At 48.6% G+C, this 70985-nt stretch overlaps 2 protein-coding genes and 1 long non-coding RNA gene across 9 annotated transcripts in view; all 3 read right to left on the bottom strand.

The window, feature by feature from the left end:
• The window catches only part of esrrb (estrogen-related receptor beta), a 54531-nt gene extending 54015 nt beyond the window's left edge, over positions 1–516 (bottom strand). The window contains exon 1 of one of the 2 annotated variants that reach the window (XM_076018247.1): positions 1–516. This exon is cut by the window's left edge and continues 367 nt beyond it. The gene's annotated coding sequence lies outside the window, so the exon portion shown is untranslated. The other variant, XM_076018243.1, reaches the window with a different exon arrangement.
• Positions 517–26394: 25878 nt separating this feature from the next.
• On the bottom strand, positions 26395–52773 carry LOC142883394 (G patch domain-containing protein 2-like). 6 transcript variants are annotated; one of them, XM_076018234.1, is made up of 11 exons: positions 52631–52772; positions 50646–51302; positions 44518–44579; positions 43433–43591; positions 43196–43281; positions 43014–43078; positions 42891–42930; positions 42701–42792; positions 37541–37626; positions 30679–30823; positions 26395–27678 (listed from the first exon to the last, which is right to left on the bottom strand). In XM_076018234.1, the coding sequence occupies exons 2-11, from the start codon at positions 51296–51298 to the stop codon at positions 27639–27641; spliced, it is 1428 nt and encodes a 475-aa protein (XP_075874349.1). In that variant the 5' UTR covers positions 51299–51302; positions 52631–52772; the 3' UTR covers positions 26395–27638. The 6 variants fall into 6 exon arrangements, with proteins under 6 accessions (XP_075874349.1, XP_075874350.1, XP_075874353.1 ...); XM_076018235.1 differs by lacking the exon at positions 37541–37626 and having other exon boundaries at positions 52631–52773; XM_076018238.1 differs by lacking the exon at positions 30679–30823 and having other exon boundaries at positions 27560–27678.
• A 629-nt stretch (positions 52774–53402) lies between these two features.
• LOC142883395 (uncharacterized) lies at positions 53403–66604 on the bottom strand. Its single transcript, XR_012926044.1, has 3 exons — positions 66551–66604; positions 63190–63300; positions 53403–53854 (listed from the first exon to the last, which is right to left on the bottom strand). It is a non-coding gene; the product is annotated as an uncharacterized LOC142883395 (long non-coding RNA).
• Positions 66605–70985: the final 4381 nt, after the last annotated feature.

Genomic DNA, 70985 nt, shown 5'->3' with positions numbered 1-70985 from the left:
TGTGAGGGCTGACCCACAGCGGTCAACGGCGGCAGAGTACAGCCAGCATGAAATGAATGGTAAACACACGCACGCACACACAATGCACTCACTGCAGATTGGGGGATGGGGAGGCCATACAGCAGCCCACCAATCCTTCACGTTCCACGTTGGGAACATAATAAATTACAAATTAGAAGTGTGCAAGGGTACGTATTTGGAAGGGAGTGGACTCAGTGGAAAGCGCTGGTCCAGTACTTAATTTGATTCTTAATGGAAGGCAACATTTGCAACGGAAATCTTTCATTGGGCACAGAAGGGCTTTTCCGCGGTTTTCACTCTCTGGCGCTGAGAGAAACTGAGATTGATATTAAAGCCGGCCCAGCTCATGCATATTGTCGCAGCTTTAAGTGACTTCTGTGACGTCTTGCCAAACGGCCATTAATAAGGGTTTACCCAAACAAATGAGAGACTATCAAGTTATTTTTCTTTCTTAACTTTTTTCCTTCTTAACCTGCTGCCTTTTTGGAAGCCGTGAGCTACGTCTCGTGTTTTAGCTGATTCCATGTCGTGAGTAGGTGCATTATAAGAACTGCACCATGTATGAACAGTCACACAACATGCACGACATGAATGTCTTATTGGTCATGAATTAACTCTAGCCTTGCTTTGTTCAGGTGAATAATTCACTGCATTTATAACTTTGATTCATAAGTTATTACATTGCACATAAGGCACTTTGTTCTTTGCTATTGGGGGATTGCGTACTTAATGGTTGTATTACTCTTATTTGCTGCATGAGAAGTTGTTGCAATTATACAATTGTTTCTACAGCCTTCTGGCCAAGCCCCTTGTTTTTGATATGCTTTAAGAATAAATTAATAAACCAATTAATAAGTTGGATCTGTCTCTAAGCTAATGTGCTGAAAACGGCAACTAGAGGAGATGTCTCTGTAAAGGCAGCATTAATATAGGTTGCGTAGCTGCCAATGCTTTGTTTTCTGTTCATCTGCATGGCAAACATATATGTAAATGTATGTAGGAGTTTAAACAAAAAGTGACTCTCTACCCTTGAAAAAGATCCCCACTGGCCACAGAAATCCTTGTCTTCAGCGCATAAATGTGATTGGAGATCAGATCCTCCTTTGGATGCTTCTTCAGAATATCTGCTCCCCTGATAATAAGGACAGCTCCCCCCTGTGGTGCCACAACAGCGGAGTGACCTTGTCACCAGGGTGCCATGTGTCACAGTGGGGGTACCCCGGAGGGAGAGGATAGGGTGAACAGATCATCTCCCTGCGTACCTGGCATCGGTGGTGGCTCTACCCTCCCTGCCACAGGAACCGGCACCAGAGAGGCCCCCGTGCAGGCGCAGTAGCAGCTCCAGGGTCCAGGAGAACATGACTCCAATTAGGCCGAGGAGGCCCGGCTCACGCTCCATCGCCTCTGCTCTGCCAGGCTGGCCCTTGCAGAGAGACGCGGGGTAGAAACCGGGGAGATGAACCCAAGTTCAGTCAGAGATACTGTAGTCACAGAAAGATCTGAAGCAACGCTGCAGAGTTCTGAAATCTGCTCTTCTCGTTCACTGGCGAGCGTTGATGGAGCGTTTTTCGTTAACCAAACGCCGCGAGAGGCGACTATAACAATAATTGCCTGTTTGCCGCGTCGAGATCCCCTGAGAAAAAAGTGCATCAAGTTAAGCACACAGTAATAGATGAGAGCGATTGAGAGGCCTCGTTTTCCCCCTGTGATTAAAAATGTATGTTGCCACACGCAGCCTTTGGTGTGGAACTCTCCTGGAAAAGGAGGCTGGTTAATATTCAGGCCCATGTCTGGCTAATGTCTTAAAGTGATAAATAGGAGGGGGGTTGCTACCGTTTGATTGTTCTTCACAGGCAGTCTGGGAGCAGCAGCACAGGGGGATTTAAGGTGGAGGAATCCTCTCAAAGCTCCTCACTCATTCGCTCTCAGACGCCCCATCATTAATTGGGCCTGTCGACATGACTCCTCTGTACCCAGGGCCACTGGCAGCTACCGTGGTGGATGAGCTTTTTAAGACAGTTCAAACGAGTCCTTGCCTCATGAAAGGCATTCAAATGACATGAAATTGCATTCATGTCAAGCCTCGCAGGCATATTCATACAGTACACGGGCATAATGTTCTCGTTCCGTGCCGCGCATACCCGCGCAACTATATAATCGTCCTCGTGGGAGTAAATCGCAGCATTTAGAGTGTGTGCTTTACTAATACTACTATGTAATGCCTCCTTTTTCATATGATTGCACACACATGGAATCATTTCTTGGTCAAAGAGTAATTGTCACTGCAGTGTAACCATAGATTTATTTTTTAAGTACAGGCAGCGCAGCTAAGACATCCAACCACTCTAGTTAAATGGTGTAGTCCAAAAAATGGAGACCTCTGCAACTGTTGTTGTCAAGCACAATTCTTTTGAGTTCATGTCAGAATGAACAGCGGCTAAACTGGATGGAATGACCTTTTGACTTTTAAACGTATCACGCACACCCATTTTGGTACAGAGCTCATGCAAAGGCTATCAAGCTAGTTAGCTGCAGGGGGAGGCTTCCCATTGGTGCGAGGGCCAAGTGTCACCACCCTGTGGAGTCTGGACTAACAGACACTGTGTTGCATATTGAGAAAAGTCCACAGTGACTTGCTGCCGCTGTCGTTCTAACATTTGGGGCTTGAAGGGCCAATAGCAGCTAATGCTGCTTGGCTTTATCGCAACTTTAAAACTGATGGAGTCGTTTTTGAGGGCAACTGAGTTTTTTTTTTTTTTTTTTTTTTTTTTACTGCAAGAGCAACATTTCAAATTTGAAATTGAAAAGATCCCGCTGTTACTCAAGACCAAAGGGACGAATGTGACTATAGCGTAGGCATACCTATTAAATTGAAAAATCTCACGTGGACTTTGGAGACCGAGAATTTACATTTAATGTGTGCGGGGAGTTATTCTTTTGGCACAGTTTCCGCTTTGACCGTTAACTCAGCCCATAGGTATGAGGGACAAGGTGAGCCCAGCCTTCAAAAACTTTGTGCTTTTTCTCCTGATGTGGAGCGGCAAGGTGATAGCAGAAGGTGGCCAGATTTGGTTCACGATGTCAACGGTGTGATACCGCAGTATTTATATCCATTACGGGGCCGTATATATGTCACGGAGTACAGTGGGCTGTTTTTCAGGGTGGCCTCTGTCCTACTTCGCTAACAGCCTTTCCAACCAACTCTCTCTTCCTGACTCGGGGCTGAACTCAAACAAATGGGGTATTTCAGTGTGTTGCAGACAATCTTAAAGTACTACATGCAACTATATGTGTTTAGCACATATATTGAGCTCTTATTCACCATCCACCATGTCATGGTCTCGAGTTTAAGACATTGACACTTGTCTTCAACAATAAAATGGCTCTTGCATTCAATGCACTTTTTTTTTTTTGCACTGCTAAAACTACTGCCCGCCTCACATTTTCCCCTCTCCTGTTCTTCACATTTCTTCATTTGTCCAGCATCCTCCCGTGACTTTTCCCCCTCTCCTCCTTCTCCTCCTCCTTCTCCTCCTCCTCCTTGTCCACTCGCTGTTGTGGAAGCGGTTTCTGTTATGGCAGTGGGAAGGCTACCCGCAGCGGGAGAGATCCTAATTAACAGCCTATTCATTTGTGTGGAGCGCGGGGCTCCTGCTTTCTGAGCACTTGTTTTATGGTGGCGCTAGGGAGCCCTGTCCAGGGATTTGGCGGGGGATAATTGCCTTTGCCGCGGGCTGCAGTAATCTGGTCGGCTAATTCATTATTTTAATAAGTTAGCTTCTCCTCGGGGGTGCGCTAGCTGCGCCGCGCCTGCAAACCTTGGCTGGTGCACCTCGTTATTGTGGCGCTCTTTTACACCGCCGCCCGCACGGGGTTAATAACTGTTATTAGCCTCTCTCCTCGGCCCCGCAATTTCTCGTTTAACTGGGGCGATTCAAACGAAACCTTTCGCGAGCGTCTTATAATCAACCTCCCTGGAACCGCGGGTAATCCCCACGAAGGGGTCCACGCGGTGGAGAGGGGTAATGGATGCAATCACCTGAGTGCCTCTGCCTCCACGTCTTTCATTACTGCTCCTGATGTTGTTTTTGTTGTCGAGTCCGCCGTTGTTTTTCTTTCTTTTCCTTGGAAACCCCCATCCAGAATGATTTGCGGGGAGAGCGAAACGGATCGGAGTTCCGCGCGCAAACGGGGACGGTTGCGAGGTTTGCGCAACTAATGGATTCATTTAGGGCGATAATCTGCCATCCCTCCAGTCGGCCCATCGCAGTCAGCAGGATGCGCGAGTGCGCGAGGGAAGACAGGTTTAATGAGTGAGTCGCAGTCGAACGTTTTTTGCGCGTGGGTTGATTAAAAAGGATGTTGTTTCAACAGGGACGGGGGGGGGGGGAGAGAGAGAGAGAGAGAGGGCTTTGTGAACAGAGGTATTTGAAAAATCCAATATTGAAGACGGTGACGGCTGGACGTTTTTGAGGGGAAACCTGCAGTTAAAATCCAATTATGAACACGTCACAAAGTGGTTAAGTGCTTTTCGAATGCACAGTTTGGATACGTTACGTTGCCACGTGACGAAAAAGAGATATCCTAATTCATTTTTTGGGGGAGGGTGGCGTTGAGGCGGGGTGTGCATCGCAGACAAGGCAATCCTATTATGTGTCCCAAGATATTCCTGCTTTACATCTGCCAATGACAAAGTGACGGAAGCAGACGGAGAAAGAGGAAAAAAACGACGTGGCGACCGTCCTCGGCAGCAAACTTTCACAAAAACCCTCCAGTGTTCTCGCACTCCTTCTTTTTCCTGCGTGCCCAGCGTGTGTGTGTGTGTGTGCGCGCGCGCGCTTTCAGCACTAACTTAATAACAATCCATCTTTAGCGTGTATTCTCAGTCGACGAGCTCCGCCTGGCTCGTGTTCCGTCCTGTGGGCCGGCTTGTTTAGCTGTCATCGAGCCGCGACCTGCCAACCGCCACGAAATGAGCTGCTGGATATTAAAGCGCCTATCTCTTCATCTCGCCCTAACCATGGCCGAGTGACACATCACACAGCCCTGGGCCCTGTAGGGGGAAACGGGTGGTGGAGGTGGAGGAGGCGGCTGGGGAGGGCAGGGGGTGCAATAACATGGAAAATATGTCGAAATGGCGCCGGGTCATGTGACCGAGGGAACGACGTTTTCCCCCGTTAACGCACTTTTCTCGCTGGCCTGGACAACAAGCTATTAAAAAAAAAGTCCCGTTGCACAATGTTTACCCAGGAATGTGACGGCGTGCAAATGGCCCCGCCGCGTGATCGCCTCGCACTTTTATCTGCATCTAAAAAAGTTAAACCCCTCCGCCCGCCACCACCAGCCGCGGTTTTGCTCCATAAAGTACGGCGCACGCGATAGCAAATGACCTGGTTCGCTATTAACTATTATCCACTTAACGTCCTTCCTGGCTTGCCACATGCGGAGCTTTTTGGCTGAGTCGCTCGCCTCCGGGGCTGCCTGGGGCTCGTTCTGGGCCGCGGCTTTTTCAAAGGCGGCGCTGCCATCTGCCAGCTGCGGCAGCTCCGCCGCCCTTCCGCCGATGTGGCTGATGTGGCCGCAGATGGGACGGCAGCACCAGGCTTCACACTGTTGTAGTACTTGAGATTGGTCTTGGTCTCAAGATTGGTCTCGAGAACACTTTTTAAGGTTCTCGGTCGGGCTGGGCGGATTCAGGTTTTTTGATCAAGACCCACATTTGTCATCGTAGAACAGTGTTTCTCAAAGTGGGTGGCGCGCCCCCCCTGGGGGGGCGCAGAGTCACGTATGGGGGGCAGGAGAGAGACGGGGCGCCCGGGGGAACTAATGTTTTCACGTCGGAACAATTAACAAAAAGTGTTCTGTAGGTTGTAGCTAAGAAAAACGCTGCTCAGGTACACAGGATGGACGAATATTTGAAAGGGATGAAAAGAAGAATTCAGGAGTCCGGCGGTGGCCAGTGTCCTTTGTTGTTGGGCACTTTTGGCTGTAGAATCGTCAATTTCATCAAAACAAGGCCGCTGAAAGTGCGGCTATTCTGAAAAATTTCCAAGGTGGGGGGTGACAGAGAAAGTTTGAGAACCACCGTCGTAGAACAATAAGATGACAAATAATAATGGTGGTGGTGATTTTTCTTTGATATATTAAGTCTTGGTCTTTTCTTGGTCTCGAACCCCAAATGTCTTGGTCTTGTTTCAACCTCGATACTCTCCAGTTTTGTTAATGTCTTGGTCTCGGTTGGTGCGGTCTTGACTACAACACTACACTGGGGGTGTGAATTACCCCCTCGCCATGCATATGGATTCGGCTCGCTATGGATCTCTGGGCAACGACGTACGTGAAAGGGTGACACGGCGCTAATAAACACCCTGCTAGATCGGCAAAAACTGCGAAATGCTATTTTTCTTTTTTCACTCATTGATTTGTCCCTCCTGCCGTGGATATATCTCGTTTGACGCACCCCCTCCCCCTACCCACGCACGTGGCCGTATTGATCAAAGGCGTCAGCCGACGCCTTTTGAAGAACTGCTGGAGTGGCATAGCTGGGCCCAGCGGCCCTGCCCACCTTAAAGCGGCTCAACTTAGCATGACCGGCCTCTAATGAGCGGCCCCCTCCTCTCGTCGCGCAGATCCCCGAGTCCTTCCCCCCCTCCCGCATTCATCAATTCTCATTAGGGAAAATCATCATGTGGAATGCCAACTTTTGGCCAATATTCATCACTGTCAGCCCTCATCCGCGGCGGCGCAATGACAGAGGCAGGATCTGGGAGTACCTAAGTAGCACTGACTTAGGTCCTTTATTCCCTAATCTCACCCTCTGCGCTGGCGGAGCCCCGGCCAACTCTCCGCAGTGCACGCTCCCTGACAGCAATTACTTTATGCAAAGAGAGTGGAGGAGTTCAGTGAGTGGCGTGAGTGAGAATAAGCCTCCCGCGCGCCGCACCGCGCCGCTGTTTGGGAGGGGGGTGTAGCTGCGGCATTCCAATTGGACCGACTCGCTTCCCATGGGCGCTGAAAGGGCAGCGGGGAGGGAGAGGCGACGGCAGAGGACGGCGGCGTGGCGAGGCTGAAGCTGCAACGTCGCCCATCTCATTAGAATTCACGGCTGTAAAATTATGACATAATTACATCAATTAATTATAATTGTGTCCGGACCGAAGAGTGCTCCCCTGAAAAGTAATTCAAACGTTGCATTATTAAGCATTGTTTGCATATTATTGACTATGTGTACTTCATTAATTTCTTCCTTTTCAAAGTCTGTTTTCTTTTTAAATTTCACATAATTAATTAATTAATTCTGCCATCGCAGAGAGTGTGCAGCACTGTGTACTTTGCACCTATCTGTACATTTCCAAATTACCTTATGTTAGGAGATGCAATACAGCGTGCATAGAAGTTGCTCAGGAACTTCTCACATCTGTGTTTTGGGGAAAGCAACAAGATTCTTTGCGGCTTTTGTAAACTTTTAGGACCTCCTCAAAATAGAATCTCAGTCAAATAACAATCAAATCAAATCCACCTTATTCTTTGACTGTGGTTGTCACAGGGTTCTCTATATGTCTCCCCCAGTTCCACAAGCTGAACCAAGGTGGCCCTTTCCCTCCCGACCACTCCCACTAAGGAGCTTATCTACGTCACACACAGAGTGCCTTCACCAGCAAAGTGTTTCCCCCCACCGCCTGCGAAAATTAGCTTGCGCGTGTCATTCTCATAACGGCCGCGGGATCAATACGTTTGTTCCCATTTTAGCCGCTCTGCCCCTTTGCCCACCCGCGCCCAAGAATAGGACAGCTTGCAAAACCCAGCCGCTATGTCAGCTAATCACGGCCCTATTGCTTCAGTCATTCGCAGCCCCCGTCGTTTGGCTGCGCGAGCGCCGCGCAGCCAGAGATTTTTACCCAGAGGTCAGCAGGCTGTCCACAACCTGTCCCGCTCCGCCGCTACGCCTCCCGCCAGGTGGATCAGAGGGAGGCCAGCAGTTCCCTTCGCCGCTGCAAAAATGAGATCACACCACCGCGGCAGGAGGGGGAGAGGTTAGGGGGGGTGCTGCCTTTGGAAGACCTTCATTCCAGGCTACAAGATAATAGCGGAGAGCCATTTGCATCAAGCAAGGCGGCTTTATAATAAAATCACACAGCGCAGGAGATTCTTGAAATGCTTTTGACTTAAAGGTCCAGTGTGTAAAATTTTAAGGAAGCCCGTCTCATAGTGTGCTTCGTATGTAGGGTACTGTCCTTAAACACCAGGCTTCCTTAAAAAAAAAAAAAAAAAAAAAGGTGCCGCAAGATGGCAGCTAACTAGGAACAAGATCTTTATTGCTCTATGTATATTCTTATATATATATATATATATATATATATATACATATATATATATATGAGAACCGTTATAAAGGGAGGAAAACCAAATTACTTTTATGGTACTGCGATTATACAAGTTTATTAATGTATTTATGGGCAGTGTGTTAAGCCAAGTTTTACACATTGGACCCTTAAAGACGGAAAGCGATCATCAAATTTTGCCGCCTAAAAATGCAGCGTGTTGCACCGTTACAGTGTTCCAATTTCAATACAGTGGAATAAAGTAAGATGGACTTGTTGACAGTGCTGCATAAATCGCGCGCACACACACACACACACACGCACGCTGGGCCCTCTCCAGTGCAACATATGATGGCCCGAGGCTGTTCTCAGTGGTTCAGGCACTAGTTTCTTCCCCCGAGGCTGCCAGTTGAAAACACAAACAAACGGCGTGACTCCTCCGCGGGGAGGCATTCAGGAAAACTCCTTCAGCGGGAGGCCGCCTCAGTGAGCGCGGATGCGCACGTATCTCGACGTTCATCTCCCTGGCTGAGAATACGAGCCGCAGTCGACGACGTTAAGAATCGCATGATAGGGCTGATAGCGGCAAAACAACAGGCAGGAAGGCCTCCACGGTACAAAGATATATTAACGAAAACAACATTTTCTTAGTGGAAAAATTCACGCCTTGAGACTTCCAGGGGTCGCCTCTCTTTTGCAAATGCTCTCTATGGGCTCTTTACCACATGGATACATGAGATAAACCCAAAGGACTTAGTAAACGTCCCATCTGGTGCACCTGCCGAGTGTTTTTCCAGCATCTCGCTTCCATCTGCAGAACTGTGAATGCGTGTGAAAGTGCATTTCTTTTGATGGCACCTCAGTCAACACAGGTGAGGTGAGTCCACTCGCGCACCCCGGCTCCCCCGCACATTCACACATCGCTTCACATCCGTATGAAAGCAGCGTTCAAACGCACCCCGAGGAGACGCGGCCGCACCCGACCTCGAGTCCTTCATCTCTCGGCGATGTGGAGCACCTTAACTTTTCCTCGCCGTGACAGACGGATGGCGGACGACCCCTCGGGGAGCGGCGATTAAACAGGAAGTAAAGAGAGTCGGCGAGCGGGGGCCGCGGCGGGCTGACCGCACTCTTTCTCTCTCTCTCTCGCGGTGACTCAGTGATCTGCAGCCACCAGAAGAGAGCAGAGGGAAGAATGAAAGGGAGCCATAGATTATCAATAAAGTCAATATGGAGTTGTGTTACACGCGCCCTCTGACCTAAGCAGGGTTACTAGCTCTGATATCCTCACTGAGGCGGGACTGTCGGAGGAAATAATCTGTACTTAAAAAAAAAAAAAAAAAAAAAAATGGATGCTGTGTGCTTATCACTGCTGGGATTTCATTATTATTCAGGAATGTTCAGATAAGACGGAGGTTGAATGTTTAACTAGCTCACCACTAAATTCACGTCATTATCTTGCAGAGCTGCGACTTGTTGTTTTTTTTTTTTTTTTGCTGAAGTAACGTCAGTACACAGATTGTTCTGGAAAATTGATCCGGCTGCAAGTCATCAAAGCGCTACAAAGATTCCGCTTGCAGGTGATAAGAAGCTCGCCTCACCACAGCTTCTGTGCAGTTGTGCCAGTCTCAGACGGGCCGGCCGGCCGCTTTAATTCATCTCCATCATGTTTAATATTTAGCCTCAGCTGCCCTCAGCGGGTGGCGGGAGGGGGGGCTTTAACCCGATCCCCGCCACCGCCTCTTTTTAACCATGATTGTTTTTAGGGGCGGTGGTCTTTTTTTTTTTTTTTGGTGTTAAATGTTTAACTTAAATTGGGGAGCCTCATAAATATTCCAAATCACTCGTCCCGTGTTTGATGAGGAAATGAGCCTCGTACCTGCCGCGATTCCCCAGGCGAACGTCAGAGAGGGAGGGTGGGGGGGGGACTCACAACTTAACTCTCTGAACTCGACCCTCTGCCTCTCTCTCTCTCTCTCTCTCTCTCTCTCTCTCTCTCTCTCTCCCTGTGACAGGCCGCGTTAGCGCCGCAGCGGCAAATTGTTCTAACAACGCGCGGGTCGCCGCTGCGCCGGGCTAATGATGATATCTCTCTCTTCCTGCCCAACCGCTCGCCGCTGCCGCAGAGGCAATCGCAAAGGTCTCCGCAGTCGCTCGCTTTAAAGCGGCCTGCGCTGAATTTAAATCCAGACCGCGCTCGCCGCTCGCCCAGCCCTACTCACTACCACTGTAATGCACATGCTCACACACTTTACGTAGTTTTACACACTCTATGTACTTTTCTTACAGCGCCTTTGTGAATGCCGTGCTTCTTTTGTATAAAAAAAAAAAAACACAATTAAAACATTCTTGGGGAAGAAAGTTACATTATTGTCGTGTCATTTCAGATTGTTGCCACTTTTTGTCACTGTGAATCCAGCATGAGTACGTGACAAATACAGTTCTTGAGTCTCGAAAAGGCAAATATTGATGCCCGCTTCATTTCGTCTTTGCACAATGTTCCAACGCCGCCCCCGCCCCTCCTGCACGGGTCGAGCAGGTGCGACCTTTGAGTGGGTGGGGGGGTGGGGGGGGCGGGCCGAGGCCTGCAGCCTGCCGCAGTCTTCCTTCTCCTCTGTCCGTCCGTCTTTGCCTCCTGCTCCTCTGCGGTGATTAATCTTCCACGCAGGTGCTGAGGACTCCTGACCCGTCTGCCCCGCTTCCTCCATTAGCGCCGTGACAGCTCCACTGTAAGGTTCACGTCACCCCCGCTGTGTTTCCATCGCTCTTCTGCCGGACCCGCTGCGTCCGTCCCCTCAACTCCTCAAAAACTTCAACGCCAACACTGGGTTCGTGTGGAGCCTCCGTCGCAGTGTGAAGAAAATGTACGTTGATATTGAAAAAGCGAAAAAAAAAAAAAAAAAAGAACGTCGGCCTAATCCCAAAAAATTAGGCCTTTGAATGCACCATTCCGGTACGACAGCTACCATAATTGTTTTTAATGAATGTATTTGTAATGTATTTTTAAAGCGTTGAACTGTATTACTGTATATTAATTTGATGTACTTTTATGAAAGAGACCTCGCCAATCCTCAGTGTCGCAAATTCTTCATTCTGAGTTTTATTCTAAAGCTGTTAAAAAATACAATAAATAAACACTTCAATGCATTATATGTATATGTATTATATTTCTGTTCAATTATAAATGCTCAAGATTTACTGTTTTGTCAGGGCTGCCTGACAACAGTGGTTTGGATAGTAGATCACTGCGGCGCGTGTTGCTCACGTGCGCGTCATAAACTCTTGACACGTACGTATATAACACCAACCGGCCCCTTGTTTTTCACGACCGCGTCTCCGTGCGCGTCCCAGTCACAGTTGGGACTCTGGTCGTCTGGAGCGGCACGTATACATCTACATACGCGAGCCGCATCCTCTCGCCGCGCTGCCATACGACCAGGCCCAAGGCTAAGGAAAACACAAATGTCAGTGAGGATGGGGAAAGGTTACACGGAGGGTAAGAAAGCGTGCTAGTGTTAATTTGCTCCCTGGGGTTCCGGGAGGCAACCAGTGGAGGGATCTTGGCCCCCACTAATTCCTGAAAGAAACAGCAGCGCTTCCTGCAGCCTTCTCCAGCAAAGGAGAAAACCCAACAAGGAAAATGGCCACGTTATGGATTGTGTTACTTGTGTGCTAAACTTGACAAATGATGCACTGCTGGCTTCTTACAGCCACATAACTTGTGAATAAAAATAATGTCATTAAATAAAAAAATCTGAATCTTGGTCAAAATCTTTTGTCACTGCACGTTGTTTGTTTGAAACTGTCTGCAGCAACTGGAAGAGTAGTTTTGTCGGAGTTTTTAATCCCAGATGTTCAATGCATCAAACACATTTATCCCTCTGCTTGCAGCCTCCCACAGGAAAAAAAAAAAAACTGTGACCTATCAGGACCCTTTGTGACATCACAAAAGGAAAGTGGTTTTCCCAAAGTGTCCACTCTGAAAGAGGAGTCAAGTCGAAGCAGCGGAGGAAGGACGGCTCTCATGTCCGGGGAGTTCACTGACAGGCCAGGGACGCAGGCCACTGTCACAAAAACCACCGATAAGGAAAGATTTGCATGAAATCAAAACCTCACACATCAAAGCTAAACTTCTTCCTCGTGTCACGCGATCCTAATCGCACGATGCGTTTTTCTTTCTTCCCGATAACTGCGTCACACACAGCACGCAACACGCAACACACAACATGTGATAACGTCAGTGGCAGTGGGTGCCTTTTAAGTAGAAAAGAATTTTTCTTATTACTTATCAGATCTGAAACGTCCTGTTTTTCACACACAAACACACACGCATTCCTCTCCTCTCTGTTGCGTGCCAGGCGACGCTGCAGTCTGGCCCCATGCCGAACAGCCTCGGACGAACCTCGTCGCCGTGGAGCAGAACAAACTGCAAACAGACACATTTGACACATTTCATTCGCAGCACAAAATTTCCAAAAAGTTCCGCGAAAGCCGGATGTGGTTTTTACCGCTCTGTGTGTGTGTGTGTGTGTGTGTGTGTGTGTGTGTGTGTGTCAGGTGTGCGTATCTTCCCGGCGGTCCCAATCCAGACGGCGCGTGTGACTTTCACCACGTCTCCACCAACCCCGTCTCACCGAGGTCACCCCGTTGGTATCGCAAGCGCAGCAGTCACATTGTGCCTCGGCGCAGACAGATTGCCTATATCAACCGTCAGAGACCTTTCATTTTTCCCTGTCAGCGATTTTGCGGGATAATTTTGGCACCCTGCAGGGATTTCAGCTCCCCTAATAAGAGGGTAAAAATAAACAGGCGAGTTGTTGAGGCACTATATTGGGATGGCATAATCCCATTTACAAGTCTGAACGCAGCTGGGGGCCAATCAAATCAAGGGCCGGCAACGTTGTTATACGTGGCGATTTTCACCGTTTCTAAAACGAGAGACGACCGAGAGTCCGAGGCTTTTAGACGGCCGAGGTTCGCTAAATGGATGAAACGTCACTTTTCAAATTTCATTACCAAAGACCTATACAGTGGGGTTGGGGGGGGGGCAAAAAAAGCTCAGTCAATTCACATACCATAACAAATATTAGGTACACGTATTTTTAGCCCAGCTATTGACCACTTTTGGCATGAGATTACGTTGTAAGTCTGTTTTCATTGAAGGCATAGCTGTTTAAAAGACAAGTTTCAAATTGTGCAGGAGCGGAGTGTATTGATTCCCGTGGAAGGGAGGGCCGCAGACGTGCCGCTGCTTTACTTTCAGCCTCTGTCCATCCATTGTGTCACAGCTGATCTGACAAAAGCCCCAGGACCATATCGCATGTCTATACATATATTATCGTGCGCAAGCTCTCTTCATTCGTTCGATTTTCTTTTTTTATTGTCTTTTTTTTTTTTTTTTAAACTAAAAGTAGAACGACAATGCGTTCTCGTGGGTACTCAAAGACATCAGGCAGCGCGGCGAGATTAGGCAAATTAATCAAATGTGAGATGAGCGCGGCACGCAAAACTGTGATGCATGGAAAGAGAATACAGAGCGTCGCTGGCTGAGATAGAAAGAGTCGGGAGAATTAATCAACAAGGGCTGAAGGACAGAGGTTGAAGGGCTAAACTATTGTCACTCCTGCCTTGAGTGAGACCGACATTTAAAAACATAGCCGCAGATCAATACACGCGAGGCTATCTCTGTTGATAACATCTATCCATTACTGTCCCCCCGACGTTGAACGTTTAATTTTGCTTTCTGATTAAAATTGCCCGTCGAAGAAGGAAAAAACAAAAAAAAAAACACCTCTTTGTTGGCAAAACCTCCGCGTCGGATAAAGGCAGTGGCAATAATGTTGATGATGAGTGAGGATATCCCCCATAAACGGCTCATTCCAGGGGAAGCCCGGAGTGGCGCAAATAAAAACAGAAACGCGTGACATCAATTCCACGCCTCTGCTTATGACGCCCCCCTATACTGCCTTTATGTATCTAATATTTCTAATTTAGCACCGTCCAGGAAAAATCGACACAAGAAGCCATAAATTCCCTTCTAATTCCGAATAATTCCGATTACATGGACGAGTAGTTTTCAATCAGAAAGATAATCTGGATGATAGATGGTGGGATAATTGGCTGTCTCTGCCACGTAAATATTGTGTCGTTCTATTAATCTTGCCGAATGAAGTGTCAAGCTGTCACTCATTCGTCAAACTGAATTAGGGAATATAGCGAATAAATAAATGCACGCCTGTGACAGTGGCTGTGTGCTTGTGAGTGCGTATTTGTGTGCATGTGTGTGTGTGTGTGTGTGTGTGTGTGTCTTAGAGAGTGAGAAGGCAGCTGCTGTGGCCCTGAATCAAATGGAGGGAAATTGAGATTTGGAGAGATGAACTGGTGTTGGTGGTCGTGTGCTCTGGGTTCAGGTTTGAAATGAAGTGAAAACCATCAGTTGTGGACCGTAATTCTGCTACTTAGGTGCAGATCAACAGATCATCATGGATTCCGTTCTCCCAAAATGCCCAATGCTGTTTTTTTTTCACCATTTCCTCATCTTCCATTTCATCTAGCTTGGAAGCTAATTGTTGACAAACAACGGTGCGTCAGCTAAATTACATTACACGTTAACCAAACGCACACGACAGCATCGCCGCCGCTTGAAATGTATCTTCGTGCGATGCTAGCAAATGGCATGCTAAGACTTCCGCTACGATGACAAACACCGTGTTTTATTTTTTTTTAACGACGTGAAGACTTTTAATAAATTGTACACTGGGCTTGTTTGCGCCCTTCAACCAGTTAGACACTAAAAATATCGCGGTAAACACGAGCGCGACAGAAGTATGCGGTTTGGGACGCACCTATAAAGCATTAGCTGAAGACAGGACAGAGGACAAAGTAGTCTTAGTCGCCCTTCAGTGAATATATAATCATCTGCACGATTAAACAGTTTAAAACATTACTTTATGTAACAATAACCTAGTACTTCATCTTGCTAATGATATTTTTGTCAGGACAGATACCTTCAGAATCACATTGTCTTTTGTGCCCCCGGGTCTATTTTTCACATGTCAAACCCTAAATTTCTTTTCTTTTTTTTTATTTATCTCATTGAGAGAAAGAAAACTGATCATATTTTCTCTGTGGAAACTGCTAGCACCTCACAAATTTATACTCCACGAGTAACGGCCAAGTCGAACGGTGAGCTGCTGGGGGGATGTGATGCATTTTTTAATTAATACGTGAGAAATCAGTCAAGAGGTAATAAATATCTTATCTAACCTTTAACCTGTGGGACAAGGAGATAAAAGAAATCAAGCTGTAACATCCCTTTAATTTAATTTATAAAGATCATAATTAACGACCTGCAGGCTGCAGGAGACCCCATTTCTGCCGACTGCAGACAGGAAGGGTCGCAGCCATAAGAATGAGAGTGAAGTTTTCATTGAATTTTGAATTAAACCTCAAATATCAGTAATTTCACAGCAAAGGTCAGCCCTAATGGAGTTCCTCCCTGCTTTTTAATAACACACGGCTCCTTTAAAAGAGGTCCAAGCGGCGAAGGTGCCGGCCAGCTAATTGTGGCCCGGGTTAATTAATGAAAACCGTTAAGAGTTTGCAAAGGCAAACAAAGCCGCGCCGTCCCCTAAATCCCCGGGACCCCCCCCACCCCCACCTCCTTTTTTTTTGACATGATTATTATCCGTCTGCAGCGCAAATCCTATGCTTTAGTGCATGACAGGTATAATCTTCTCAGAATGGTGAGCTGTCCATTTATCTGCCTGATAAACTCCGAGCCGCTCTCCACTTTCAATCATCAGAAGGGAAATGGGATTAACATTCTAATGTGCGCCCGCCGAGGCCGGCCCGCGCCGCGCAATACCCCGAAATGAGCCGACGCCTATTTATTGTTGTCTCCGATAAGGTGCGCGGCGCAAAAAAAGGGAATCTGGGGATGAAGTCGCGTCGTCGTATCGCTTTCAATGATATTGGCTGCTGCCGCCTTGTTGAGAAAAGAACTGCGAGGGCGCCCGCTCAAAGGGGGTCCGACCGCGCATCTCATCGCACCGCAGGGCTGAATTTACGGCGCGGGGCTTGCGTGCCCGGCGGTATCCCTCCTGTCGGGGGGGGTAGGCACCCCCTTCTGCCCCCCCCCCCCACCCCACCCCACCCCTCCCTGCTGTCCCTGACACGCATAGCAAGCATCCCGGGCCCTCATAAAGCTGACATCTTCACTAAACTATGCTAACAAGGCCACCGTGATTTGTATATGCACGGCCCCGTGGCACGTGTCCCACCTAGAGGAGGGGGGAAGGGGAGGTGGGGGGGGGGGGGGGGGTGTAGGGGAGGGGTTGGGGGGGGGTCGGTGGCAGTAAAAGAAGAAGAAAGCATTGGGGGGTTGGGGCGGTTGGGGGGGTTGGGGGAGGTCACGGTTGGAATCTACACATGTGACCAGGGCAGCGGATCAAAGCGGTGCCGGTGGCGAAGACCCAAACACACCTGCGCTGAGACGTCGTGTCAGAAGTGAGGGTCCAACAACAGGGATACGGCCGGAATGCGGTATGCAGGCTGTAACATTTCGTCGCTGTGTGTGTTTTTGTTTTTCTCTTTGTTGTTTGTTTGGTGTTTTTTTCTTTCTTTCTTTTTTTTTTTTTGGCAGCATTAGGATTTATAGACATCAGGCTGAATGGCTGCTGCAGGTGCGGGGTTATGGGACAAGCGCTCTGCTCTGCTCTGCTCTGCTCTGCCCGCGCAATATATTACTGGGAGACAAACACGAACCCCCGGTGTCAACACAAACGGCTTCTCATTGTGTAGCGCCGCGTCTCTCAGCGGCGACGAGCAGCCGGCGGTTGCAACACCGCGACCGGGTTTTTCTTGTTTGCCGTGATATCGATCTACATCTCCTTTTTTCATCGCTTCCGAAAAGGGTGCCAAAAAAACAAACTAACAAAAAATGTTCCGACTGTTTATATAATTAATCAAACGGGGAGACCTGTCAAGTGGTTTCAATTTGCCATGTGAACCAGGCCACTGAAATAGTTCTGACTTTATGACTGAAACTGACAAAATATATATAAATTGCTCCATCAAAAACTCATGCTCTTCAGAAGTTTAAAAATATTACATGTTTGAAATTATTTAAAGGGCATAAAAACACAATATTGTAGATTGTTTGTGGATGATAGATTGCATGTTGTAGTAATTGAGTACAGAAAAAAAGAATCAAAAGCCACAGTGATCCTCTTTCCCCTGAAAGACACCGGCCACGGTGGTCGCTCTATTTATCCAACTTTTCATTTAGTCAGTGAATGCCTGGGGATTCTCCCTGGAGAGTCGGGGACCCCTTGGCATGAACACACACACGCACGCACGCAGGTTTTGCTTCATCACAATTTCAAAACCTGAGTCGAAAGCGCACGGATTTGCCGGCCGGGGGAACAGAAACCTGTCCGCTGCTCCTCTGCGAAGTAGCCTCAGCAGCTTAGAAAAGAAATATACATCAGTTAAGATCCGTATCGTGCATTCTTTGGAGTTTGCTGCCAAATACTGTTCCATTTTATTTCAGCGTTTGTCCGTGGCGGCAGAATGAAAAGAGGCGTCAGTGACGACAGCAGATCATAACTTGATCGTGACTGATCAGATCTTCACTCCAGAGAAGGACAAAGTTTACCTCGGGTCATTAGAAAAGAACAGTAATGATGTCACGTGGCATGGTCAGCGCATAAATTCCATCCGTTTGACAGTTTGATGGATGGATGGATGGATGGGTGGGTGGGTGGATGGATGGAAAGGTCCTGACAGCCAGCGACAGCCTGAAAATGTTGCCCTCACTTCGCTCTCCCTCGCTGCAACCACATTTTGTTTCTCTGCTGCCGCTGGTCTGCAGGTCAGCAGGAAGTGATTCCGGGGGTTTGTTCCACCTGAGAAGTGCTCCTTTGTCCCGCCTCCGTGGCCGGACCTCAATGGGACCCTTTGATGGGCCACTCGTGGACTTTGACCGTGGCGCATTGCCACCGGGCCAACCGGGTTATGCTGCGCGACGCCTGGCAGTGATGCGAAAGAAAGAAAAAAAGGAAGTGCCGAGTGGCCGAGACAAAACAAAAGCCACTTTGTGGAGCTGCTACTGGGGGTGAGTTCTAAAAACCCAAACTGTCTGGAAACTGAACACCATCACGCCCCTCTTCCCGTGCACTGTGCCCACTTACAGATTGTTGCCAGCGTTGCAATTGAAAGGCGAAAGCCAAGTGACAAAAATGTCGCAAATTGCGGGCAACACGCAGACAAAAACAACATGATAACCGATTTAATTTTGATTACAATATAATGTTGCAATTAATGCCATACGGTGGACTTATTGGATGGTGAGATCTTCTTACTGTTGCCTCCCTGATTTGTTTTCTGTGACGGTTTGGGGTCTAAATTCTGCATCCACACACTGTAAACTGGACACTTGCGTCTGTCCTCGGCCTCTCCTGACTTGGCCTTCTTCGGTTCCCATACACCTGCTTCCCCCTGCATCCCCTCCACCTGTGCTGGCCCTCTGTTCTCCCTTCCCCTTTGTCCCGCCGACAGCGGGCCCTTCCCCCGGTAACATCCACTTCCTCCCTTATCTGCAGTTCAAAGCCCGCTGACTGAATTATCTCCGGACGGTAAGAGAGAAAGGAAACAACTGTCGGCAGCTCTCAGTCAGCCGCAGAGAAACTCTCTCCCAGCAGCCCGACAGCTGCCCGCTTCACCGGCCCCGATGCCCGAGCGGCGGCACGGAGGCGAAGGCGAGCCGGAGGACGCCGCAGACAAACGGGCTCAGTGTTTCGCGCCAGTGTGGTGAGATAGGAGACGCTGGCGGTGGGTGCGGTGCGGAAGCCGAGGTCTCAGGTTTGAGTGGCCACAGAGAGCGCTTTAGCCAGGCGCTGAGAGAATAGCTGCGCTGGCCAGCATGAGGCTTGAACAGAGGCGGGGGGGTGGGAGGGGTTGTGGGGGGGTAAGAATGCATCATGGGGTCACATGGTGTGCAGCCCAATGATCCAGGAACACCTTTGGTCAACTGATCAAAGGCCGTACGTCTCTTTATCTGGGGTTACTTTTTCTACCACACCAGTTCTGCCATCAGAAGCTGCGTTTCCATTATCTAGGATTGCGCAGAACCTAAACATCGCAATAGAAATAGTTCATGGAAACACCTAAACATCGAAAAACTTCTCAAATACGGCTAAAAGGTTCGTATCGACGTATCGATATAGAGGTATCTCGCAAAAGTGTCATGGAAACACTTTTTTTGGCGCGTTATGTTTGGACGGTGGAGGAGGAGACGGAATATTTTTTTTACAAGTCATCGAAGAGAAAAATAGAAAACATTCTTGACAGCAAACAAACGTAAACAAACACAAGCAAACGTAATTCTGGTAAATCTCGCGGGACGAGATTTTACGAGAATTACGGCTTTTGCGCTTCACATTGGCTGGAGATAAAAAAAAACAACGAAAGAAAAACAAAAAGCAATGCATATTAAGTTGCCTGAGGAGGACGCGCTAAGCTGTTGCACCAATCGACAGCCTTGGCAAATCTATTCGAAACCAGTGTGATTGGTCTGCTTGAATCGGAGACACGAGGTTCCCACCAATCACCCTCCAGGTTTCGCCTCCACTTTATAAACTCCTTCTGCGGGCTCGTTTGCCACCAATGTATTAACCCTGAGGGTGGAACTGATGGTGGCAGGCAGCTAACAGCTCCGTTCAGAATTCTCTTCAAAGTTATTATCAACGTTCGCTCATCAACATTATAATTCCGATGCATATTTAACACTTTGATCTTGTGCCTCCATCAGCTGGAATATGTTTAAGCCCACTCTTTCCTTAACATATGGTCGTCATTAGACATTTCCAACTATTAGCCTCTTCTGGCCCGGGGCATATTCACACACATTTAAAAGCCTCGCACATTTACACTGACAGCAGCAACGCGGCCAGTCAGCATAAACGTTTTACCATATGGCCCGACCCTTAAGTACAGCACGGCCTGTTAGATACAGCTGATTTAAAGAAGCCCGACTCCTCCACATCCACATAGATCTCCCCTCGGCCCCCTCGTCTGTCTTGGCTCCGTGGCACACAAGGTCATCCCCGAGCTGGTCACGACACTCCAATTAAGGCGACTGATGGACGCGGCTAATTGGTGGGATTTATAACCTTCTTTTATTATGCTTTATGAGGAAGGCAAGTGGAGGGCATTACCATTTATAGGCCCTGGGCTCCGCGCTGCAACGCTGTCATCTTGCAACGTTTTCAGCCGGACTACTGAAGACCGAGCGGTACCGGCTGAACGGCCATCGACTATTTCCGCTCTTGAAACAACATCCTGTGAAAAATCCAAGTCCAGTGCGGCAGGTCGGGTGGGAGGCTGGGGGGGGGGGTGGGGGGGGGGGGGGGTTGCAGAACTTAAAACACTGGAGGTCTGGTCTGAAGCGGACGAGGAATTTAATACGAGATGAGGCATGGAGGGAAGAGAGGAGAGCAGGGGATGGCAGGCGGCTGCGTAATGAGAGTGTGGTTATTGATTGTATTGTCAGGGTGGCTGACCAGGGTCCTGCATGCTGCGGGCCCCAGTCCATCTGTGGACAATGCAGTCAGTTACACCTCACTGCTCCGTCTAATAAAGAACAGGCAGATTGATGTCACCAGTATGGTTGAACTCTACCTAACACTCGCCAGCAGCACTCAGCGCGTGCACACACACACACACACACACACACACACAGAGGCACAGGCACAGGCACAGGCACACCCTGCCTGGGACAGGTGTAAGAGATATGTGTTTAAAATTATGGTTACGTTGAAATATGATTACATTGGTCCTCCATTGCGGTAGACAGTTATTATCAGCGATATTGCAGCTGAACACTTGACAGTTTATTTTTTTATAGTAATTAATGTTGATGGTAAAACATAAAAGGGGCAAAAAAAAAGTGGATGTTTTATAATATTTAGTTGACTGAATGTGTTTTTCAAGATTCAGCTTTTCAAAAATAAATTTAGTGTTAATGTTTGATTTCACATTAAAATATTACACTAACTTACAGCTTGAAGTATAATTCTGTACATTATCCCAGTATTTTATAATTTTTTCAAGAGCTATTAGTACAGTATTTATTGGCGGTTCGCTTCTAAATACATTCAGCTCAGTTGGATATACGTTCAGCAAGGAAAAAAAAAATGTTTATTTAACTTTGTTGTTAACTACATATTCTATGAGAATATCTGTTATTTTGTTTACGTTATGTAAAATTCCTCAGTGCAGCTGAGTAAGACAGCACAAGGTGACCAGTATCTACATTGATTCTATCACACTCAGATATACGTTGACGCATGACTTCACCTGCATAACAGTTTACACTGGCGGAGAGCTCTTGGGGGACTCGCTGGAGTCCTTTCAGGTCATCTCCCTGACATTAACAGCTGAGTGGGTCAGGTGGTGCCCCCCAGTGCGTAAGGCGGAAGTGGGCGTCTCTGTCCGAAGGTTCGGCGGCGTCCAACCCCCGGAGCTTCGGCGGCGGGTCGAGCGAGCGATTACTCCCGCGCAGCCAGCCAAAACACACAAAAAAATAAAAATAAAAATCAATAAACAATCTGAACTGGGAGCCTGACTTGGTCTCACTTAATAAACGTATCAATCCAGCGTGATGACTTCATTCTTGCTTTAACGTCTTCTTGGCGAGTGTATTTTCTGACGCCCTGGCATTTTTTATAACGGTAAACTTGAGTTAAAAGATGTGTTCCTTTTGGGGAAAAAAAAAATCTGCTTTATTACTACTGCGGCGATGGCAGTCCAATTAAACTCAGTGGGTTGTATTGAAACCAGCAATGAGATCACTTTTGTGTTCACAAAGCCCCAGTTACAAGTCAGAAACTCAAGATTGAGGCCTTTGTTGTTTTGGTTAGCAGTGTTAGCCAATGCAAGCAAAAAAATGTAGATTTTGAATCAATGGTCGGGTTCCCATCTTACTGATTTGAGGGCGTCACGGAGCATCGCCTTGGAAAAAAAGGAAAAGTCATCAAAATTTTTCCAACAAATCCAGTGGTGGTTGATCCGCTCCAACCTCGCACCTAACCCACTTTATTCTTTCCTCCTCCGCAAACTTTCAAACGATCCTCTTCCGCGCTGACGTGGAGAGTTTCCCCCCCCGACGACTGTCACTTCCCCTCAGGCAGCTCCCGGGCGCCCCTGACGCTCGCGGGCGCCGCGGCGGGCCCCCGCTCCCGTGACTGAAAGCTCGGGGAGAATTTTCCCGTGCACACCTCTCGTGTCCCCCATCGATTCTGCCACTTCCCATTATGGTCAATCAGGGAGGCCGTCGTCGAGGCGGCGGGGGGGGCCGGGGGGGGGGAGGGAGCCGCGCGATTGCCGGGGCAGCGGGGTGCTTAGTGCTGCCGAGCTACCTGCCACTCTGCCGGCGAGGGTGTAGGGGGGCCAGGAGGGGGCTCGGCCTCCCGGGGGGGGGGGGGGGGGGGCTCTGGGGTGGTGGGGGAGCGGTGCCCTGGCAGGATGCCACGACTGAAACCCTTTTTTTCTTGCCTCCGCAGGGCGTAAGGCCGATGAGTGCAGGGTGATGGGGGGGCGAGGGGGGACCCTCTGGAGCAGCTGAGGCCCCCTGGCTTCAAGCGTCACGCACGAGGCTGTAGGGGTGGGGGAGGGGTGGGCTGGAGGCAGAGGGGGGAGGTTGGGGGGGGGGGCAATGTTGCTCTCTGAGACGTGACGGCCTTGTTAGAAAAATGACATAATAACAATGACAGGAGTGATGGAACAGAGGTGGAACACGGCTCGGCGGCGGCAGGGAGGGTTCAGGGGGGCGTGGCCTCCGTGAGTGATCTCCCGCCGGTGGCCACGCCCCCCCTCTTCCACCGGTAAGACTCCCCCCACCCCCCACCGCCGACCAAAACCTGCACCGCCCGGCCCCCCTGAGGGCTGAGCGGTGGCGGCGCCACCATAATGCAGATATTGCAGGCAGGTGAGGTGCACCATGCTGCGGCGGGCAATGTACCCACCCCCCCGCAACCACCCCTCCCTCCCCCTCCCCCCTTAGAGATTGATGTGAGCGGTCGCCTCCCACCTCCCTACGCACTGTAAAAGATTATCCACTCACCGGCTGGAAACAAAGCTGTGATGGAAATTCGTCTCGCATCATCAGCAACAAAATATCTACACGGCGAGGCGGGAGTCTCTCATTTTTCATGGGCTATATATTAAATAAAAAAAGGGGGTGGGGGGGGCATTAAAGAAAAAAAGGGAGAGGGGGGTGGGGGCGAGGCGGGGGGGCGGGGGGGCGGGGCTGGCCCTGAGTGATAGCGCTAGTTAGTATTTTTTTTTTTTTTTTTTTTCAAAAACGGCCGGCTTGAATCGGGGAGATTATACCGTTTTTATTGGCTGTCAGGAAACACAACTTTCTGCGTACTTCACCCGCTGGAGCTCGTAACGCCGTGATTAGAATGCCAGCGTGAAATGAGAAGGGATGGCGGCGGAGTTGAGGTTGAGGAGACGCAGCAGGAGGAGGAGGAGGAGGAGGAGGAGGAGGAGGAGGAGCGGCGGAGATGGTGGACGAGTACAGATGCCCCGGGGATCTGCTCTCCTTCAAGCTACGCAGAGGAGGCATCAGCGTGCGCGAGGCCAATAAAGGCGGCAGCGGCGGCGGTAGCGATGAATGAAGGGGCTGCTTGCGAGCTCAGCGTAGAATTTATACACCGACTTTACAGCCGGGACAGTCGGGGACGTCGGAGGCCGAGACGCAGGTCTGTTACGGAGCCGATAGGTGAGACGCATCAAGCAGAGTGTTATCAGCCGCTAAGTGAGCAGTGCTTTCAGCTGATATGTGGTATTTGAATTTCCCATTAGGTGTGTGTGTGTGTGTGTGTGTGTGTGTGTGTGTCAGTGAATGGCAATGGAGTTGCTCACCCGGCGCCGACACTGAAGAAGGCCTCCATTTTCAAGTTGCTCAGCCGGTTGCTTCCGCATTACGCGGCCTGCAGAGCGTGCGCGGTAGCGTCACTTCCCATCATGCATCTGTGAGTCACGTGATGCGTCAGCGTGCATCGGCCAATCAGAACGAGCCCCGTGCGTCACGTCCGCTGACGTGTAAATGCAAGAAAAGTGTTTCCATGACACTTTTGCGATATACCTCGATATTCATACGTGATACGAGATACAAGAGCGTTAAAACAAAACAATTTAGCGATATTTGAGAGGCTTTTTAGAAGTTTAGGTGTTTCCATTACCAATTTGTTATTGTGATATTTAGGTTTTGCACAAATCTAGGGGTCATGGAAACGCAGCTAATGATGCAGCACAGTCGCAGGGCGTTGCAGCGGCGATGAGGACGAAGAGACGGAGGAAGAGTCGGGACTCCGGAGAAGACGGACGGACGCCCGGCTGGAGGAAGGGAGGGAGGGGTCGCCTCCAAGCTGAGCTGGCAACTCGGTGCTCAGGCCGAGCGCCATCCGGCTGGAAGCCCGAAGCCGATGGCTGTGATCTCTCGCCGGCCGCTCCCCACAGCGTTCCTTTGAAAGGCTTGAACTGATAACCTCACACGGAGAGGAGGCTGATTGAAACCGGCCGCCGTATTGACTCGAGAGACTCCAGTCCGTTCACGTCTGTCGGCTTGTTCAAACTCCAGCTTTCAATTTTCCCGCAGCCGAGGAGGAAGGGGAGTTGGCGGGGGGGATGGAGGGACGAGGGAGGAGGAGGAGGAGGGGGTAACATCAAACTCCCAAACACGACAGAGTTGGCTCCTTCTGGAGAGGAAGCCATTGATTTTTTTTTCCCTCCATTTCGCCATCAATCTGGTGAGGGAAGAGGTGGCTGTGGGCCGCTCAGACAGCTGATGATGTGATTTGTACACGCGGACCACCGGGGCGAGCGGGGGGGTTTAGAGAATTGCTCCGACTCTCAACACGTGGCAAAAGTGACTGCCGCCGACCGCGGCGTTCAGTCGGCGAGATTAACGGCCGCCTATAATCTCCGTCGGCCCTCGGAGGAACTTCATCCCCTCGCTGCACAGCCACACTGACGTCTTACTGTCGGCGGCGGGACCCCTGGTGGCCACGTGGGGGGGGGGGGGGGGGGGTCTGTGGCCCCTGAGATTTTGTCATCTCGACGTGACGTCCACGACTCGGTTGGAAGGCTTTGGGCCATTTCAATGGAGCTGCTCATCGAAAGGTTTTGGCTCCCAGGTTGCTTCCGCATTATGCAGCCGCATAGTGCGAGCGCGGGGGTGTCATTTCCCATCATGCCTCTGTAACTGACATGACACACCATCAAGGCGAGCAGTTAAATGGCCCACTGAGGTCTCAGTCGTGGTTTGGAAATAGCGAAAGGCGCACTGTGGTTTGGTTTAGCAGCACCCAATGGTCAAAAAGAGTATTGCAAACACAATTAATATTAGTCTCTCACATCTTTTGAATCCCAGCTGTAATGCCAGAATAGACGGCACAAATTCATTATGTGGGTGCCTGATACATGATGGTGCAATTCACTACTGGTGGATCTTCTCTCTATTTAAATAAAAATGCTTATTATTCGTGAATAAACAGACTAGATATTTCTTACCAAAATCATTATTTCCTTCAGCATTTCATGCCAACAGATCTCTAAAGTTGTAAATGTTCTTCTTTTTTTTCTCGGGGGGGGGGGGGGGGGGGGGTTCTGTGCTATTCAACATTTCAGAATTGTACAAATTGTAAAAATGGTAATCAGTGTAGGTTCGTGTTTGCCTCTCTGAGCCGGCTGGCTGGCTGGCAAATGACATTTGGTTAAAAGCATCAACAAGCAAACAGGATTATTAAAATTGCATTGTCGCTCATTGAGGACGCACTTGTTGATCAAGTAAGTGGTTTCTAACACAATTCTTTTTTCTCGGTGAATGAAACAATATGCAAGGGCTTCAGCTGAAGATTCAATTTAACTTTCAAAACAACAAACAAACAACAGATTCTTGCCACGACATTTGATTTGATCTTTCTCTCCAACAGTCAGCTCATATTAATAAGAAACAAACAAATATGCACATACAAGTCCATAGTTAAGTAACAAGTGCTCATTTATTACAGGCAAATTCAGGACGGAAACATTTTTTTTGACATATGCCCATGTTACGCAGGAATCATTCGATGATCAGTGACATGAGGGCGAGACAATAACACCGTCTTTGAGACACAAAAAGAACATCATCATTTCATTACGAGTACACAATTATGTTTGCACGCCACGATGTTTGACTGAAGAGCCGAGTTGAGGGCAGGCGGAGGCTGTGGGAAAACAGAGATGCTGCATCAACGCTGCCCGGCAGGTTTGGCTTAATGTACCATTGTAACGTCTCTCTTAACATTAAGTGACACAGCCTGCTTTTCTCTGGGAGGAATAAGCCTCTTTAGATCATATGCAAAGCAATTAGGCATGCTTCCGCCGCCATTAAATATATGAAGATAACAGCCACGGAGATAAGATGCAATTTGTAGTACGTATCAAATGCGGCTAGCTGCCTAAGAGCCCTGATAACAGGGAGATAGATTTAAATCCTTGTAAATGAAATTGAAAAAAATTATATATATATATATATATCACATAAAGAGCGTGAGAGAGAGAGAGAGAGTGAGCGAGAAAAAAAAAGTTGCGACACTATCTACATCTATCATTTATTTAACGTCCCCATTCCCAAATCCTCAATTAAAAGGCTAATGTAATTAAGCGTCACATCATAAATACTGTACATCTTATATAGTGCATTATCACCTTAAAATGTATTAAATGCATTGCTTGATAACGACGTAATGGATAAGATCAAGTCTGACATTCCGTTAAAAGGCAAAATACATCAAAATAGCTGCCACACAAATAGGAGATGACCAGATAACGCGCGAGTCAGGTGGCCGGATCAAAGCAGATCCGTTTTATTTTTTTTCCTTTTCGGGACCCAAAGCGAGTTGAACCGCGTTGACTCGCAACACGCACTTGTCAGCAGGAACCACGGAGCCTCCTTTTGCATGCGCTGCCACCGCCGCGGCACCCGACACGGCGCGAAACAAACGCGGCCGACAAGAAAGGCCGGAAAATGCTAATTCCCGGCTGACCTGTGACCCCCCCGGGGGCGACCGAGGGGCGCATGCAGACGAGGTTCAAACGGAGTTTATGACTGCATTATCTCCTCCCCTCCTCTCCCCTCGCCTCACCCCCCCCACCCCCGTCATCGCCTCCCACCGGCCACCAGCCAGCGGACGAGCAGACTGGGAGCCGCTGCGCCGAGAGGGCCGACGCACCAGACATCACTCACTCGGCCGCCTCCCGAGGTGCCTTTGTCAGGTGATTGCTGGCGGAAAAAGGAAAACAGATCAATACATCTCCCATGGGCCTGACAGGTAATCTTTACCTGGGGATGAAATATGAGCGGCAACCGGCCTCGTCGGATTCCTTCACTGTAACGGGGCAATTGACTGGTTTTTGCGCGGGGAGGCATCACTTCCTCCACTTCCTGGCCATCGGAAAATCATTTTACGGGGGAGGCGGTGGGCGGCGGGGTCGGAGGGAGGGGGAGGGGTCATTACGGCGGGGCAGCTAATTACCAGAAAAGTCAAGTCAGGTCTCAACCTCCTGCTAACCGATGGACGGGTGAATGCGACTCCCCACTGAGCCGAGAGGACGTCCCACTCGTAACAATCGGGGCTTTTAGAAATTGGAGGAGCCGTCGATCATAAGAGGCCTTGTTATTATGATTCTGGGGTTTCTTCTAATTGCTCCTTATCAGAGCAGGTGGGACGGTGCTGTTTCTGGACAGGCTGGCCCCATTCAGGTGGGGGAGGTAGGGCCACCACCACCGCGACCACCACCACCGCCTCAACACTTTGACTGATTTCCGTGGCAGGACGTCTGGGCCGAGGCATCCATTTTGGACGGGTGTGCACACACAGCATTTATAAATGTCATGTCCGGCCAACACGACGGCATAAAAAAGCCTCCCAGCGCGGATTACGGCAGACCGTACATAACTCACGTTAATTGGCGGACCTCATCCGGGCGAACGCGAGTCGTCTCTTAAATAAGGCTTTTAGTGCGGCTGATGATAATCGCTCCGTTCCCGCAGGAAAAAGAAGGAAAAAAAAAGGCATCTCGTAATCATTACGGCGAGCGGCGGCCCCCGCGTGAGCCTTCGGGGGGGCGATTCAAGATGACTTCACTCCGCTTGTTCCTCATTATCGACTCAATTAAGGGTGCGGAGCAGGAGTGGGCAAACTTTTTTGACTGGGGGGGCCCACGATGGGTTCAAAAACTTGACAGAGGGGGCCGGAGCAGGAGCAGATGGCTGGAGTGTTTTGGTGACCCACCTCATAGGAGGGGGAAAAAACAGGATGTGTAGAAAATATGTGGTTTAATGTCCATTGAAAATGAACATCAAAATCTGTGTCTGTGAAGCTCCACGGTATTTAGCTCTTTATTGAAATGACTCTTACAACACTGAAAGAAATAACGAAATACAGCTATTTCATTACTTACTTACTATTAATGTAATTTCTTCAAGTCTGGCGGGCCGGATTAAAAAGCTTAACGGGCCGCGTATGGCCCCCGGGCCGTAGTTTGCCCATGCCCGGTATAGAGGAGTGTGTTTTTCTCTGAAAAACAAACGCTTGTTTGGAGGCGTGGCCACAACAGTTGCATTTTTGATCCGACCGCACCGCCGCAGCTCACCCTCCAGCGCCTGAGGAGGAGTGCGCGTCCCCGGTGGCCGGGTGAAAGAGACTCTCCGCCACTCTCCCGTCCACCGGCGCACACTAATCCACCGCTGCTTGCGGGTGGTGGGGGGGCGGGGGGGAGAAAAAATACCAGCCGGTTCAAACGCACCGGCGGCCGCCACTGAACTCTAATACGTTTTAGGGACGTTTGAACGCAGGAGGTGAGCGGAGGAGAAGAGAGGCGGCCCTCGGAGGACCGCCGCACCGCCCCTGTGTTGTGCTAATGAGGACCTTTGTGCGAAGCGCCGCCGTTTCAAATCCATGCTAATCGGAGGCCTGTACTCGGCGCGTCTCTCCACCGGCGGCGGCGGCCCCTCTGAACCCCGGAGCGGAGCCCCAACATTCTGACGCTCGGCTCCGTCTCGCAGCCCCCCCCCCCCCCCCTCCCCCCCGAATCACCTGACCGCCCCCCCTCCATCCCCTCCCCTCTCCTCTCCTATTCCTACCCCACCCCCTCCCTCTTCCTGTTCCCGTTGACAAACGCCGCGCTACTTGACTGGACATAATTGCTGCATTGTGCCCTAGCAGGTGGCCCCGCAGTCTGTGTGTGTGTGTGTGTATGTGTGTGTGTGTGTGTGTGTGTGTGTGTGGAAACAGGAGGAGCTGTCAAGTCCCCGAGTCAAAGCGAGGAGCCTCTCGAAGCCGCTTCTCCTCCTGGAGGAGACGGCGGAGGGCTTAACAAGGCTTGATTGCATTAACATTTGTCACGCTTAATATACTACCTCCAAAGACCGGATCTCATTTAAAGAAAAGAAGAAGGAGAACGTGCTGATTTGAGGAGATTTGATGATGGGCTTTGCAGGCTCTCTCTCTCTTTTTTTTTTTTAAATCCTTTGTCTGAAAGGAGTTATGATGCGGTCATTTCATGTCTTTTGTGGACTTTCATTAGTCCAACACTGATCACATCCGGCATCATTTTGATGAACAAACAGCATTACGTCAATCACTTTGGAGTCGTCTCCTTGGCGTACATTTGCGTCATTTTTGGTGGCAACATTAAAACGATGAGTGCAGGTTCAATCAGAGGTCTTTTTTTGGGGGGGCAAGTCAGCTTGTTTTAGAAACTAAGAAAAAAAAAACACGATGCCATATGATTGAGTTGAGAAACACAAACAGCTAAACTACGAAAGCCGTGTTGTTGTTGTTGTTGTTGCTGCTCGTGGGAGGTGGAGGAGCTTCTCTCTGCTGTGACATCTTCAATCTAATTCAGGTGCACATAAAAATCCATCTGCTACACTACACACCCTGCCTTGCACTGTCATCGACAATATACTGTGCATATATGCACAACCCGAAAATATTCAGCTCTCGATGTCTTTTAATCTCTCCCAGCATGCGTTTTTATTCTGCAGCCTCCCTCCCTACGATGTTCACTGATTGGCTGATTGAAGTCCCTCTTCCCAGTGTCGCCGGGGGTTAAAGTGACTAAAATCAGGACTAATGTCTGTCATTTACTTGAATTTATTGTTCTTCTGTTTCGCGTTTCTTTTAAAACAGAGACACAAGCGTCGGTAAAATGGAACAAAACACATTGAGATGCATTTTTTTTTGTTGATTTTTTTTAGATTTTTGCCCTCGCTCACAGTTCCTCCTGGTGAAAAGAGCAGCTTCCAGCGCGAGCGGGCGGAGAGGAACCTGAGGCCGACGGTCCCACGGCGTCGAGGGTCGCGGTGCGTGCGGCCCCCTGCGACTTCTCCCCCTGGGGGTCCTTGTGGAAGGGGAGGCCGGCTGCGGAGAGCAGAGGAGAGAACAATATCACGTTCCCTTAACGTGGCTCACGAGCAGCAGAGAGCAAACGGGGAAAAGATTCTCAGTGAAGTCACATCTGCCCTGGCCGCTCCCGTGGACGGACACCCGGATGAAAAGGAAAAAAAATGAGACGGCGGCTCCTGGATGGTTTGGCTCTTTTAGGTACATTAAAATAAAAAACTTTGAAGCGATCCTCCTCTAATGGTTTAAATATTAATGAGGTTTTGGTCAAGTGAGCCAAATCCAATTTGGCCCCATATGACTTGTGGACATGGTTATTAAAAAGGCCAATCTGTGCTGCTCCTATGGCTTAACTTCCCTCCCGCCCTCCAGTTATGCTGCGTAAGAAGCTGTATGTTTTCAGCTCCATCCATAGCTGCGTTTCCATTACCCCTAGTGTTGCGCAAAACCTAAATATGGCAATAAAAATGGTCATGGAAACACCTCAACTAAATATGGCTAAAAGGTTTTCACGCTCTCGTGAGGTGGTTTTCCAGACGTATCGATGCAGAGGTATCTCGCAGAAGTCTCATCAAGTGTCAGCGGACGTGACGTAAGGGGTCACGTGACCAGTTCACTTCATGCGAAAATGGCGCGTTATGTTTGGACGGAGGAGGAGACGGAATACTTTTTACTTCTTTTTTTTTACAAGTAATCAATTAGAAAAATATGTCAACCATTCTTGACAGCAAACAAATGCAAACAAACAAAAGCAAAGGTAATTCTCATAAGGGATTTTACGAGCACGACGGCTTCTTCGCTTCACACCATTCAATGCAAACACTTGCGAATCGCAATTGTGCTTTGTCGAAATTTTAGAAATATGGCTTTTATTTTGTGAAAAAACTGTCATGGAAACGCAGCTCCTGATGCCTTTTTAAGACGTTCACTTCCTCAGAGCGGCTCCCCTTTAAAGATTTTTCTCTCAGGGAGCGAAGGGACGTATTTGAAAGAGAACCGGGGCCAATTTTTGCAGGGGAGGTAGACGGACTTTAAAACAACAACAACAACAACAACAACAACAACACGGAGGATAAATAAATCTTTCCTGATCTCCACGAGAAGAAAAAAAAAACAGGGGAGTGAAATAAAAAAAAAGGAAAGAAAGTTTGCGGCGGTCACACAAGACATTTGCGAGGCGGTCCCAGAGCAGAGGACAAGGCAACTAGAAGTGACATTGTGGCTCTGGGCTGTCTCAAAGGATTAGGCATTACAGCATTCACTGGCATGTGCTTTTGCTCCTTCCCATTATATCTGCTTGTGCCTCTTTCCAGATGACTTCTTCCCCAAACTGATCCGCCGGGCAAGATAATTGATTAATATTTCTTGAGGGGACGATGACTAACCGATGCTGAGGTTCAAGCCCAAACACTCAGGTTGAACACCAGGGCCAAGAACACCAGACTGGGGGGAAAGGGTTCGAGTCTTTGACAGACACCCTGAAAATAATGCCGGGCAGGTGTAAACGCGAACAAAAAATCATGAATATATAATAATCATTCAAACTGATTTGAAAAATCAAATCCGACAAATTACTTACTTACTTACTAAGGTTTTAGGAGTTATTAATTTTAATATTATAAAAGAGATCCTTGCATTCAAAAATGAGAGAGCAGCAGTGCTATGAAAACTGAAAGTCTGTTAATATTAAAGGGGAAATACACAAAATCCTGTCACTGGAAGGTGGACCGTCATTTTAAGTGAGAACTTAAATGGATGCATTTTTTGGATGCAAAAACTGCTTTTAAGATGTTGCATTAATGATTCTTCCCAATATCTGCAGTGCAAAATGTGGAGAAAGACGCGTTTTCAATCAACAATCTGAGTCACTGCAGTCTGTCAGTAAAACTGCAGGGAATTTAACAACAAAGAAAGCAAACCATCATTTATTTCTTTTTTGCAGCGGGTTGTAAACAAAGGGCTAAGACAATTACACCGTCAGTTTGAACCTTAAATTTCGAGTCGTTGCTCCGTTTATCTTCTGTAAGAACTAGCGACCCGTTACATTCCCTCGCAGGCCGGACGGCCTCCTGACGTCCTCAAAGAGTCGGGAGCGTCCGCACGCACGGCCGTTGGGTGTGTAAATAAACCGCGGCGTCGCCGCACAAAAGACTCACCATGGCCTATTAATGGTGGAAGGTGGGGGGAGGAGTGGACGATAAAAGGCCGTTTTAAACATTACGAGCTGCTTTCGATTCGAGCGCCGCACGTCACTTGTCCGGAACACCTAACAGTCACCCGGCTTTACATCAAGGTCGATAAAGGGCATTAACGGCGCGGAGAAACTCCCGCCGACGGGAGGAGAACACGCAGTTATTGTGGGCCGATAATGGGGAGCTTGAATGGAAGCGTCTTAATAAGCCCTCACGCGATGCTCTCTGAAAACAATCATTACAGGTCTTCCTGGCGAACCTCCCCTCCCCCTCCCCCAGCCCCTCCCCCACCCCCTCCCCTGTTTATTAATCAGCTAATTACACATTGACAGTAATGGGCCTGCTGATTCCCACACTTAAATGAACAGGGCTGAATAGCTCTTTAATGATTAGCCTTTGTGTTTCCCTCTCCTGCTCGCTCCCTCTCCCTCCGATGCACACACACACACACACGCACGCACACACACACACACACACACACACACACACACGCACACACACGCACACACACGCACACACACGATTCAAGACACAAACCAAGTGGCCGAACAGCTTCAAAACAACTCTTACAAAGAACAATCAGACTCGCAGCTCCGCCGGTGGTCGGAGCTCTTTGAGCGTTCAAGTCCGGCCTCCAGCAGACCGCCGCCAAAAAGTTTGGGTGGATCAGCGAGAAGAAGAAAAAAAAAAAACTCAGAACCCAACAAGCGGTGGGTTTGAAGGGGGGTTTGAAGGACGCGTGCGCGCGCTGCGGACGGACAGAGTGGTGCCGGAGAGGGCGAAATAGTGCGGTGGGCTGCATTTCTGTCAGCAGAAGTGATGGCTGAGTGGTGGCGTTATTTGTCTTGTGCTGCCACACGGCCCCTCGCACCAGCCTGGGCATTAATGAGAGGGGGGGCCGGACCGCCGGGCAGGAACACGGAGGGCCGTCGGCGCCGGGTGATCTGTCACGCAGCCGTCCTGCTAAGGCGAAGGGGACGCAGGGAGTGGGGTGGGGGGTGGGGGTGGAAGGAGGAAGGGACCACCAGAGAGGCCCACGCTGGCACCCACGTGTGGCGCTTCCTGCCGTGCACGGACGCCACCGCCGACAGTCTGACTTCAGACTTCAGACTCTTCCAAGCAAAGTGTTGCACGTTGCTTTCTTCGTAACAATAAAGGTGATTTTGTATTGTTTTGTATTTGTATTGGGCGACACGGTGGCGCAGGTCAGCGCTGCCGCCTCGCAGCAAGAAGGTCGTGGGTTCGATTCCCAGCCTGGGACCTTTCTGTGTGGAGTTTGCATGTTCTCAGAAAAATCAGCCAAAGGGAAGCAGCTTGCAAAAATCAAGCGGCAAAGCTGGCGACCCTGCGAGCGCTCCTGGGAATTGAAAGCATTTTGGGTTTTCCTTGTCAAGAGATATATATAAAAAAAAAGAGAAAAGTGACACTTTTTTTTACATCCCTGCTATTTAGAGAGATGTGGAAAACACAGATGAAAATAGATATTTGTTATTTGCTACCTTGTAACACACAAGAGTGGAACTGGTTGGACTGAGCTCATTGTTGGTCAATTGAAGGCTGGGAAATGAAGCGGCCGTCTAATCCAAACAGATACCTGACTTGACTTGAAGTAGCTGTGGGCTTTTTTTTTTTTCCTGTTGTTGTTGTTTTTTTGGGAGGGAGGGGGCTTTTTTTTGTTCAGGACCACCTTTGCCGCTGCTGTGGAAGTGTTAAGAGGGTAAAGGAAGGAGACAAAGCAACAGCTGGGTACCGCCTGAGTAATTCCCACCAGAGCCCGGGGAGACACCTCCAGTCACAGACCATTTTCACTCCTGATTACAGAGTTTCAAATGCGGCAATAGCACGCGGGACGAGCCACTTCCTCCGGCCGAGTCAAGCAAACGGCCAGCTGTCGCGTTCACTGAGTTCACAGCCAAATCCGGCAAACAATCTCACCATGCAAACAAGACATTTACCAGGGAGCGTCGGCAGCCGACAAACAACACAATCTGACTTTTTATTTATTTATTTATTTTTTTTAGGGGGGCTCGGGACGCTTTTGTAGCGGAGAGGCTGCGAAGCGAGATTTGTACACGGCGAGCGCGAGAGCTTGTCAGAGCGAGTGTGCATCTCCTGGCGGCGGCCAGATTACCGAGGAGCGACGCGGCGCAGCGGGCTGCCAGAGTAAAGATTTATAAAGAGCAGTTGCTGCAGCCGAAACTGACATTGGGCGGCGTGAGATGCATGATAAATCACGGTGGACAGGGGGCAGCAGACTCTTCAGGCAGGAGGGGAACGCTGAGAGCAGAGCTGAGGCGCCAATCAGAGGTTCTGGTTTTTAGCAAATAAAATAGGATGGACTTTTTTTTTTTTTTAACAAAAAGAAAACACAAGCAGGTTCACGACCAGTCATATAATTTTTTTTTTTTTTTTTTTTTAAATCTGTACAACTTTCCACACTGCAGATAGACACTGAAGACATCAGATATATGAAAAAGATGTATGTCGCTATTCAGCAAAAAAAAACATGTTAAATAAGTCTAAATAATTTATAATATTTTACACTTTTATAGTTTCCTCCATAATTCTGTATGTTCATAAGTAGCTTTGATGCCCTCAGTGAGAAACTGCAGTGTCAATAGTCATGAGGATGAAAGAAAAGACATTAAATTCATAGGGTGGGTCTAAACTTTTGACTGCTAGTGTCAAATCAAACAGGCGAAGAAGCATTTTCGATTTTAAAATCAAATGAAATGAAAATGATTCAATGCCTTAAATAATGTATTGAGTAAACGAAGAAGTAATCAACTGGTCTCTATTTTAAAGACGAAAAAAAAAGCCTTGAGTCCCATCGCTGTCAGGAAAGTGAGGGAAGCCGCCCCCCACAACCCCTCCTCCGGTTCTGCATGCTGAATATGAGGGCTCCTCCAGGGCCAGGGGTGAATCCTTCTTTACTTTTATGGGAAGTGGTTGAGCGGCGGCGAGGTGAAGGACAGAGTTACCGGCCGTTCCATAACTCAGCGCGACCAATGGATGCAATCTGTATCCAAGCAAAGCATCGGCTGTTTTGGAATTCCACCTCTTTTATCCAAATGAATGATGGACCCCGGAACAGTGCGCCGCGCCGCCATATTAATATACATCAGAGGCCCGCGCCCCTCACTAAATCAGGGGACCGCCGGCATTTGTTATTTAAATGACAAACAGCTGCCGCAAGGAGCCCGAGCGCCGAGAGGCGACGCGGAGCGAAGAGGTGGACAAACCAATTCAGATTTCAATCGGGCAAAGACACAAGGCCCCCGAGCCATGAGTCTAATGAGGTGAGGCAGCCCTGCACCGGCCAGTCGCTCGCTCGCTCGCTCACTCACTCACTCACTCACTCACTCACTCACTCACTCACTCACTCACTCACTACCAACTGCACATCAGCGCTTCTTCTTCTTCTCACCGTAACGGCCGATAGTCCACAATGCGTTCCAATTACATTTCAAAATAGTTTTGGTGGAATAAATAAAACGCATCGCTGTGTTTTTTTTTTTTTTTAATCAATACCCTCAATTTTTATCTTATTCTATTTTTCGAGCCACATCCAAGCGAGAAGGCTTTCGCTGCTCCTTTACTCTACTCTCTCTTTTGTTTTTGGACTCTTTGGGGTCAAGTGTGCGCTCATCCACTGGCTCCACACACAGGCTGCAAATGTGAAAACATGCTAAAAGTCTTCAGCAGCACTGAAAATTCACAAAATGTAATAGTCTGAACTATGGTTAATAGACTTTTACGCCTAATAATGAATCTCGTTGACACAGCAGTTTCTGTACCGCGAGTCCGCTGACGACTGGGAAAACTAATCTAATTGAAAATAAATACCTTTTGGAAGAGGAAGATGGCCCGTTATTACAACCCTGATATTATTTGCTGGTTAGGGTTAGACTTGGCTGAGTAGTCTGCAAACATTTTCCAGTTTATCATAAGGGAATACACAATATAGTTAATTGGCATTGCAATTATTCTGACTCCTACCAAGGCAGGATATATAAATCCAGCAGGATTGAGTGCAAAGGCATTAATAATACTCCAAGCAGTGCACGGTTTTAGAGGGTGAGTATCAGGACCTCCCACTGTGAGCAGAATTACCCATAACGAGTTCCAACGCTCTCCCTCTGCCAGAGGTTTATAATAGGAGCTGTCTTGACCACATCCACACACAAATGTGGATGAGAGAAAAAGCACACAGTGCTGCTTTAACGGCCAGAACAGGAACAAACCTTCATCATTTTGGTGACACTGTTCTAAATTAGTACGTCGTAGCTGAATATCGCCACCATTAAATTAGCCACTAAACGACAAGTCAAGCATTATGGCAGTCTGGATATTTACTTTGGTGGACGTTCAGTCAGTTTTCATATTGACTTTCTTTGCAAAATAATCGAACAAAATCATTAATCATCAATTAATGCAAGTGAAAATATGACATTTTTTGTGTTGGTCTGACATGGTAGAGTCTGACTATGTAACCATCCAGTAACAGTAAACACAGATCTGCTGACTGATTGGCGATCGGTACCTGGAGCTGTGATGGCAGCGCCCTCTGCTTCTCTCTTCCTGCTCGGGTCCCCTGAGCAGAACAGTCCTGGGGTGACGTCAGTGCTCCTAGTGGGAGGGGAGGGGGTCGAAATGCTTAATTACAATATTTTAATGCAAATCCCGCACATATTTCATAAACGTCAACAACGTAATAGTAAAAGAAAAAAAAAAGGTCGATAAACGCAAGCCTTGCTTTTTTCCCCCGCTCCCTTCCGAGCGCTGCAGCTTGTTCGCTGCCTATGTGGAGGGTGGCAGTGTATTTCACCACCTCTTAATTTTTCTTCATTAATACACATTTTCTCAGCTGAGAGTGTCGGACGGGGCTCCGCGGCGGCTGAGTCATTGCGGTTCACGTAAACAAATTACACCTGCTTGCTGCCTCCTGCGTTATATGTCAGGAGCCCTGAAATAAGAAGCCCTGGCCCCTCCCCCCTGCCCGCAGCTTAATGGCCCCGACTTCAGAGATGTAAAGTTAAGGTCAAGGTCCATTCCATCAATGGGGGTGGGGTGAGGTGGGGTGTAGAGGAGGGAATGCGGTCAGTGCAGGGTGGTGTTTCAGTGCAGGGGGGTGGGGGGGCTCGTAAGAAATCAGATGATCAGGAGATTTTAGTTAAAATCCTCCACAAACTGCTTGTCGTTACGTATCCTCCTGCCTGCCGCGATGCGTCTGCAGGATTTAAGAGACAGTAGCTGCGTTTCCATGACCCCTAAAATTGCGCAAAACCTAAATATCGCGATAAAAAACTGGTCATGGAAACACCTAAACCTCTCAAATATCACTAAAAGGTTTTCACGCTCTCATGAGGTGGTGGTTTTCCAGACGTGTCGATATAGAGGTATATCGCAAAAGTGTCACAGAAACACTTTTTCGCATTTACTCGTCAGCGGATGTGATGTACGGGGTCACGTGACCAGTTCACTTCAAGTGAATGGGGGTTCCTTATGTTTGGACGGAGAAGGAGAGAGATTTTTTTTTTTTTTACAGGTAATCAAAGAGAAAAATATAACAACCTTTCTTGGCAGCAAACAAACGTAAACAAACAAAAGCGAAAGTAATTATTGTAAAATTGTCCGGCGAACAAGAGAGTTTGGCATTCTTGACAGCAAACAGTATTGAAATGCTGATTTAGCACAAATTGTTTTGCACCTCCATCCTCCTCAACGTGGGGACTGGCGGGACGAGATTTTACAGGAATTACAGCTTATGCGCTTCACACCATTCAATGGAAACACCTGCAAATCGCAATTGTCGAAATTTTAGAAATATCGCTTTAATTAGCGGAAAACTCTGATGGACACGCAGCTAGTGTTGGCGCTGCACGGTGTGACGGTGTGAGTCGAGGAAGCCTGGAAAAGAAGGCGTCGGCAGCTCCTCGTCAAAGCGCCGCTCGGCTTTGTCATCCCGGTGCTGCGGCCGACGCCGAGCCCTGAGCCCCCCGGTAACGGCCGCACGCTACAAGGAGGGCGGCCCGTCGGGGCAGCCTTTTAACAGGCGGCGTGTTCCGCGACCTCGACACCCATAAATCACCGGACGGCGGCGCAGACGCCGGGTGTCGGGGAGCGGCGGCGCAGGGCCCCGGCTTTGAGCGAAGTCTCTATGTTGTATAATCAATAGATATAAAAATAAATGGCCTGACCGTTATTCTCTCCCCGCTACCCCTCGCTAATAAAATCCCAGTAATGCATATTTCATTTACTTTTATACTTATTGATTACCTGTACTCCAGTTAGTAAATCACGCGCCTATCGATCCCTCAATCGCGCCTCTGTCGGACAGCACATAACCAGCCATTTGCGCCCCTGATAAAGAGCTCAGGCACTGAACTCCCCACAGTAAATCTTTGCAAACTAACTTTTTAATTCCAAAATCGATCCCCCGCTTAAACGTCACATTATTTCACGGGGCACGTCCGCGGCATTAAAAGCAATACCCTGATGCATTTGGCCTTAATGTGTTGAGGTCCATCCCTCCATCTCTTCCCTCATCAACCGCGGGCCCCACTCCGGGGGCCCCCTGCAGGCGGGAGCGAGCGGAGGGGGCCCTGCCCTGTCGTCCAGAGCCGGGGAGACGGAGGAGACGGGAGACAATCGGCACGGCGCCAATGGAAAAGTGAGAGCGACGTCGGCTGGCTGGCTCATTAAGCAAAGCAAAACAGCAGCGTTCATCTCGGCGCACAACCCCAAGGCTTTTTTTTTGGTTTGTTTTTTTTTTTTTTGCTTTTATGAGCGCGTCACAGTGCTCCGTGTAAAACCGGGAGAAAGTTGTAAAAACGCGCAAATGCTGCTTTTTATTATTTGACATCTGTTCCTTCATCAGTTTTGGCGGCGAGGCAGCTGTCCGCCAGTTGTTTTTGTCCCTAAATCTAGCGGAACTGTAATGAGAAAACAAGAAGTGACTCACTGGCAAAAAAAAACAAAACAAAACAAAAAAACAAACAACACACAAATGGTATTAATAAAGACGGGGAAAACAACAAAACTCAATACTGTCAAAGGCACAAGGACGCTGAGGGGAGATTGAAACAAAAAAAAGAAAAGTCTCCAGGATGGATTTTTCAGGTCATACGAGACACTTTTAAATGCGGCGCGGCCCCGGCGGGTGAAAGCGAGCGCGGCACTGACGCGGCGGGGTCAATTGTAATTTCGGCCGCCACATCCAAAAAGCAAATATATCAATTAAAAAATAATAAATCAAAGCAGGGGCGAAGGGCCGCGCTTACAAAATGGCCATCTATTTTCATTAGCGCGGCCGGCGCTTCAGGTGTGAGCAGGATCTCAAGATAAATAGAGGCATTCAAATGAATCAGAAAGGATTAGGCTCCCCGGGGACGGGAGGCTGGATGGGGGGGGCCTTAATCGATGGCTCCAAATCAATAATCAATAGGCCACTCACACCAATATACTAACTGCTGACACCGAGATCTCACAATTAAAATGAAAAAAAGCAGGCGGCGAGCGGCGTAAGACTATGATTTATCTCGCGGCGCGGGTGTCATTTAGGAATAAATAAGTCAATAGATAAAAAAAAAGAGCTGCAGCTGCCTCGGCTCAGGTGGGGGAGGGAGGGGGGGGGGGGGGGGGGGTGTTGCGGCGTGCATTTGAAGGCGGGCCGGCGGCTCGCCGAGCATTACGGCCAAATCCCACAAAGCAGCGGCGGCGCCGGCGCTCGTCCCGCCGCCTTTATCGCCCGGCATCAAATCTCTGATTGTCGCCGTCAAGCGGCGGCAAACGGGAGATGACAGCTTTTATTAATACAGTATCATTTCAACCTGGCCGCCGCGCAAGATTAATGCTCGCGAGGGGGCGAGGGAGAGAGAGAGAGAGAGAGAGTGAGAGGGAGAGAGAGAGAGAGAGAGAGAGGGGGAGAGAGAGAGAGAGAGAGAGAGAGAGAGAGAGAGGGAGAGGGAGAGAGGGAGAGTGGGAGAGTGGGACCGCTTCTCTCTCAAGGGTGTTTGGAAACAAAAGAAAAGTCAGATGTACTTGGAGGTGGGGGGTGTTGGGGGCATGGGGGGGGGGGGGCGAGATCGATCACGGCCAGGACCGGCCGGACGCCGGGGGAGAAATGAAAATGTAGTGGCGAGGAATCCGTGAGGCTAAGAGCAGGCGTGAGGAATTACGGCATCCCTCACTGTCGCCGCCCGAGTGGACGCTTTTAATTGCGCTGCCCCCTTTTTTTTTTCTTCTTCTTCATCTTCTGCTTCTTCCTGCGCGGATGCAGGGCGAGCGCAGTCGCGAGAGCGACCCAGAGTGGATTTGTGCAGCTCGGGGGTTGGGGGGGGATTCAGCCGGGACACATCAGAAGCACCCCCCCCCTCCACCTCCTCCATTCCCCCCCCCACCCCTCATTCATTTGGGAGTATGATTTATACTTTTTGAAGTGAAGGGTCTCGAATCCAGCCGCTATAAAGGAATTAAGAGGTCTCCCCTGAGTGCGCCATTCAAATGAGAGCATGGCGGGGATATGAGGGCTTTTTAATAGAGAGAAATTAGTATTCACAATGCCTCAAAACTGGAATCTGAAGGAACCTTTCAGGTGGGAGAAGAAAGGGGCCCGGCTGAGGAGGAGGGGGGGAGAAAAGTCCTAAGAAGTCAGGGGGTAGGGGCGGGCGGGGGGCTTTTTTTTTCTTTTTTTTTTTATCGCGGCCATGTTTTTTTTTTTTTTTTGCCCCCCCCCCCTCATCAAGGAGCGGCGGAGCGCTCTGTGAAACGGAGGCCACGAGAGAGAAGGAGCAGCGTGTGAAGAGAAATTAAGAATGCGGCATAAATAGGCAGAGTGGAAACAATACAATGAGGGGGTCCCACAGTCTCCAGGCCAGGGGGGCAGGAGGGGTGGATGCAAGGGGGGGCCAAGCGACGTCTCAACACCCCCACCCTCCCCCCCATGCAGATCCAACAGTTCCAGGGATGGCTGGGAGCCACTGATGCTTTGACAAACATCTCTTGGATGAGGCGCTTTTTCTTTCTTTTTTTTTTGGTTTCTTTCTCTTTTTTTTTTTTTTTACCCTGCAGTCACAGAAATGCAGAGATTTGAATGGCAACTTTAGTAACGCATAGTTTTTTTTCTTTGCTTTTACTTTTTCAGCGAAACGCTGACCTTGAAAACTACTGACGCGTTGCCGCATGGACTTGCAGATGTGTCATCAGAGTTTGGTGCAGAGTTCAGGCCAGGACTGCCACTATTTCCAACCATACTACTGACACGTTGTTGCCGCACCTTTCTGCACGGCACTAGAGGCTGACAGATGACGGGGTGGAACGCTCAAGCTGTATTTTTCTTTCCATCCACATGTGAGAGTGACTTGGAAAAAACGTAAAAGCATTTTCTACCGACGCTGGCTGCCTGATGCCTTCGTTCACTTGTTTTGGGGGAAAAACAACCTCAATACGAAATGATAAAAACAGGTGGTCACTTGTTTTCTTCAGCAAAATCACTGTACGTGACAGTACAGGGTCACATGACCAGTTAACCTCAAGTGAAAATGTTGCGTTGGAGAATTACAGCTCATGCGCTTCACAACATTTAATGGAAATGACTGCAAATTGCGATTGTACTCTGTCGAAATTTTAGAAATATCGCTTTTATTTTGTGAAAAAAAACTCGAATGGAAACTCAGCTACGAACATGTGACCTCGTGCGTACCTGTTTTTGCACCCAGAGGAGCAACATCTGAGATGAGAGCTGTCCGACACCACGCCGACTGGACACATTGGTAGTCGGCACAGAGGGTTCAACTGGAAATGAGACGCAGCATCGTTAACATTTCGATTTTTGTGATTTTTCAGCTAAAGCCTGAGAAACTTTGAGGTGGAGAGATTTCAACCGGACAAACCTGGCTTAGGTCTCGTTTGGCGACAGAGGGCAACCAAATGCTGAAAGCAGAGAATGTGGTGTCACTCATAGAAAGAGGTGGGGTGAATGTGTGCAGTGGTCGAGGTGTTGCAGTGCAGCTTACTCTCTCTGGTAGGGATCTTGAGAAAAGTGTCTCAGTCTCTCGACAAACACCGGCACACTGCTGCCCTGTAACACACACAAAAAAAAAAAGACGGCGCTCAGTGAGAAAGAAACCGTAAAATCTCTTTTTTATTTCTTTTTTTTTTCTTTTTTTTACTGAGGACGACGTCCGTCCGCTGTAACCTTTCTGCGAAGGTGCCTCCTGTCCTTCCTGACGCAGCAGGCGGCGGAGCAGGCTGCTTGTTTCAGACGTGAGTGATGCCTGTAACCTGCGAGAGAGAGAGAGAGAGAGAGAGAGAGAGAGAGAGAGAGAGAGAGAGAGAGAGAAAGGCGGGCCAATATCTTTATTATGTGTGGCGAAATGATCAGAGAAGGTCATGTTTTACAGAGAGGAGGGGAGTGTGGTCGGCGTGGCCGTACCTCTGCGAGGCGGCCGGGCGGGGTGCAGGAAGGTGGGCGGGCCGCGGCTCCCGTCGAGGGAGAGCTGGCGCTCCGAGTCCCAGCCGGGCAGCAGGCCAGCCATGCCCGTGGCGACGCCGCAGTCCCCCTCCACGAACCAGTCGCTCTGCTCGTCGTCGCCTTGAAAAGAGGAACAGCGGGTGAGGTCCGACGGGACGGCGCCGGGTTGTTGTTTTTTTTGCAGAATGTTGAGCTTTAAAATTCCTCAACGATGAAGGATTTCCTTGTTAAAACGCAACTACACCAGGAAAACCTTTGACAGCAAGACAAACACACATAAAAACTCTCCCAGTGTCTTCATTTATTGCGGTTCATTTTTCTTTTCAAGATTCAAACCAAAGAATTGAGGCCGCGCAAAAAAAGGAAGCCAGTGACTGGTAAGTTGCCCGGTAGTGTTTGGAGCAAAACAATCTGCCAACCTTATTTTATGATGGTGTTTTATTGGCATTCTTTTACAGACATTGCTCAGGTCAAACTATGAGTGGACCTGTCACCCTTCAAAAGCCCATCGCCTCAACTTTTGGGAGAAACTTCTGAGCATCTCGAGCTCAAAAGGCCTCAGTAAGGGCGGCCGCCTCCTCGTGCTGCTGCGAGACAGACGGACGGACGGACAGACAGACAGCCGGACGACGCTCGTACCCGACGCCGCGGTCCCCAGACAGCAGGCCTCTCCTCCAGGCCTGTCACTCAGCAGAGAGACACGCAGGAAGCGTGGCTCTCACAGTCAAGGTGTAGTGACAACTGTTAAATCAGAGGCGGCCCGGCCCCTCCACAGCTAATGAGATTAGCAAAGGCTTCAGCGCTCATTAACACGACATGACAACGTCTTATTAGAGTCGCCTGGGTGCCCAGCAACCAGCCCATTGTGTCCAAACCTCCCAGCATCCCCCTCGCACTCGAGCGAGGAATCAGCCGGAGCCGTCGGCTCATCAGAGCCGATCGAGAGCAAGGAACTGCGTGAGGTCTAAATAGGTGAAAAAAAAACTGCCGCTCCAGCAATTGGGTTTTTGTTCTGTTTTTTTTTTTTTTGACAGACTCTTTCGTACCTTGTCTCCCCTCGTCATTGGTAAAGAGGCCGGGGTCGCTGCTGCACGTGCTGCTGGTTTCCCTGGAAAGAAAAAGAAAAAACACATGTACTGGTGTGTTTACTCACTTCACTTGTTTTTCTTGCTCCTCTTTACAGAAACTGTGAGCTGCAACAGTTGTAGTGGTGGAAACCATGATGTCACAAAGGGCTGAGTCAGTCCAACAACCTCCAGCCGGTAAGTTTGTTTGAGAACATCTGACACACGGCTTGTTTCTGTCCCCTCCCAGACCCGTGGAAGATCGAACGACAGGTAAAATTAAGCATTGTTGCAGGTTGCAAACAGAGGGCTAAACGTGCCGCCTTCTGGAGCTCTGTGGTTTATTCTCAGATAATAAGTCGCTCCAAAGTGGAGCCCTGGATGTAATATAACGACCTGACAATAGGATGTGGTATCGGACCTTTAATCCCAATGACATTCAAGTTGAAATTCGTCTTTCTGTCATTTTCCTATGGGTTCGTTTGGGTCAGGCCATCTGACAAAGCCAACAATGCGCGCGTCAGAAGATTTCCACGGCCACGTGACGCCGGTGTTCAACATGTAGGGCGGCGCCGGTGGCCGCAAACAGGGAGAGAGAGAGAGAGAGAGAGAGAGAGAGAGAGAGAAGTCCGGAGCTGGAGGTCGACGTAAATGGAAATGACACAAAAAGACGCGGGGCTCGGTTCCCCGGCCCTGCGCTGCACGGCGAACACAAAGGCACGAGGCGAGGCTCTGATCGAAGCCACTGAGTGACATGCACAGTCTAATTGAATATCCTCCGCTGTCAGCTCCAATCTAATCCCTGCCCGCCGCTGTGGAGGATGACAGCGGAGCGAAACACTTCCTCCTCCTCCTGCCGCCCCCTCCCCCCCACCTGGGTGTGGCCCCCCCGCACGCCGGGCCGCTTTGCCGCACGACAACTGGACAACATCTGCCGCCGTCCGCCAGGCCCCCGGGCCGCCCCCCTCCCCCCATGTCCCCTGGGACCGCTGCAGCTTCCTCTGCCTTTTCTCACACCTCGGCCACCTCGCACCGGGACCCCCTGATGCTCCAGGCTGGAGGGGACGGCTGAGGAGGCTTCAGCAACAACAGAGGACAAATGTCATTTATGATTTTCCTACAGAAGTCTCGTAAACTGCCACACTTTTATGTTTTAGCCACAAGAAATGCAAGAGGTACTTTGACACTTTATCATCAAAAAATACACTAGCAGTCAAAAGTTTGGACCCGCCGGTTTCTTCTTTACCTTTGCTACTGTCTACACTGTCGATACACACTGAAGACATCAAACATATGACCAAGATTTGTGGATTAATGTGGCAAAAGTAAAAAAAAATGTTCAATACCCAAATATGTCATGTAGGGTGGCTTTTCTAAATCATCTAAAATATAAAACTTGAATTTTCAAATTCTGGACTCTGCTGCATTGTTTGTTGACTTTCAAGTCATTGTGTATGTTTCCCAATGCTTTTCCCAATTGTGATAATTGTGGTCCTTGTTAACCAGCTTAGAACACAATTATAACGTTACAACCAGTCATATCTGGAGGAGGAGGAGGAAGATATTTTAGCATTCTGTTGTTGCTTTATGCTGTTTTTTAAGTTAGCGAAAAAAGTTAAAAATCTTAAGCCTGGTGAAACAAAGCGTGTCAAAATTGCATAATTTTTTTGTATTTTCTTATATTTATAATGTGAGGATCTAAGCTGAGGTTCCACATGTTTTTACGCAAATAAAAAATAAACCTGGCCTTTCATTTGAGGATGGTTGATTTCCACTTGAAGCGGGAAAGGGGAGCCGAACGGTCCTTCCTGATTGCCTTGCAGTTTTCCTCCGTGTTCACCGTGACTGACCTTGCTCATAGGAGAGAGCTGGAGGGTCAGATATGTGCTGATGTGCTGCGTCGCCATATTGCCAGTGACGCCCGGATCAGAGAAACGTCCGAGCAGCCTGCGCGTCTCTCTGGCCAGATGGCCTCGCATCATCTCCCCTCACATTCGGAGGAGGCAGATGTGAAAGGAAAGCGGGCGTCTCGGGGGTGGAGGTGGGGGTGCTGAGACGTCTGGCCTCACCACACAGCCCAGGACGGTCCCTCCACCTCCGCTGTCTCCGGGGCCTGCAGCATCTCACTCATCAAAATGCCTTTACATGTCTCACGCTGTGCAAAGTCTCTTTTTTTAATTTATTTATTTATTTATTTTTACTGCTGAGAGATAACAAGAGTCCTTCATTGTATTATGTTTGGCGAATAAGCCTTCTGTGATGTCACAAAGGGAATCAAAACCACTCCTGGATCAGCCAGATGCAGGAAGCTAATACTATTTGGCTTGAAGGGCTAAAATGTTGTTTTCTGGAGCTCTCTTAAGGTTCAGTGGAAAACTAACCAGATGAAAATTCAAGAACGTCCAACGCCTTCCTGAGTTTTCCGTACCGGAGCAGAACTTCTCGTCGGCTGGGTTTTTTTGCGCAAACTCGAAAAAAAACAAAAAAAACACGGCTATAAACAATTAATAAGCGACGGTCATTAAGTATTTATCCGCATTTAAGGTGTAATGCGGTGTCGCTTGAAGCAACACGAGGCCGAGGTGAGACCGTTTCCATTAAGTGCCGCCTAATTAATGGCATGAATAATTGAGGCTCCTATTTTTCTTGGGACAAAAAAGTAACACCGCCCTCTCGCTTCGAGCGGTGACCTCTGCCTGGAAGAGTTGACAAACACCGTGGGAGAACTCGGCTCTTTGACTCACAAACCCCGCCATCCCATAATACCTCCCCACTGTCAAAAAATGAGATATTCTATTGTGGATTAGGTGCCTTAAAACTGTCTTAATTAGATAAGATGTCCATGGCGGAACAAAGGCAAGGGCAAAAACCGCATTCCAGGCATTTTAGAGCCGAACTTCCCACATGGCCTCATTGTCTCCGCACACAAGCCGAGGACGTGAAGCAAAAAAAAAAAAAAAAAAGGCCCACAGTATCCAGATGAGCACTAATCATTAGGATATAATCCTCGGCTCCTGGGAGAGGCAGAGCAGTTTGCAGCCAGATTACAGGCTCGCCGCCATTTATTGAGCCCGGGCTCATTCTGCAGAGGAATAAAGAGAAGAGGCAACAGACAGAGAGGGAGGGGGGCGTTGGGTTGGGGATGGGGTTGGGGATGAGGGGGGTGGGGGGGGCAGTGCGTTGATAACAATGGATCTGCGGGCTCTTCAAACAACCGCCTCAACCCAAATCCATGCCCTCTTCCATGGCTGTCTGATTATAAGGTTATCCCAGCATCCCTGAGCTGCGCTAATTGGATTAGTCTCAGAGATTTATGAAAATTAACTTCGGCGAATGCCGCGTCGCTTCCGAAAAAAAAAAAAAAGACGGTGGGGTGGGATGGGGTTGGGGGAGGCGACTCGGCGCAGAGTTTTTCAAAACAGAAATGAGTGAGACTCGAGAGCGAGCGAACGAGCGAACGAGCGAACGAGCGAACGAGCGAGCAAACGGGCTCAAGTCAACAACATCGCCAAGTGGAAGCTAGCACAGCTGGAGACGGAGAGCCGAGGCCGAGGCCGGAGCCGGGCGCCGCGTCCACCCCACAGGTGAGGGCGGCTTGCCGGGGCCAGCCTGGGCGCCAGGTGGCCCTCGCTGCCAGCAGGCCGGGGCCAGGCCTAATCAAGGATGTGGAGCCCAACTGGAGCTGCCAACATCTGCTCCGCCTGCGCGCCGGTGGGTGGGTGGGTGGCCGACGGCGATGCTGCTCAGCTCAGCGTCACTCCAGAGTGACCTTGAGGAGAGGCGGGGGGGGGTGGGGGTAGTAGAGCGGGGGGGCACGTGCCAAAAAAAAATAGAAAATCAGAAAAGAATGAGACCAATGGAGACAAAAGAAAGACTTTTCAAGCGCGGGCATGTTGTTGAGCGACGTCCAATGGAGCGAACGCACCCAAGCCCCGGTATAAATGTCGCTGCAGGTCCGCCGTCGAGCCCCCCCGATCACCGCTGCCATTTGTCCTGAGCCGCAGCCTCCGCGGCGGCTCAGCCGTTAAGATTGCTCAGCCCGCCGGTGCGGCGTGGCAGTCCACTGAGCAGCAATCAAGAGCGTCGCCGCGGCGTAAGTGAGAAATGATTGACAGCGCGCCGCGCAGCCGACCCATTTATTTCTTCTCCGGAGCTGTTTTCTGTCACGGCGGCTATTGATTTTTCCATAAAGTAAGAAAACAAGTACCGTTTAGGGGCTGGGGAGGTCAGCACAAATTAAAGCGGAGCGTGTAAAGCCTTCCGCCTGTCCCATAACTGTTACCTCAAACGTCTTGGCCCGACTCGAAGGAAGTACACGGGCCCGGACTTCCTGTTTTTTGAGAGGCTGTGACGGAACGTTTGGTGCCCGTAGTGCAGCTTTTGAACGACGAGTGGAAAACTGCCTCCCCATAAGGGTTCACTCGATATTGAAAGATGAAAGAAAAAAATCCAATGCAATTGTTTGGACTTCTGGGTTCACTCATGATATATACATATATATATACACACACACATATAGTGTCTAGTTTAGTTTTATGTCTCATCATTTTTTACTTACTTTTTTAGAAAAAAATATATATATCGGGAGAAAAATAGAAAGATTCGATATAAATTGCCCTTTTATCACTTCACCATTTCCCCACGAAACACTTTATTTTTTTCCCTTCCCGCTATGCTGCTGTTTTAGTTTTTGTTTAGTTTGATTTCTTTTACGTCTCTGAAAAGCAGTTATTATTGGTACGAAGCAAAAATTGCCTTTTAGCACTAAACCCCTTCACCACTCAGCCCTTCAGATGCAGTTAAATGTACTTTTTTTTTGCCTCCCTGCTCCCCATTTACTTCTGGTTCATGGCCAAATTTACTTTGACTGAATAAAATGCACACAGCGGGGAGCACCGTGGGACACTGCGACAGGCCCAGCTCTAATTACCTCTGCACAAGACAGGAATTCATTCCATCGCAAATCAATACCGCACCAAATCACTTATTTATTTGTGACAATATTTCTCGCAGAGGAATTAATGAGCTGGCAGATGCCCGCGGGCTTAACTATCAAAGATCTCTCCCTGGTGATCATTTCAGCTATAGGATATGAGGGTGAAGAGATTCTATCATTCATTTTTAATGACAACTCAATACTATAAAGAGAAGCGCCGTGATCGTGATACCTTTTTTTTTTTTTTTGGTTTAGTTGAGGACACGCTGAATATTGACAGGTGGCTCGATGAAGACGGGCAGCATAGATCATCCTAAATGTCGCCTTGTTTAATTGCTTCTGTCTCATAGTAGTAACGATCATGGCTTTTATGCTGCGAGCTGAACTAAATTAGTAAGTTAGCATTTCAAAGGTAAAAAGGGGCTTTGAGAGTTTGGGCTGCTTGTTAAGAGTTAACACTCTGTATGTTGCGGTGATTATGCATTAAAAAGAAAGATCATTTAGAGATGATCACCTACAAGCTTTGCACTGTAATCCTGGATGGATTTACCCCGCTGGTGCAGAGTAAAAACAAAGGCGTTTCCAAGTTCATCTGACAAAAACAGTCAAAGTGCTGCGAGTTGCTCTGATACACTAGAGTAGAATAAGTAAGAAGAAGCCACTGCAGAGGCTGCTGCTGCTAGAGTGGCAGGTTTATCTAAACCCGGGCAGGATTTTCACGTTAACAGAATACAGAAGTGGCACTGAGGGCTTTTCTCTGTCAACCAAATATGATCACTTTACATCCAAACCAATCTTGGCAAGAGACTGTTTGAACAACATGGTGCACAGCGGCCAGCCACAGGGCAGTGATGTTCCCCCTGGCACCAATAGGAAGCCTGGAGCCGGCGAAACTAGCAGTAACAGGTGATTAGTCTGCTTTAATGTGACAGAATGATGGTTCGCCCAATCAACTTCCAAGCTTTGCCCCCAAGCGTCCAAAAGGATTCTATTGACTCTTTACCAGATGGACACCTACAATAAAAGGAACGGACTTGATCCAAAGTTAAAACTGGCCCGCCCGGGTAGAATGGATAGGAAATGTGAAAAGCCTTTCATACTTGTGACAAATGAATAAATACAAAATTAAAAGTAAAAAAAAAACAGCCATTATTGAAGCAAGTAATTGAATTACCCTTCTGACATGTTCTCATCAGCACCGTCTCTGTGTTCTTTCCTCTTCCAGCGCTCCTTCCCCATCAGCCTCACACCTTCCGCCTGTGGGTCTGCTCCCATCCAGCCGCCAGGCCTCTTCTTCGATCCCGACAGCGGATGCATTCTGGACGGCCGATGTCTCCGCTTCCCGTCCGCGTTGGCAACCTTCAGCTTGGGCTGCAGCCTCACCGTGACATCGGCGATCACGCGCTTGACCTTCCTCCGCCTCCTCATCGGCCGTCCCGGGTTGTTGTCCGTGAAGGAGTCCGACTCCGGCCAGGACGGCTGCCTGGTCCTCACGGGGCCTCTCATCACCGAGCGCCATCGGCCGGCCGCCGCCGTGTCGTCAGAGTCGCTGCAGTTGGCCACGGGGGCGGCGATGGCGGCCGAGGAGTTGTGCCTGTACCCCTTCGTCTCGTCCAGGCTCGACTCGGAGGCCTCGATCCACCACCGCCTGTGCTCCAGCGGGAAGACGGAGGGGCCGCGGCAGCGTTTCCGGCCCCTGCGCCTACGGATCTGCCGGCGGTGCTGCAGTGGAGTCAGCACCATCTCTTCCCACAGCTCCCCGAGCTTACTCTGCTCAGAGGTCTGCTCCAGAGCAGACACCAGGTCTTGCACCAGCTCGTCCATCATGGTGCTGCAAACACGGGCGCATGATATATAATATGGGAAAAAAAAATTAATAAGCAGCTGCTGGTTTCAGATTTATTGAAACAATTTAACATTTCAACAGTATCTTAAAGCCTCTGGCACTGGTCCTAGTTGATGTTCTTATTCTTTGCAAGGCAAACTGAGCCACTTTGACCTTGTTCAGAGGTGTAGTTCGAGGGTTAGTATTCAGTGACTCCTTCCTTACGGGAGGAAGACCTGTACTGTTCACCCAATTTCTTTGCTGAGCAGTTCAGGTCTCAAAACAACACGCACTACGACAATTTAAGGGGACAAACCTTCTCATATGGCTTATATATATATAGTTATAATTGTATATATAATATTGTTCCGCCAGTTATAGTTATAACAATAGGCAAATGTGTCCCTTTAATAAAGTCAATGCTTGCAGGTGATTTATCGAAATGCAGAAGGCAGAGCAAGGTGAGGTAAAAGCAGCCAATTTCACAGAGAAGCATGTGGAATGTTTGGGGTTCTTCAGACGTAAACCTGCCAAGCTACTGCACTAATTCCCAGGACTGCTTTGCTCGCTACACTGTGATCTTAGCTTTGTTGGCTTGTTCCGTTTCATTAGCTGCCAACTTGTTTTGCCGGGTACAAATTCCAATGAACTGGCCACAAATACATTCTCTGGAACTGCCCTGGTGACCTACGCTGGCAGCAGGATGATATCTTCACACCTTCACACGAGTCAACTGTTGCAACACACACTAGTCTGCTGTTAGCATGCAAAGCGTTGCTATTCTCGCTTGATATGTGGAAGTGAACTCCTCCGCAGCACAACACGAGGCTTTATCTGATAATAAATAAATAAATAAATAAATAAATAATATCTAACTGCGGTCAGTGTGGGGGAATCCCCGCTGTGTTCTCGGCGTGTGGTTGCACTGTATGTGACCTGAACAGGCCAGAGGGACAGCTGACTGACACAATGCCGGTGGTGGTGTGTTGTTGTTGTTGTTTCCATTTCCTGGAGACCAACGAGCTTCTGGGTCACGTTTAACAGCCTGGTCAGTAGCTTCGACACTCGCAGCATCTCCATTATTAGCAGGAAGTAGCTCCGCCGCAGGTGAAGAACACAGAGGCAGGCTGAGCAGCAGTCCGCGCGGTCCGTGTTACGTAACAACACACATATACACACACGTGAGCTTCGTAAACGCGCGAGGACAGCGAGACAGGGGCTCGCGATACGAGGCGGGAGTTTCACGCGGGGGAAAGGGGTTTTCGAAAAGAGTCTCGCGCCGTCATTATTTCAAGGAAACCACTGACAGAGTCCGAAGTGTTTTGGACACTCACCAGTCGCAGCTCGCCTTGTTTTGTTTTGCAGCAGCAGCTGACGCGCTAGACGCACTTCCGCTCTGCGCGACCAGCCAATCGGGAGTCTCAGTGTCGCGGTGACGTCACGCAGCACGACTCAAAAGATAAAAACGTCAGCGTGCCGAGCTGAAGATAACCGGTCTCCTTATGACTGGAAAAAAATAAATAAATGAGCGTTATTATCATGTTCGTCGAGTGTTTGACTGTATTTTCGAAGTTTTTCGTGTCTGAAAAAGCATGTAGGCGTATAAAAGGTGTGTACAGTTTAGCAAGACAAAGGAAAAATATAACAAATGTATCACAAAAACAAAAAAAAATAAAATGCCAAAATGTTGCTTTCATTAATGTACATTAATTTAATGAATGTACAATGTCATTTCTCCTGGAGTGATGAAGTAAAATGTTTTGCTATTGGAGCCTCATCACAAGCAGCTGTACACATAGCAGTGGGAGCAAACAGTGGACTTTCCATTGAGCATTGACAATTTACAAAAATATGTAATCCACATATGAAGCTTCCAAATCGCTCAGTTTTCGGACTGACAGACTGAAAATACAAGGTAAAGTTGAAATCAAATGCAACACTGAGAGGTTGCAACTCATTATAAATGCCTGAATGGAGTAAAGAGGAAACAAGATGCTAAAAATTTAATTATTGCATGCCAGAGTTTACCCCAAACACAGCGATTTATTCCAAATCCTGAATGTTTCCACTAGTACGCCTAGATAGCAGTTATATATATTACCTCTGCACATATTTAAAACAATGGCGTACTACTAACTGTTTTATAATGCGTGACAACTCTCGGCGATGAAGAATTGTCCAGAAGCCAGTGTGGCTGCTGAATAAAGCCCAAAAAAGGAAGTCATTTACCACTTCTTTCATCTCTCAGATGAAGGCAGTCAAAATAATAAAAAAGAGAAGAAGAAGAAGTCTGTGAAAACGAGTACAAAAGCCATTTAATCTCTCTCATCTTCCTCTTAATAACTGCAAATTTCCCCTTGGGCCCATGGGAGAGGGCCTCAGTGTGCCGCCGCCACCTTATCTGTCGCCTCCATATTTCGCCATGCTGAGCGGCTCCCTCAGTACCCAGCCCCCGGCCTCCTCTCGCCGGGGCCTGTGGGGAAGTTGGGCTCCTGGGTCCGCCATTGTTCCGGCCTGGGGAGGAAAGTCCGGAGAGAGCTCGCAGCTAGAGAGTGGGACTATCAAAAAAAAGAAGAAAGAAAGAAAGAAAGAAAAGAAAAACTTAGAGCCACTGCTTCATTAAGCAGCAGCCTTTTCACAAGCAAACATATCAGAAACGGCCCCCTTTCACAGGCAGTAATTAGCAATTTGGAAACCTCGTCCCCCCAGGATACACACTTTCAATTTAGTCAGCAGCTCTGGATTCTTGGGCACTTAATATTCATTGTTTCTGCCATCTTCCCAATTTCTTGACGTACATTGTCGAGTCTTTCACTGGCGATAAAGGGCTTTATCTTTCATGTAATTCTCCTATTCACTGAGCCCTCTGCAAGAGAGGTTAATTTTTAATAAATAATTTTCAAAGGGACTCGCCAAGGCTGTGCAGCGTAGACGATAGCAGTGTGCTCTCCAGGAAGAGCTTCAGCCTGGTGGAGGAAAGTGTGGCTGTAAATACTGGACGGTGTCGGACAGGGTTGCTGCAACTTTTGTGTGAAGTTATGCAGCTGAGGAAGTGACTGCATTCATTTCAAGGGGAAGGGATATTGAAGTACAGCACCTCCGTTGGTTACCTGGATTCTGCTGCTAGCGTGGCAGAGCTAAATTATCTGTGTGGAATCAGCGGTAAATGTTGGCTAACTGCTTATTAGGCAACACCACATATGGCACCTCAGGGGGGTTACTGACACTTATCTCTGCCACCGCCGAGCCTTTGTTTCCGAGCGCTACACACCTCCATTCATTCCAATCAGCATTGTCTAATGGAAATAATTGATTTTCGCCGCTTCTCCGCCAACGTGAAAAAAAAAAAAAGAAAAAAACCTTGTGATTAAACATTTTGTCTTCAAATCTAAATTCCAAAGATCCCCCATCAACACTTTGGAAATAAAAGCTAACTCATTAAAGCAGAAGCATAGAGTAGCTAAAGATTTGTGGGCACAGAAAAAAGGGAGGGAGGGAAGACAGGGAATGAAATAATGAATGGAGTCCGAGTGAGCTATCTTTCCCGGGCAGAGCGCCACTAGGGATGCAAACTCTCAGCCACCAGAAATGAGCTACCTATCTGTGAAAAGAGTGACTGCTCCATCCTATTTGATTTGGCTCTCCTATCATCTCTTAAGAAGATGTCAGCCTTGCTTCTTCTATTGCTTTGAGCCTTTATCAACGCCGCAGACGACTCCCTGGCAAAAAAAAAAAAAAAGAAAAGAAAAAAAAGTGCTCGGGCGGGGAGGGAGACGCATTTGAGGGAGCAACGCTAAAGAATAAGTGTTGTGCGATAAAAAGCGGGTTGTTAAATAGATCTGTCTATTTGTATGGTAATAATGATCGGTTAAAGACTCGCGGCGGCGCGACTTGTAGAACAAGGAAACAAATCTGTATTCAGGTGTTGTGTTAACGTGACTCCCCAAACGACCTTGTGAAACTTTCATACAGTAAAAAATGAGTTGGATACTTCAGGTTTGTTTCTTTTCTTTTTTTTCTCCCCTCCACCGTTGCGGGTATCACTCTTTCCCTCTGTGTCTCTTCTCTCTGGCTGAAGGAGTCATGTGGGCACTGAAGACAAAAAACACATCATCGCTTCTGATGTTTCTCCACTGCAATGGCGGACGTCCGTGGTAACTCGTGCAAGGTTTGAGGTGGCACACAGCTGACACGCTCAACACCAAAGGCAGGCCGCGCATGTTGAAAGCTTTATTCTGTGATTCATACCTCGCCGTAATGAAAATGCCTGTCAGAAAACGTTCAGCCAGAGTTTTGTGTGGGCCAAACGGCGGCGGTTTGTGTGATTGAAAAAGCCTCGACGCCGCCGCCTGAGTAATTCTCTTTGAATGTTTATAGTAATAATAAAAGGGTAAAGTAAGGACCGCCAAATATTTCTATCATAACCGAGGCATTACTAGGCTCCTCTAAACTATAAATCATCTCCACAATGAATCCCTTTTAAGGGAATTGTGTCAGCAAAATCCAAGAATACGTCTTCTTCCCCCATTTGAAAATAAGATTCTTGGGTGCTTTTACACAGTCTTCCCGATGATCAATCCTGGGACACATCACGTAAAATCGAATTACAGAAACGTATAAAACGGAGCACTAGTGGAGAAGTACAGGAAGCATCCAGACTATAAAATCTTCACTGTGTGCATGTTGTACTTATCACTCACAGCTGCACTCACCGGCTCTCGGCTCTTCAGGGCCAGACAGAGAGAGAGACAGAGAGAGAGAGAGAAAGAGAGAGAGACAGAGAGAGAGAGAGACAGACAGAGAGAGAGAGAGAGACAGAGAGAGAGCACTCCAGGTACTGATTGATTAGCCAGCTAATCAGAGAGGGCCTGTTAGGTGGAACAAGCACCATTTATCTACAGCTGATTATCCAACCAGATGGAAAAAAAGAGAGAGAAAAGGGAAGAACGCAGGTTTGAACTTTCCCACAATTCCTCTATTAACAAAATCCAAGCAACATTCGCTTTCCCTCGTTCAATCGTACACAACACTGTCTGTATTTTAAATGCTTACAGGTGTAACAGTTCGTGCCTTCAGCTTACAGGAAGAAGGTTGTGGGTTTGAGGGCTTCTCATCAAGGTACTCCCACTTCCTCCCGCAGGCCAAACACTTGCACATCAAGCCAACTGGAAACTCTAAATTGACTACAGTTGTGAGTGGGAATGCTTGTTTGTCCCTATATGTGGCCCTGTGGTAAACTAGCCACTTGTCCAGTGTGTAAGGGGCAAATCCAATTGAGGAATTCTTCTAAAATGCCAAGAACATTTCTCCCCAACCATCTATTTTTGGAATAGTTATGTGCATATTTGTGTACCTTAATGACCTAAAGGGGTGAAATTATTATGGTTTTAAATGATGAAAATAGAGATAAAAACGGATTTCACGCTTACACAGACGTTTATGAGGTGTAATAACACAAGGACGCAAGTGAAATGGTGGCCTAACTTTGCGTTCAACGATATGTGGCAATATGTGATTGGATCTCGCAATGGTGAAAATGTATTTAATTAGATCTACACACAGCCAGCCAACTATTTAGCAATATAAATAGTGGATTTGTGCACAAATGCATTTTCATATTTGACTCTGAACCTGAGGAACAAAAATAGAAGTAATAGAGCAAAACAGATTAAAAAAAAACATTTATATTGAGTTTACAGCTGAAATCAAATTTTCTTATGTCTGTACTTGCTGTTGTTGTTGTTCCCAACAAGACGTATGAAATGGTAAATCCCCCGGCCTTTAATGTTAACGCTGCATGTTATGTTACTGTCCAGCAGAGAAACTGGTGTTTGCCTCCAGTGTGGCCTTCCCCCGGCCTGGCAACCCGATTCCATTTATCTGCTGGGATAACTATAAAAATCTGTCAGGAGCAGGGTGGCTTTTTTTCCCCCTCCTCGCCGGCTCAGCCCCGGCTGGCAGATTGAGAGCCCCCTGTAATGCACAAGTCTGTTTTTATTATTCTTGCTGGTGGAACACTATTTCATCAAGTGCATGATTCCACCAGAGGAGAGGAGACGGCCTCAGCCCCGGCTATATTTCTTCCAATCAAACATTCCAAGGGGAAAAAAATGAGTGGGTGCCATCAAATCCCCAGAATAATGCTGCCAGGTTTTATGTAAAAAGAAGGACTGATGGACAAATACAGGAAGGCAAGACAAGTTTAATGACGTGTGTTCAGGAGCCGAGATTGGAAAACTGACAGAGAAAAGCAGCCTCTTTGCCGGAATATAAATTGTTGTGCGCTGTAAAAAGGCTTTTATCTGGAGTGAATATGGGACGAAATGCGCGGGTCAGGGTTAAGTCATTTTCTCCGGCAAGTTAAGCGAATAATGAAGGCGAGCCGGCGCGGAGAGGAGCACTGCTACTGCCAGTTTGTCTTCATTTATTATGCCAAATCTCATGATTTTGGCGTTGGCGCGGTGAGTGCTGTGGCGCGCACCGGTGGACGACATATCGCTTAATTTACACAAGGTAATGAAAGCGGGGAATGGGAGGACAAAACAATTTACCTGCTGACACGGGAAGAAGTGATTTGCGAACACGGGGGGTGAGCGAGGGAGCAGGCAGAGGGCCAGGGCCGTGGAGAAGGGGGAGAGGAGCGGGTGGGGTTTGGGGGTGTGCGGGGGAGGGAGGAGGGGTGAGTGAGGGAGGGGCGGCAGGAAGGGGAACAGACAGCGACGGCGTGAAGGAAGGGGGGGGGGGGGGACAAAGGGATGACACCGACAGACTGGGCAGTCTGCTGATGACGGCGGCGGCGCCGCCCCACCCCCCACCACCACCCCGACTCCCACCGCCGGCAATCAGGGAGGCGGGATTGACCTCGGATCTGGAGGGCCTGCACTAACAAGACCCTCGTTTTTACCTCCCCTTTCAAATCCAATTGTAATCACCTAAACGAGAGCCTCTTGAGCAGCAGCCGCGCTGCAAGGACTGCAACAGGTCATCTCTGAGACAAAGACACAAAAGCTCCGGCGGCGGTCCCGATTTCGCCGGAGGGGAAGTTGTGCGGAGAGACGCAAACTCGCTGACAAGTCCAGCGGTCAAAGGCCTTTAACAGGGGGTGACCATTCTATGATACAATCTGACTAATCCAGCAAGGATCCAATGGGCGGTGATTTTACATGATCAAGGGATTCCAAGTATGTCGTATACGAGTACAGTTGATGGGAGCGTGGTTGTTGTTTTACAACAGCAGAGAGTTTGGCCCTTGACAAGCTGACTAGTTAGGAGCCAAATTTCTCTTTGAAGAAGGGCCGATTATTTCAACAATATCAGTCAACGGTCAGAGGAATTAGTGACAGGACTTTAAATTTTGTTGCATCGGTCGGAATTTTGCACATTTAAGTTGAGAGAAATCATTTAAAAGGACTCAGGAGATAACCAGTCTGGCTAATCTGAGGTGCTTAAAAGTAAATAAACAAACTGGCAGCATCCCTCTCTCCTGAACCACAATCACAGAAGTTACCCCAAATTAGGATTACAGCACCAAACGACTCGGGTCTAAATCATCTCCGTCGACAGCCAATCACTCCACAGCACTGATGGATGACCTGTAAACGTTCGCGGTGGGCCATTCAGCTGATAGGCCCTGCACACAAATAAAAAAAAAAAAGAAAGGGAAAAAAGAAATAAATAAAAGAATGGGGAGCCGGGGCCGAGACTCTCTGACAATATGGTTGGAGCAGCACTGTAATTTTCCAATCACTGGCCCTTCAGGCCGGGCCACTTCTTCGGGCGGAGAGATCAGATGAGCTCCGGCATTTTCTTTTGTAAGAGGCCCCAAACTCTATTTGTCTGCTCACAGGAACAAAAACAATCAGCGGAGTAGAGCGCAAGGGGGAGGGGGAGAGAGAGAGAGAGAGAGAGAGAGAGAGAGAGCAGCGTTTTGGTCTGGCTGGAGGAGTGCCAGAGACAGGAGGGGAGGGGTGGTAGGGTGGGGAGGTGGGGTTGAGGTGGTAGTTGAAACAGATAACCCCCCCACCCAACACACACACACACACACACACACACACACACACACACACACACACACCTTCCCGCTACCCTCTCTCCCCTCTTCTCCTGCCCGCTGTGGGCGGTTGGTTGTGGTGATGATGAACGGGGAGGTGTCCGGCGGGGCTCTCGGCAGGACGAGGCCGAGAGAGGAAGTGTCACTCTCGGCGGGCCCGCTGGGCCAACCTGGACTCTGCTGAGTCCCGCTGCTTCGGGTCTTCGCAGCAAATCAAACGCGGTGGCAGACACCCCTCCCCGAACAAGGCCACACACGCAGAGCCGGGCCTTGGCCGCCGTCTCCGCAAGAACGTGTCAGAAGACTGATGCAGATGGCATGGCGGACGGGTGGGTGTGTGTGTGTGTGGGTGTGTGTGGTGGTGGAGGGGGGCACTGTGTAGTTTTTCTATCTTAACAATAATCCTGTAAAAAAAAAAAAAAAAAAACAAACAATGGAGCTCCTGCTCATCATTTAAGGGCACCAGCATAGTAGGTAAAGCTAAGAGCAGCTGGATTGGCATCAGACTTTAGAATGTTGGTGTCCTGGCACCAGTCTGGACAGGAACCAGAGGTTGACAAAGGATGACTTACTTACTTACTCACTCATATACTTGAGTCAAAGTTAAACGGTTAAATGTTGGTTCACTGAAAATGGCAGTAGCTGTATTTCCATTATAGTTTTTTAGCAAAATGAAAGCAATATTTCAAAAATTTCCACAAAGTAATTCTCCGTAATTCTCATAAAATCTCGCGGGACGAGATTCTACGAGAATTACGTTTGCTTTTGTTTGTTATATTTTTCTTTTAGATTACTTGTAAAAAAACATTCTGTCTGCTGCAATTGATGCAATAGCGGGATTTGGGGGGTTTGAGGCGATTCCTTTTTCACGTCGAGCCCAGCTGAGAGGAGCCTCGGCGCCTGTTTATCTTCCCTGCGCGGAACGCAGCGTGTGGCCGACTGCCTTTGGAGGTGAAATCAACAGCACAAAGCCGAGCCTCAAGTGACAGGAGTGACGACAGCCTTCTAAAAATGCAGCGGAGTCAAAAAATGCATTTGTCTTTGAAGGGAAGCAGAGTTTCCACCAAGTGGAAATAAGTAAAGGAAACACATTGTGTTACCACATAAGGTAAGTTGGTATATCATAATAAAGTAGGAAAAAAACAACATCTTATTATCGTCTCATTATAGTGTGTGAGAGCTCATCCAATCGTATTTATACACACAATGCATTACATCATCTTCAGCGACATTTAGACTTCGGTTCTCCTTGAAAGCGGCTGCGTGTCCACTGTGCTCTCCGCTGGCTTGTGTCCCCTCACAATGAGAGCTGACAGCGAACAGTGGAACTCGTCAGTGTGAATAACACACAGTCATGCTTGGCGAGACCCTCTGGTGGAGCGTCACACACGCGCAGGGGGGGATCAGCAGCGGGTGCGCTTGTCAGGCCCCGGCGTTCCAACCCTCTTTTCATTACGCCTCACCCGGGGGACAAATCGAGCGGCGTGATCCGTTTGCTCCTCTGACCCGCCTTTTCTTTTCAAAGAAGCAAAAAAAATAAATAAAATAAAAAAACGTGGCTTATTAGTCAAGACGACGTAAAAAAAAAAAAAAAAAGAAAAGAAAAGGAAAATCGGAAAATTGATTTTTATCTTGCATGCTTTTGGGCTGTGCGCCGCTATGCTACCGTAGTCCTCCTCCCCCCTGGAGAAGCTGCTACACCCACATACCTCTTTCAGAAGGCGGCATCCACTAAAGACTGCAACGCAACTAACTTATTCCAACACCCCGTAAAAAAAAAACAGAAGCCAGAGTGGGAGCACTGTCATGAAAGACCGGCTAAAACATCAACATCACTAGCTAGCTCCGAAGCAGGTAACGTTAGCGGCTTCATTTTCACGTGGTTTCCTACATAGCAAAAGACAGACGCGAAGTGGAAAAGGAACACGGTTGCAGTGGCATTCCACATAGCAAAAGACATGGTCCCAATATATACTGTAGAAAAGTCTGGCTTCCGACTATTGCCTTCTTTTGCAGTTTTACCAAAAAGATTGAAATCGAAAATTGAGTTTTCAGAGAGAAAAATCTGGATTTTATTTTTGTCCAAACTCGCCGCGCCCTACTGGACGTGGACAAAATTCGCAGTGAATACATAAAATGCATCATCTCTGCAGATCCCCCCCCCCTCCTCCGTTGGCGAGCTCACATTACTGTGGCATCAGGTCTGTTTGCAGCCTCGTGTCTGGTGGCGACGTGCCGTTCTGCCGAGTCTCGCCGTGTCCTTCAGTGGTGCCGACCATAACGCGACCAGTGGTCAGGCTTAATTTACCCACTCCCTCCGTCCACTGCCCCATCAGCATATCGTATCACATAACTGCTAATGGGCTAATGGAGGGACGCGGGAAGCGGGGGAGGGAGCGGCAGACGTAGTTGGGGAAATGGAGCTCAGGTTCATCCAAACATTTAATAACTTCTCCAATCCGGAGCGTTCACCTCTCGCCGGCTCTAATTATATCATTTGACTCGTTGGGGGAGGGGGGGGCGGGGGGGGGGAGGCCGGCGTGGACGTCTCTGCGTCTTACGGTGTCATCACATAATTGTGACTTATGCCGGCGCGGCCTCGCGAGCCGGATGAAGTCAGCTCGCCATAAATTTTAATGATCACTTAGACGATGCGAGGGCTTCCCACGGCTCGGAGCGGTCGGAGGAAGCCAGCTGGATGGAAGGAAGGCGGGGTGGGGGAGGGAGGGGAGGGTAAATGGAGAGGGGAGGAGGGCGCACCACCACAGGAAGCGTCCGTGTGACATGTTTTGGCGGGGAGAGGGGTGAGTTTCGACTGGTCGGACACCGCCGCCTGATTGTAAGGGGATCGGGTTCTTGCGGTCACCAGGCTGCTGGGAGGTCTCATCAATGGGGCCCCACAGCCCAGTGGTGTCTGATGGAAAAGCAGCGGGTCAAACGATGACCAGCCGTTCAGCCAATAGGAGTTAAAAGAAGAAAACCAACCAATGTTTTCACGTCGGAGCTTTTTCCACGGCGGAAACAATTGACAAAAAGTGTTCAGTAGGTTATAGCTATGATAAACGCTGCTCAGGTACACAGGATGGACGAAAAGAAGAATTCAGGAGTCCGGCGGTGGCCGGTGTTCTTTGTTGTTGGTGGATGTTACAAAAGTGGTTTGCCAAAAAAAGTTATTTACACTGCAGAAAAGTGAAAGGAGTATTCTTGTTTAAAAAGTGTGTGTGTGTGTGGGGGGGGGGGGGGTGAGAGAGCGCATAAGCTGTAACTCTCAGAAAATCTTGTCCCGCAAGATTTTATTAAACAGTGGAAGACGACTTGGGAACACAAGAGGTGAGGCTGTGAAATCTGCCTTGTCCGCTGTGGTTGGATGTAATTGGATCAGGTTCTATTTTCCTAAACTTTAATTACGAGTGGAACGCTCTTCCAGAAATATTTACACACGTCGAAAGAGGCTGAGTTGACATCAGCTAAGGATTTTTTTCCCCAGTCTTTTAAGAAAATGTCACTTGGCAGTTCAGAGTGTAAACCAATACTTTGAAATCGGGATTATTGATTTCAGGATATCGTGCACTTATGACTGCGTGAGAAGGGAGAGCGGTCGAGAGGGAAGCCGATCGGCCACCGGCACTTAATATTAATGTCTGCATGGCTATCGTCTTTCAGGAGGAGCCGCGCCACCGCTGAGGCGATTGGATGACAGCGATTACCTGTTTGGAACGCCCTCCCTCCCCCCGGTGGCGGCTGATTGATAATGCATGACACAAAAATGTTTGTGTTTACCCACAGATGCGGCTCTGAGGTGAGTTCTCGGTTTTCTGTTTTTCTTTCGGAAACCCGACTCACCGGGTCGAGAGGTCGCGGAGGTCAGGAGGTTTCGGCCGACGAGTCGACTCCCTTCCCTGCAACCAGGGGGGCGTGGCCGAGGGTCCTCACATCCATCCCGTTCAGCCCCCCCTGTGTGTGTTGTCCTAAAGTGGGAAGGGGGTGGGGGGGTTTATAACAGGGAAACATCATCTCACGCCACAGTTTCATTCCGCCGACGGCACTAGATTAGATTGAAAGTTGCCTGCACAGATTCCTGGAGCTGTCAAATGAGCTGTCAGTCATGTGACCAACCCCCCCGTCACCCCGTCACCCCCTCCCCCGCTCATCTGCTCTAATACATCACATGGCTTTTTTTATATGGATCAGTTTGGCGGGGGGATGGGGAGGGTCTCTCCACGCCAGCGCGGTCAGGCAGCTCTTCCGCTGGGATGCGGCGTGATTGATGACGTCTCCTCGGCTCTTCGCATATTTGTACTGGGGCCGCGGAGTGGGGCCCCCCGCTGGTGTCCGCCGCCATCTGCAGCACCGCCCCCCCAACCCCCGCATCATCGCCTGACGGACAGCACGGCCTCCGCCTTTGGAGAAAAACTGGCTGCGACACGTGCCAAGGAAACAGGGAGGGGGGGGGGACATTTCATTCATAAAGCAGGAAAGGGTGGGGGTGAGATTGGGGGGGGGTGACAGCCGCTGACGGATCGCTTGTTATTTTGAAAGCGACGCGGTAAAACGCCAGCTCAGGTGCCACTCCAAATTAAAGATGTCAGCTATGAAATCCACTATTAAACCTTCGTATTATCACAGCTGATAAATGTTTATAGCTCATTAACGTGTCCGCACAGTTTTTAATGCACCGCCGCTGAGATCCACTGGGGGTGTGTGTGTGGGGCTGGGGCTTGATGAGGTGTTTTTTTTTTGTTTGTTTGTTTGTTTGTTTTTGGAGGGGTTTTTTTTTGCATCCTATTGGCGTGTTGGCCGCTCCTAATGGCCACTTGGCACGCGGACAGCCGTCCATCGCAATCTCAGCACCGCTAATCCAATCGAAGGCAACCTGCCTGGCAAGGGAGAGTGGAAGGGGGGTGGGGCTGGAGATATGGGGGGGGGCACTCGTCTGTCTTTGCTGTTCATTAAAACGGCTCCGGCTCCGGCTTGGGGTCCCTTCGCATTTCTGCAGTCTGGACTCGACTGGAGAGCAGCAGTGGATCCAACAGGGAATCATCACCCATGAGTGAGATTATCACTGCTGGTAGAGTACTCCCCCCCCCCCAAAAAAAAAAAAACAACAAAACAAAACAAACCCAACTAAGAGAAGAGCTGCAGATTTTAAATGCACACATTGACGCACGCCCAACGCACGAGTGTGATTGATGCGATTGACCGTCCGCAGCTTTTCTTCCTCCAGAATCCTTCCTCACTTTGAGGAAAAAGCTTTTCCAAAGCTGCCCCCCCCCCACCCCCCCTTTTCGTGTCAAGGAGTGAAATGATAATAACGTTTCTAATCTTGTTAGGTTGCGCACAGAATTGTCTCCCATGGTAATGATGGACCACCCCCCCCCCACCCCACACCCTCCTCTCCATCCCTGCCTGCCTGCCCCACCGAGATGCTTTCTTTCAATTTGTGTACTGTCATCTCCCCGCCACCAACCTGAAAATTGATGCACCCTCTTCCCTTTAATTAAATCAAAAAACAGTCAGGGGGTCCGGGAAGGTTGGAGCTGGGGCTGAATGGGGGTTGCTGCTCCTTTATGGCCGCGTCAAAGACACAGTCTTCTGTTTTATTATTTTGCAGCACGTGTCAAATAAATTCTACGACCGCAGAATTTGAACTAAATCAAAAGGTAAGACATCAAAAAATGTTTTCGGTCCAGGAAAAAAAACTCATTCTGGAACGTTGATTTGGGCTCTAAAGCGAGCGGACACTCGATCAGGTAAATAAATGAGGTTGCTAGCAATCTTCCTCAGGTAGGTTCGCCCTCAGGCCGAGCTGGAGCCAAAGTCTCAGCAATAAGAGCGCAAAAATTCCCACACATTAAAAGGCGGATAATTGGATTTCCTGCGTCCTGTACGGTGGGCGGTGTGGCTCCTGCAGCAGTGACATTATCAAGGTAACATAACCTGAAGGCTGCGGTGCAGCAGCACAGGCCCCACAAGGCCTGTCCTCCAGTTACACCTGGCTGCCTGCTTGGCTATTCATCCTGTGGACCCTGCAAATGAAATTATGGGAGGAAGAGCAAAGGACATTCTTTGGGAATTAATCCCATTTATGCCTAAACCCACTTCGGGTTTTTTATGGTGAGGCCCTCTGTTAGATGTAAGACGCATTCACAATTAGACAAGGCCTTGGGAGGATTGAAGGGAAATCTGCGTGCGCTTTGCTTTGTTTGGCAGGTAATTTGGACACACAGTCAGAAACACAGAAGCCAAATGGAGGCGGGGGGGAAAGAAAGAAAAACACACTAATGATGTTTTTCCAAAATCTGATGAAACACATCTGGACCATTCAGGTGTCACTGGAGTGAAAAGTGAAATGATTCTTTCATTTTAATATCAGAGGCGTGATAATAAACAGATGTGAGTTTGTACTGGTAGGGGAACAGGCCCAGAATTAATGAATAAAAATGTAATGTTAAAACCTGAAAATGTTAAAACCTAAAACATATATATAAGAATCCAGAAAGTGTTTTTGTTTTGTTTTGTTTTTTTTACATATTTACATATTTTAAAACACTCATATTTTCCATAATCATGGTTATAAGTCGACATACATCAAACATACAATCACCAATAAACTCCACCAGTTCTGTTTATTTATTCCTTTGTCTGTGAATTTGAATAAGACGTAAAAAAAAAAAAAAAATTTTTTAATTGTCCACACTATTATTACTATTATTTGTTGTTGTTTTACAGTGTACTATATTTTGATTAAATGAACATGATCTATTGGCCAATTATGAGCCACGATTATGAGAAATTCTAAGGCAATAATGAAAACACTTCATGTAAAACCAAGCCAAATTTAAAACTATCATGTTCAGAATGAGTTTGAATGATTTCTATAGTGGAAAATTACAATTCTATGTTAGTTAACAACTAAGACTTTTTATTTAATATCTGTTTTATTGTTAAATTCTACCCAGAAGATGGTTTTTTATTTGTCTTCACTTTGGAGGTGAGCCTGCGCAATGATTATTTCCTGAAATGTGACATTTAAAATACCCAAAATAAAATCTACTGGCATTTCAGTACAGGACAGGCTGTTTGGCTTCATTGGTTTGACATATATTCAAACCAGCTCTGAAAACACTAAACAAGCATTTGGCATATAAAACGTTTTTTTTTTTTTTTTTTTATCGGTAGAAATATCGATGATTTTCGTCTTAACTCCAACGCAGACGCGTTAAAAGAAGTTGCATTCATGTTCTAGCAGCCTGCTTTGCAACTGTGTTTTAGCCGCACAGCCCCGGAACGCACCTGACACCAATTAGCCCTGTCTGTTTACCGTAGCGAGGCATTGCGGCTAAATACTGCCCCCTAGTGACAACAGGGGGAAACAGCCTCCCAACCCAGAAAATAAAAGCGCTGTTTCCATTTGAGGCGCAGGCTCCAGGACTCTCGTTCTTGTGGGTTAGTTAATTATAAATTTGTCAGGTTTTATTTGAAAGAAATTTCATTCATTTCTTGATTTAGATTTTTAAAAAATACGAATAAGTTATAATATTTGTTCTATATTTTTTGAGTTTTTATTAAATGTATTTTTTTTCTTTTTGTTCAAGAAATATTTCTCTGATAAACTGCCCAATTTTCAGTTATCTTATTTTTAATTAAAGATTCCAATGCAGCACTGATTAAATATTGGTGGCGGAGGAGGGTGACGACTCCTGTTCTAATAATTAGCTTCCTGCTGTTGCTTTACTGGACGGACGGTATCAGTGCCCTGGAATTCACCTTTGTGACATCACAAAGGGCAACAGCAGGACAGGAAAGAGCTGCTCCCCAGAACTGCACATTCTTGCGCTTTATCATGGAAGGGCCTGATAAATAAAATTTCTAAGAACACATTACCTTTTTTTATTATTATTATTGTTATTATTATTATTAATGTTTGCAACTTTTTCATTTTAAATTAACATACATTTTATATTGACAGTATTAAGAAAAAATCTAGTAAATAAAAGCCAAAATGAAGCTATGTGCCTCCTGCACTCAGGTCATTTGAGAGCTGGACTGATTACAGCTCCTTCGCTCTTCTCATCAAGACCATCACAGAAAACAGGCCTTGGAGTGCATCCTACAGTAATCTGTCCACTACACACACACACACACACACACACACACACACACACACCAAGGCGTGTGCATACTGTACTTAAAAGCAAACAAGCGCGGCCAGGAAGAGCCGCCCTCGTCGGGCAGCCTCGGAGCTCACACGGGGTCCCTGCCATTACCCCGTCCTCTACTCTAAACACGCAGTTTTAATTTCAAAGCTCTGATTAGCTGATGATTGCATGACAGCCGCCGACCAGGTTCCCTTTTGCGCCCGGCTCCCAGACTGCAACTCAATCATGCCCAATTAGCGGGTCCCCAAACACTCTCTCTTATTAGAGGACTCATAATCGACTCATTGTGTCCTGATTTGGCAAATAAATCACTCTGGAGGCTGCTAACTCTCTCCCCCTCCCCCTCCCCCACTCCCCTCCTCCGTCTCCCCCACTGCTCCCACCCCGTCTTTCGCTGCCCACTCTCTCCCCTTTCTTTGACTCGTCCGGAGGTTGCGGTGACAACGTTTTCAGGCGCGCTTCTCATCGGAGCTGACAGTTTGAGCAACACCGGACTCCCCCCCACCTTTTCCCCCCCCTTTTTTTTTTATATCCCCCTTCGAAGAATGAAGAATAATTTAACGGCTAAGGCAAGGCAGGCGGCGTGCGGGTGTCCTTGTCCTACAAGGTTAAGAATCCATTCCATCTGAGCAAGAAAGGAGTGAATTAAAATAAATGATGGCCAGATATTTATTGCGAGTTTGTAGATGAAGCCCGGCGACTCGGGTGGGCCGGCGGTGCTGCGCGGGCTGCTGCCGGTGGCTGGGCGTCGGTTGGGGTGACCTCCCCCACTACCCACCTCCCGCCTAACTGGGGGCCGAACACTCAATGTCACACACTCCCGTCCTGCATTTGATATATTTATTTATATGCCCGTGTATATTTCTATCTGTTAATGCCTGTGCCGGGGACATCAGGGTGAAACGTCAGATAGCAGGGCGTACCAGAAATTATCTTTTCTCATTGTTGGGGGGGGAAATGCTAAAAATAATTGTAATTTGATTGGAGGGAGAGGACGGAGAGCCTGAATGAGACCTGGGAGAGAACCTGGAGACGTTTGTCCTTCAGTGTGGAGACACGGCGCTCAAGGCTGCCTGCATGGGCAAAGTCTGGTTTCAGAAAGAAACCGGAAAGTGCAAACTGTCGTCTTTCATCTCTTTAAAAGTTCCATATTGCAAAAATTAGCTTTAAAGCTAATCAATGTTTTGTTTTTTTGAACAATAACACAATTAGAAAATTGTATGTTCAAACACTGTTATTAAATTAGTCATTGGTGATGTTACAAAGGGTTGATACCTCCTCTACAATGAGTCACTACCCAGGCAGATGTTTCTATGAATGTGAACTTTTCTCAGATATTTTTACATACTTGCAGAAATCTACAGTGTCAGTTCCTGCAGGGGACGGCACACAGGGAGCTAAATATACCGTTTTGTGGAGGTATATACACGTTTTTTTGTTTGTTTGTTCCCTTGGGGGATAGAAAAAAAAAAAAGAAGGTTTGAAAGTCTTCTTTGCTGGTATAGGTGCAAAAATATATATATTTTGGATTAACATGATTGACTTGTTTTATTGAAAATGGTTCAAAATAGTTGACAAAGCAGCAAAATGTTAAAGAAAACTATTAAAAGGTACCTTGTTGAAAAGAGATGTTGCTGTTCATTTAGAAGCAAACGATACTGCTCATTGTTTTCTGTTTTGTTGTTATTCTTCTTTGAGCTATAAAGTCTTGGTCTGGTCTCGATCTCGATACTCTCTAGTCTTGATCATGTCTTTTGTTCTCGGTTGGTGCCGTCTTGACTGCAACGCTGGGCCTGTGATGGTCCCACTCTGGCGGCGGCGGCTGGTTGACTGCGATGAGGTGGACCGGCGTTGGTCCGACCCCACCACCACGATGAGCTGACCGCCTCGGCCACATTTGCCCAAATCCAGTGGCCCCTCCCCCACTCCGCTGGGAGACCGTGCCTGTGTGTGTGTGTGTGTGTGTGTGTGTGTGTGTGTGTGTGTGTGAGCAGTCATTAGTTTACAGTGAGAGCGGAAAAAAAAACGACCAGCTGGCACGTGACGCGTGATGTGCCGCGCCGCGCCCCGCCACTCTCCAGACCCCCGCGGCTGAGCGGCGACGGCCCAGCGGCCGCCTTCCCCAGGCGGGCGGCAGAGGCCGTGGCGAGCCCTCGGCAGATGGAGCCTCCAGCGTTGCCCCCCCACCCCTCCACACCGAACCCCCCCCACACCCGTCTTGCAACCAAAGGAGGAGTCGGGAGTGAGCGCCGGAGGTGGGAGTGGCCCCCGGCCGCCCCTCTCCACCACCCCCCCCATACCCCCGTCACAGATGCCAGGAGAAGGCCGAGGCTCCGGAGGGACCCTGCTGGGAGGGTGCTGGGCTGGAACAGGTGCCATCTCAGCCCCTCGATCCCCCTCTGTCAGCACCTCGGCGGTGGAGCCGGCGCTCTCTTCCTGTCCTCGCTCCTTCTCATTCGCACGCCCGGGAGGTGTCGCGCCCAGCCCAGCCCAGCCCAGCCCCTCCCCCACCCTCTCCTCCTCCTCTATCAAAAAACTCAGACCCCCCCCACTTACACACACACAATGCAACCCAGACGCGGGTTTACTTTCCCGCCTCTCCACCTCCTGTAAACTAAAACCACACACAACTGAATAAAAAACAAAAGTCCAACAGTACAGTAGCGCAAGTGACCCTCAGAGGACAAACAGCGGAGTTGTGTCGACTCAGGCGTTCTTTTTCACCCCCCCACACCCTCCACCCTCGACTGACCCCACCACCATCACCACCAACAAAAACCACCCGCCCCATCGGCCCTTTGCTTTATCGACGGCGGCCGCAAGACAAAGAGGATGGGGCGGGGGGAGGGGGGGGGGGGCGTCTCTGCGAGGCAACCTGGTGGCGGCCTGCGCGGCTCCCTGCCTGATGGAGAGAGTTTATGACCGAGGGTGGGCAGGGGGGGCTGGATCCAAGGCCCAACAAGCCACCTTGACCTGCCCCCCCCCCACCGGCCCGCTCAGAGAACCTTGGTGCAGCCGGTCCCATTGCCCCTCCGGGGCCCCACGCCGGCGACCCGGCCGCTCCAACAGCCACTGAGTTATTATCATAATTTCCCCCCCGCCCCCTCCTCCCGGCCGGTCGGTCGGCCGGTCGGGCGTCCGTGTTTTACAGAATGTTTGGTGTTTTATTGCCTTTAAGTCACTCCTAGGCCAGCTGAGAGAGCCCACATGATAAGAAAACCAGTCATGTGAAAAATGAAGGACCCCGCGTGCCGGACTGAGGGGTGAAGAAGGGAAATAATAAAATAGGTGACAAATGTGGGGCCGGGCTGTATTTCACGTTGGGAGACGCCCCCTCCGACACCACCCCCACCCCTCCACCCCCAGTCACGTTGATCCCAGGCTGCGGCGGAAAACACAGGACAGAGAGGGGAAGCGAACGATCCTAATGAATCCTAAACGAGCAGAAGACCTCTTTAAAGGCTCATCTCATGGCGGCGG

Source organism: Nelusetta ayraudi, unplaced genomic scaffold, assembly GCF_046127955.1.
Source record: "Nelusetta ayraudi isolate G7.1 ecotype Tasmania unplaced genomic scaffold, CSIRO-AGI_Nayr_v1 ptg000007l, whole genome shotgun sequence".
Lineage (NCBI taxonomy): Eukaryota > Metazoa > Chordata > Actinopteri > Tetraodontiformes > Monacanthidae > Nelusetta > Nelusetta ayraudi.
This window is presented reverse-complemented; position numbering and strand designations above follow the sequence as displayed.

Coding starts and splice junctions, on each gene's coding strand:
- LOC142883394 (XM_076018232.1), bottom strand. CDS start 51,298: ATGATGGACGAGCTGGTGCAAGACCTGGTGTCTGCTCTGGAGCAGACC. Junction 44,580..50,645: donor GATGAGAACATGTCAGAAGG/GTAATTCAATTA, acceptor TTTTCTTTCCAG/GGAAACCAGCAGCACGTGCA. Junction 43,282..43,432: donor CGCCCGGCCGCCTCGCAGAG/GTACGGCCACGC, acceptor TCTCTCTCGCAG/GTTACAGGCATCACTCACGT.